The 71,401-nt window shown below is 34.9% G+C and overlaps 5 protein-coding genes and 1 long non-coding RNA gene across 11 annotated transcripts; 1 reads left to right on the plus strand and 5 right to left on the minus strand.

Annotated features, from left to right (window-relative positions):
* Window positions 1-5,952: 5,952 nt before the first annotated feature.
* LOC104096581 (SPX domain-containing membrane protein At4g22990-like) lies at window positions 5,953-16,751 on the minus strand. Of its 3 annotated transcripts, none has more exons than XM_070182784.1 (11): window positions 16,618-16,751; window positions 12,176-12,252; window positions 11,670-11,790; window positions 10,893-11,204; window positions 10,556-10,660; window positions 9,255-9,709; window positions 8,734-9,035; window positions 7,686-7,870; window positions 7,015-7,205; window positions 6,401-6,534; window positions 5,953-6,315 (listed from the first exon to the last, which is right to left on the minus strand). In XM_070182784.1, exons 2-11 carry the CDS (start codon window positions 12,226-12,228, stop codon window positions 6,077-6,079), a joined length of 2,097 nt encoding a protein of 698 aa, XP_070038885.1. In that variant the 5' UTR covers window positions 12,229-12,252; window positions 16,618-16,751; the 3' UTR covers window positions 5,953-6,076. The 3 variants fall into 3 exon arrangements, with proteins under 3 accessions (XP_070038885.1, XP_009601260.1, XP_070038886.1); XM_009602965.4 differs by lacking the exon at window positions 16,618-16,751 and adding an exon at window positions 12,931-13,093; XM_070182785.1 differs by lacking the exon at window positions 16,618-16,751 and adding an exon at window positions 12,931-13,096 and having other exon boundaries at window positions 6,176-6,315; window positions 6,401-6,547.
* Window positions 16,752-19,401: 2,650 nt separating this feature from the next.
* LOC104096582 (uncharacterized) lies at window positions 19,402-23,215 on the minus strand. Its single transcript, XR_686387.4, has 3 exons — window positions 23,101-23,215; window positions 22,119-22,309; window positions 19,402-19,802 (listed from the first exon to the last, which is right to left on the minus strand). It is a non-coding gene; the product is annotated as an uncharacterized lncRNA (long non-coding RNA).
* Window positions 23,216-28,746: 5,531 nt separating this feature from the next.
* LOC104096583 (uncharacterized) lies at window positions 28,747-46,830 on the plus strand. 2 transcript variants are annotated; one of them, XM_009602967.4, is made up of 16 exons: window positions 28,747-28,904; window positions 29,011-29,101; window positions 39,594-39,768; window positions 39,850-39,955; window positions 40,219-40,301; window positions 40,999-41,025; window positions 41,149-41,315; window positions 41,434-41,544; window positions 42,520-42,600; window positions 42,704-42,768; window positions 43,558-43,614; window positions 44,122-44,193; window positions 44,296-44,544; window positions 45,218-45,333; window positions 46,025-46,120; window positions 46,248-46,830. In XM_009602967.4, exons 1-16 carry the CDS (start codon window positions 28,842-28,844, stop codon window positions 46,396-46,398), a joined length of 1,710 nt encoding a protein of 569 aa, XP_009601262.1. In that variant the 5' UTR covers window positions 28,747-28,841; the 3' UTR covers window positions 46,399-46,830. The 2 variants fall into 2 exon arrangements, with proteins under 2 accessions (XP_009601262.1, XP_009601263.1); XM_009602968.4 differs by having other exon boundaries at window positions 39,676-39,768.
* Window positions 46,831-47,167: 337 nt separating this feature from the next.
* Window positions 47,168-48,491, minus strand: LOC104096586 (uncharacterized). Of its 2 annotated transcripts, XM_033656226.2 has the most exons (4): window positions 48,315-48,491; window positions 47,844-48,055; window positions 47,638-47,722; window positions 47,168-47,475 (listed from the first exon to the last, which is right to left on the minus strand). In XM_033656226.2, the coding sequence occupies exons 1-4, from the start codon at window positions 48,481-48,483 to the stop codon at window positions 47,339-47,341; spliced, it is 603 nt and encodes a 200-aa protein (XP_033512117.1). In that variant the 5' UTR covers window positions 48,484-48,491; the 3' UTR covers window positions 47,168-47,338. The 2 variants fall into 2 exon arrangements, with proteins under 2 accessions (XP_033512117.1, XP_070038907.1); XM_070182806.1 differs by having other exon boundaries at window positions 47,168-47,722.
* Window positions 48,492-49,102: 611 nt separating this feature from the next.
* On the minus strand, window positions 49,103-52,668 carry LOC104096585 (uncharacterized). Its single transcript, XM_009602969.4, has 3 exons — window positions 52,418-52,668; window positions 50,170-50,381; window positions 49,103-49,714 (listed from the first exon to the last, which is right to left on the minus strand). The coding sequence occupies exons 1-3, from the start codon at window positions 52,614-52,616 to the stop codon at window positions 49,331-49,333; spliced, it is 795 nt and encodes a 264-aa protein (XP_009601264.1). The 5' UTR covers window positions 52,617-52,668; the 3' UTR covers window positions 49,103-49,330.
* A 982-nt stretch (window positions 52,669-53,650) lies between these two features.
* LOC104096587 (UDP-galactose/UDP-glucose transporter 4-like) lies at window positions 53,651-57,070 on the minus strand. 2 transcript variants are annotated; one of them, XM_009602972.4, is made up of 7 exons: window positions 56,528-57,070; window positions 55,719-55,747; window positions 55,413-55,614; window positions 54,649-54,891; window positions 54,432-54,533; window positions 54,249-54,356; window positions 53,651-54,117 (listed from the first exon to the last, which is right to left on the minus strand). In XM_009602972.4, the coding sequence occupies exons 1-7, from the start codon at window positions 56,651-56,653 to the stop codon at window positions 53,863-53,865; spliced, it is 1,065 nt and encodes a 354-aa protein (XP_009601267.1). In that variant the 5' UTR covers window positions 56,654-57,070; the 3' UTR covers window positions 53,651-53,862. The 2 variants fall into 2 exon arrangements, with proteins under 2 accessions (XP_009601267.1, XP_033512115.1); XM_033656224.2 differs by having other exon boundaries at window positions 54,249-54,533; window positions 56,528-56,800.
* Window positions 57,071-71,401: the final 14,331 nt, after the last annotated feature.

Consider the following 71,401-nt stretch of genomic DNA (forward strand, 5'->3'; position numbering starts at 1 on the left):
ATCGCAATTGCGATGATTTGTTTGCAATTGCGAATAGTGGCCATTCCGCAAATGCGACCATTTGATCGCAAATGCGATCACTGTCCCCCCAGCCCCACTTCGCAATTGCGAAGGATTGGTTGTAAATGCGAACCATGTGGTGCCTAGCTACTCTTCGCAATTGCGAGGTTTGAGGCCTGCACCAAAACTGAAGCACACCAGCACTTTCCTAAGTCCAAAACTCACTCTGTAGCCTATCCAAAACTCACTCGAGCCCTCGGGGCTCCAAACCAAACATGCACACAAGTCTAAAAATATCATAAGAACTTGCTCGCGCGATCAAATCGCCAAAATAACACCTAGAACTACGAACTGAACACCAAATCAAATGGAATTTTTAAGAAAACTTTGAAACTTCTATTTTCACAACCGGACGTCCGAATCACGTCAAACCAACTCCGTTTCTCACCAAATTTGACAGACAAGTCATAAATATTATATTGGACCTATACCGGATTCCAGAACTAAAATACGGACCCGATATCCAAAAAGTTAAATATTTCAAAGTCATTTAGCCTTTAACTTTCAAATTTCAACAAAGTGGGATAACTCGAGCTAGGGACTTCCGGATTCGATTCCGGACATACACCCAAGTCTAAAATCACGATACGGACCCACCGAAACCGTCAAAATACGAATTCGGATTCGTTTGCTCAAAACGTTGACCAAAGTCAACTCAAATAGATTTTAAGGCAAAATTTTCATATTTCTCTCAATTTTTAACATAAAAGCTTTCCAAAAAAAAATCTGGATTGTGCACACAAATCGAGGAAGGCTAAAATGAGGTATTTAAGGCTTCAAAGCGCAGAATTAGGCTCTAAAATATAAGATGACCTATCGGGTCATCACACTACAGTACTAACACATAGCCTAAGCATAATTCCTAACATGACTAGCAGCTCAATTTCTTTAACACATGATAAAAATACGAATAACGACAAGATAAATCAACTATGTAGTTCCATGTAATCGACCAAGTCACAATTCTTACGGTGCACGCCCTACCTAGCATGTGTCTCACCTCAACACCAGTCACATAACACATAATTCGGGGTTTCATACCCTCAGAATCAAGTTTAAAAGTGTTACTTACCTCAAACCGTGCAAATTCCTACTCCAACACGCCCTTGCCTCGCGAAACATCCTCTGAATGCCTCAAATCTAGCCACAAATAGTTCGATACAATAAAGGAATCAATTCGATAAGAAAATACTATGTCTTTAATCAAAAGTCAAAAAGTCAACCCAAAAGTTGGACCCTGGCCCACATCTCGGAATCCAATAAAAGTCACAAAATCCGGAAGCCCATTCAACCATGAGTCCAACCATACCAAATTTACCAAAATCCAACATCAAATCGACACCCAAATCCTCAATTTAAACTTTCCAAATCCCTAGCCTCAAACTCCCAAAATTACACCTCAAAACCACACAATCTAGGTGGAAAATTCAATGGGGAAACATAATTATTGAATAAATTTAACCACAAGTGACTTACCTCAAGAAACCCCTCGAATATCCTCTCAAAAATCACCTAAGTCCAAGATTGAAATGTCCAAAATGATGAAAACCTCGGAAACCCTCGAATTTAAACACTGCCCCAGTGCTTTCGCACCTGCGGCCAAAAATTCCGCTTTTGCGGGACCGCACCTACGGAAAAACCTCCACATCTACGGAGCTCACTTAAGCTCCCAGACTCCGCACTTGCGCACCAAATTCCGCACCCGCAGAAGCGCTTCTGCGCTCACACGTCCTCTTCTACGAAAACACCTGACCCCTTCAGCCTATCTTATTCTCCGCTTCTGCGACCACTTTTCCGCAGGAGCGACTCCGCTTCTGCGGCCTGCTCTTTACATCTGCGACCACTGCCCAATCCTCTCCAGGTCGCACCTGTTCTTCCCAACTCGCATCTGCAACCAAAGCTCCGCAGGTGCGATTGCACCAGAAGACTCCAGCTATATCACCCCTTTTTACTTCAAACTTGATTCGATAATCATCCGAACTCCACCCGAGGCCCCCGGGACCTCAACCCAACATACCAACAAGTCGTAAAATATGATACGAACTTAGTCGAGCCTTCAAATCACATTAAACAACGTTAAAACCACGAATCATGCATCAATTCAAGCCTAATGGACTCTTGAACTTCTAATTTCCACATTCGATGTCGAAACCTATTAAATCACGTCCGATTGATCTCAAATTTTGCACACAAGTCACAAATGATAACACATACCTACTCCAACTTCTGAAACCCCAATTTGAGCCCGGTAACCACAAAGTCCCCTCTCGGTCGAACTTTCAAATTTCTAACTTTCGCAACTTCAAGCATAATTCAACTACGGACCTCCAAATCACAATCCAGACACACTCCTAAGTCCAAAATCACCGAACGGAGCTAACGGAACCATCAAAACTTCATTCCGGAGCCATTTACATACAAGTCAACATCCGGTCAACCATTTCAACTTAAACTTCCAACCTTGAGACTAAGTGTCTCAATTCATTCCGAAACTTCTCCGGACCCGAACCAACTACCCTCGGCAAGTCACATAACAACAATTAAGCAGGGAATGAGAAGTAAATAGGAAAATAGAGCTACGACTCTCAAAACGACCGGCCTGGTCGTTACAATCAATTTCATCAGAATCCTCTGTATTGGCAATACATTACCACTCCATAATGTCCAATACCAAAAAAACTAAAAGTAATATTAAATGGACTGGATAAAGAGTTAAAATTGAGAAAAAATACCCCCATGATAATATATTTTTATATTATATCTGAACTATTTTCCTACTCAAATAATATTTTAATCAATTTTTCGTGTAATATTAAAAAATATTCAATTATCAAACAACAACTAAAAAAATATTTAAGAATATAAATGTGTGAGAAAGAGAAAAAATGGTTGGTAAGAGTCAATACCAATAATGATTCTATCTTTTACTCTTTGAAAATAAAATTTATGGTGGATAAAATTATAATTAAGATTAAATATTCAAAACAAGAGATGAACTAATATTAAGATCTGAATCAACATAGAATAAATTATTTTTATATTAAAATCAAATAGTCAAATCTTTTAAAATAATTATTTAGCAAGAGAATCTAATTCAATTATTTTTTAAATTCATCATATGAGTAAAACTTTTATTCAAGATAAAAAAAATTAATCACATGTACATAAATTTATTTCATAAAAAGAGCGTTAGAATAAAAATAAAAAAGTTAATATATTATTGAAAATCAAAATGCTATACAAGTGTGTGAGGAAGCACAATCAAAGCTAAATTCAAAACAAGAACAAGCTTTCAAGACTATATTATAAAGAGTCGACTCTGCTATAACGGGATTATTCTTTGTAGATGCTTCCGACGGAATCGAAATAATATTTCTATGTCATGCATTACTTGCAAATATCATATCAAGAGGCATGACAATGTTAGCAATAATAGCAAGTAGTGTACCAACAATAATTTTATTGTGAGGCCACCCACTTTGGATTTGATATACCTCTTCAAACAACATAAATAACCATCACAAATATATCAAAGCAAAGCAATGATGCTAAATTTATAAGGAAAGCAAAATTGATAATATGTGTGAAAAATTAATGATTTGGGAGGAAATTTATGTCAAGTACTGCATGTAGTTCCAAAATCGACAAAAGCAACGACTATAAAAACTAGCTTGCCAAAGTTATACTTCTGGCCTCAAATGAAAAAGATTTAACTGACAAGAAATATAAAGTAAGAACATATCCAATATTCATTGTCTTCTTGCTTCTTGTCGGAAACGAATAAGAGTATCCAATAAAAGATGATTTGGTTCTTCCTGAACACTTGGTTATCAATCTCAATGGTAATAGTAGTGTAATTAATCAGAGAAATATTTCTATCATTAGATTAAAACGCAGTTTGTGCAAATCGCATGATAGAATTAAAAAGATATCTTAGCTAGCAGAAATGAATATGTTGATCAACTAAATAAAAGATTGATTGCAAAATTTTATAGTAAAAACAAAAGGTTTTTCTGTTTTTGACTCAGCAGAAAATGATACCAATAATTAATACTAAGAAGAATACTTAAATACTTTAATACCAAATGGCCTTCTACCATGCATGTTTGTTGTCAAATTTATTATTTCTTACGTATGTTAGTGTCACCGTATATATAATAGACGATGTTGATTTTCCATTGTATATAGGTTAATTTTGAAGAAAAATATACCCGTCATGCTACTGAAAAACTTAAATACGCCGAATAGCTTATGTAATAGCACACAGATGGTGCATAGAAGTTTTGACAATAATGTCATACATGTAAAAATTATGATATTGGTCAATGTGCTTTTAAGTATATTCTTATCCCTGAATTCAACTTTCATTTTTCGAAACTAAGGAATATCTTTTTAAATTTGTGTGAAAATAACTTTTAGTATGTTTAAGTTTTGTAAATATAATAAATAAAGCACAAGGACAAACATCTATAATATTGGACAATATTTACCGCAATATGTTTTCTTGCACGAACAACTGTATGTTGCACTTTCAAGAAGGATATCAAGATCGACAACAAGGGTTCTGGTTAAGGCAGAGCAACCAAAGCATTAGGAGGAAACATACACAAAAAAATATTGCCCACAACGAAGTGTTAGTTAATATATCATTACATTAAATATTTTTAAACTATAATACATAATTATCTAGTGTAAGTTTTGATGATGTTCTTTTATTTTAAATTTATGTATTATACATAATGTAATAATATTTTTCGGCATTTAGATGATTGTTGTATTATTATACATAAAAAAAATATTAATTAAATTTTATCGTTCCTTCGTATAAATAAATATTTAAATTATCACGTGCCATTTCTAACATGCCATAGATACTAGTTATTACTCCCTCCGTTTTAATTTATGTGAACTTATTTCCTTTTTGGTCCGTGCCAAAAAGAATGACCTCTTTCTTTTTTTGGAAACAATTTACCTTTATGCAATGATTTATAACCACACAAAATATATGTGCCTCATTTTACACCACAAATTTAAAAGTCTTCTCTCTTCTCTTAAACTGCAGAAGAGAGTATTAATAAGGGAATAGCAGTGGCTACTTCTTTTTACTGTGCTCAAAATCCGTGTCGCTCAAGTAATATACTAAGCATACTTAACCTTTAATATTAAAAATCTGAACTTCGGTCCATCCACTTTTGAATTCTCGCGAATTTAACTAACTATTACTCCCTATAAATCATGTACTCTCCTTGTCTTATTTAAAGTTTTCCTTCTTTAACGGACAATATTATCCTTAGGAATAGTATGGGTATACTTTCTCCTCTTCTTTTTTTTTTTTTGGCTGTAAGAGACCTTTTTAACTTCAAAGTCAACATATCTAAACACACACAAACCTTCTTCTTTTTTTAAGGCTGTAAGAGACCAAAATTTACATGCTTTGAGAACCAAAATAGAAATTTAACAATATCTGAGAGACCAAAAGTACGATTAACCTTCTCTTCTAGCCTTTAACTAAATAAGTTTAATTAGGTTTCTTTTAACTTCAAAGTCAACATATCTAAACACACACAAACATTAACAGTGGAAGTAAAATTTGTTTTTAATGTTATTAGAATAATATAACTCCTTTAAAAACTATTCATGGAAAAAAAAAAACTAATCAAATTGCAGTTCTATGGTTCTCCTGCCCCATGAGCCAACCAAGTATAATCAAAATTATACCAATTATTCCTTCTTTTTTGAGTCATTTTACTTGATTGCAGGTTATTGCTTAAAACATTGCAGTTCATGGTGTTTTAAGACCAAAAAGCGCAAAAAGATGACAAGTTTTATGGGACTTGAACTGATAAGATACTATTTATATCACCTGAAATTGATTGAATGGAAATTAAGAGCTACTAAAAACGATAGACTTCGAAATTCATACTATAACTTTATATTGGTAGTTTTCAAGTTAGATAGTTCTCTTACATGTAGTAACTATGTACAAGAGCTAGAGAAAGGTTTCATATGATGATGATCAATAGAGAGAATTGTAAGTGAAGCAGGTGGCTATGATGGAGAAGATGCAGATAAATAGTGAAGGTAGCAGTGTCACATTCAAAAGCCTACTCATTCCCCAGTATCCTGCCAAGGTTATTGTGCTATCTGCAAATACTCGAGCTAAGGTTCCGGCTTCTGTTGAAAGTAGTCCACCATTATACGTTCCTTTAGAAAGCCTCGAAGACATGACTCGAGATAGAAGGTTAAGGTTAACACCTGCATGTTTAAAGAAACAAAGGCCTTTTTGTTAGCCATGATTAGAGTTTATGTTGTTGAAGTCATTAGTGTTGTCACGGTTTACCTTCGAGTACTTCAGCAGCTACAAATGTGATAAGAGCTGAAAAGACATATTGTGGTACAGAATAAGGGATTATGACTTGGAAACTCAGTACTATTCCCAAGCATACCAAGATTTCTGATGCTAGCAAGACTTGCCTGTAGGAAATCACTTAAACTTAGTGTATCAGCAAGAGACAATAGACAAGCTTAACATGGTCCATAAAGTATCACTTAAAATACAGATGCTCTTCTTAGACAAAGCAAAATAGAGTTTAAATATTACTAGTTTGTTGGGATATTAAGGAAAACTAGCTGCTGATGATGGATAATATAAAATTTAACAGATGATAATCTGAATATAAAAGTGTACTTAATAACCTGCTATCCCAATTCCCATAGTACTATAGAATCATTGGACTTAGATAAAGGAAAAGTGCGAAGGCAACAATTTGTTTTCCTGGAGGAATAGTAGCTAATTTAACCAATAGTACGATGGAAAAGAATGCGATACTCATTAAGTTTTGTTCCCTGATTTACTTTCTTTTTTTACCTCTTCCCATTCTGTCCCTGCGAATGCATATATTATTGATGAAAATGTCAGGAAACTGCAGAAAGGAACCTTGTATATATGTTTACCTTTCCTCAAACATGTTGCTGAGATAGCTTCCAACAAGAATGTTAACTGGAAGGACAGTCAGCCCAAGACATGCAAGAAAAATGGCCACATTGCTTGTTGACCATATGAAGTAGTACGTGGTGACAACGCTTGATTCAGCAAGTAAAATCTCCATTGCATACTTCAGCATAAAGTATATGAGCAGTTGAACCTGTGCAGAAAATTATGACTGCATAAACAGTTCTCTGTTCCTGTTAAAAAGACCAAGAAAGAGACAAATATGCAATTTCAGTCTGCACAACCCTCAGAAAGATGACAGACACCATTGTGTTCCCAAGGTTACCACTTTGAGTATGTCCTATGAGAATGATTTTTACAAGGCTGTCTACAGAATGTGATGGGTACAACCAATTTAGATTTACAATTTATTCTAACTTCAACAGTTCCTTATACAATAGCATCGAACTTTCGGTTCATCTGAACCTAATGATTCCATGTACTAAGAAATTCATGGTTACAATCTGCACGATAAAATGTCTCTCCACCAAAAACTGACATAATTATGGCTTGTACAGAAGATTTTCATCAGATGTCAACAGACTATCTGTCTTCCATAAGATTTTCTTATGGAGATTTTGTTAAGCGCAAAAGATACCAAATCAAACTTGATGAAATCAAATGAAACCCAAACCTTCACTGAGGGGGTAAGCAGCTTATACGCAGAGACAATGGAAGTAACAGGTTTTTGGATCTCCTCTGCAGATTCTTCACTATTATCGCAATCTTGGTCTTCATCTTCATCTTGTTGTTTCTCCTCTGCACTTGAAAGAAGTGGCTGGGAAATACTATTCTGCACTAAACCATTTTCAATCTGCCCTGAGACTCAAAATAATAGCATGTTTCAGGTGGAATTCTAACTATAAAAGGTTAGCAAGGAGTTGCAAAATATACTATGCCTTCATTCTGCCACAAATATGGGGTAAGACAAACTATTCAACGTGATCACATGGTTACGCCAATAATTTGGCATTTATCTGTTTTATTTGACCAATGTAAGTACCAGATCTACATAGCATCCTAAATTTTCTCACAGTAAACAAAAGGTCCTAGTCATTACTGGAAGCTAAAGAACTGAATAAGAACGTTATCAGGTTCCAAGTGAACATAAAGTAGGAAATGCCGTCCATGAAATCATGACATATCTAGTGTTACTTTATTAACAGGTGGAAACAGGCATTCTGCTAAATGAGGTGCATGACAAAGAAGACCGTATAAAAAACTGTTTTGCTCTATGATTGAGGTCCCAAAGTATTGAGTGTAGCAAATGCACTTTTGTATACTACTATATATTATCACAGATAAGATCTCAACATGAAATGACACTCTTGTGACTTCTGAAGAAAGGTTTCTCTATAGGACTAGTGGAGTTAAAAGATGTTTTGTAGAGGAAACACATTAAGCAAAGAAAGAACGTGTATCATATAAATGAATAACTACCACATAATACTGTTGAAAAATAACTCAAACAGATTGTTCATTAAACTTGTCTATGCATACAAATAGGGACTAGATGAGACTAGATATCTTACAAGAAACTTGTAGTTTTCTATGACAAGGAAATTAGGAGGCCTGGTTCAGAAACTCCCACAAGGTTCTCAAAAGGTGAATAACCAATCAGGTTAACAAACCCAAAAAAAAGATGATTATTCAATACTGAAGTGTTAGTCTAGCTGACATACCGCTATTGGCTTTTTGTGGCAGAACATTCACCATTTCCTCTTTTGGAGGTTCTCTAAAGGAAATCCACAAGCATAATAGGTAAAGAAACCATGCAAGAGCCATTATCCATCCTGGTAAAGTGTCTTGGTTAAAAGTGATCTTCATGAACTTAAAGTTAGCTTGAAGCAAGCAGGCAACAGCCGGACCACATGCCATTCCAAGTGCACTTGCACTTACAAAACCAGCGGAAGCCTTCATTCGCAGGTGCAGAGGCACACAATCGCTGATATAGCGCCTATTAACTGCCCTTGCTGAACCAAGCCTGAAATAGTAAAAAAAACATCTAATGGTAAAGATGTCCTGGTCCTGAAAATGTAATCGAACTAATTAATGGTATTATTATGGATGAAATGGAAATGAAGCACGGAGCACATCAATAACTAGATGATTCCAACTGAAAGAGTACTAGAATAAAGTCACTAGTGAGTAATGAAGCAGAAAGGAAGCAGCACTCTAGTGAGTAATCACTATAACAACTTACCCACAAAATAGGCGACCGATTAGAAGTATGTATATCGAATTGAAATCATACGCCAGTGCATATAAGGTATTCCCAATCAGAAGGACAATGCTGCTGAAAACAAGAGGCTTCATGTAGGATTTATTTGACCATGCACTAAAATATACTGAAGAGAACACCTGAGCAACAGCCATAGATCCAATCACAGCTCCACAAACAGTTGCTGCAGCTCCAAGACTCAAAGAGTAGTCATCTGCTGTTGGGACTATTATATATGTGTTAACCATATACAAGAATGCATTAGCCAAGTTCAACAGAAGTGACATCAAGTGATATCTCTCAGCGGCAGCATGATCCTTGGAAGGAGTTGGCAGTTCTTGTGGTAAAATAAGTGCGTGTTTTCCCAAATAGTGAAGGAAATCAGTTGAATTTGTTAGTCTATCCACTGCATGATTAATAGCTTCGATGATAGGGTCCTGCACAGCATAGAAATATGTTCTGTTTACCAACCAAATCAGGAACAATGGAATCAAAGGTAGATGTTACTTATAGAAGCCACAAGCTCGGCTTTTCTTTCCAAAAATTGTACTTTTTGCAGTCAGTACTATTTCAAAATTGCAGTTTCAATAACTTCCTCAAGAAAATTTACTTTCTGATACCAGAAAGCTTCAGGTATTTTCTTTAGTTCACATTTCCATCATGAGAATGAAGCATTTCTAGCTTCACCACATAAGACAATACATAAGATCAGTTTAACTCAAGAAGTCCAACGTTTCCACTATAATCCCTAGACTTTTCTATAAATTGTCCTAAAAAATTCAATTAGCATAGAATACAAACTATTGGGAGGCATAAATATCACAACAACAAACCCAGTGTAATCCCGCAAGTGGGGTTTGGGGAGGGTAGTGTGTACGCAGACAAACACATACCTTGTGAAGGTAGAGAGGTTTTCCCATAGACCCTCGGCACCGGGGAAGCATAGTCACAGGCATAAATATCACTGGATAGATTTATTTCTGTATTCTGACATATAATTGGTCTCACTAGGAAATAAATAACAAGAAGTATCCCTGGTAACTTTTTTTCCGTGGGATTTACTTTATAGAACCAAATTTAGTTGTATCAACCATGATTTTGAGTGACATGAATATAAGTAAACCTCATCCTTTTGAATATAATAAATGCCTACAATAAATTATCTTTTTATCTTATTTAATTCTTCATAAGCTCCCGTGCACTATGGCCAACAAGCTATGTAACCAAAGTGGATAACCAATAACATTAAGAAATACTATACATAGAAGGACAGGAGAGAAAACCGGAAGTGGAAGAGCAGGCTGATCATATATTGAAATATAGCTCGCACGGTTGTCTTGGAGATCCACAAGATTGCGGGATATGGTTCCAACTACAGCGGAAATGCCCTGCACGTGACTTGTATGGTTGTGAGTTTTGTTCTTGACTTCATGCTAAAGACTAAAGACATATAACGTCAGTTTATACTGTTGGAAATAGATATTATCCTAAAAGTTGCATCCTTAACGAAAATTTGAGAAAACAGAATGTGCTAGTAAAGAACTTCTTTTTTTATTTTAAAAAAGCCGATGCTCCAGGAAAAAATAAAAGGAAAAGACAAGTTGTGTTCAGTTGTCATACCACATGCTTAAATATTTGTCTCAACTGGGAATAAGGATGATTTGCTCGAGTTTTGACATAGTAATTAGTGAATTTATGCTCACATCTCTTGTCAAACTTTTTCAGTATCTTGCGCACACCAATGGCATTCATTTCAACAAAAACGAGAAGTCGTAGCAGTTCTCTGCCTACTTCTACATATGACTGTTGTAGTTGGGATAATTTTGAACCATCTTGTTGCTGTATCAGGACATCATGTTCTTGCCCAAGCATGGATAACGTACTTGCCAGTTTCCCTTGTTGTTCCAACAGGAACAAAACAATCTTTTCAATCTGACATCATAAATACGGAACACTGATCTAAGTTAAAACAACTACTACTCCAAAATATTATATGATAATAATAGATAAATGGGGCACAAAAATAGGAGACAACTACATTGCGTGATTATCAGTGACTACTCTAGCAGTGCCATTGTAAACAAATTGATGAGTGCTGACATGTGATTTATGTCATTGAAAGGTTATATTTTCTTATGAGTTTCAACGGATGATGAAGTTCCTCGAGTGAAATACAGCCACAAAGAGCCACCAATAACAAACTCCCAAAGTATAGAAGGTTCTGTCATTAGATCGTCTTTTACTGGCTATGTATCATAGATAAAATATGAAAGGGTTCCAGATTGCACATCCAAGAACCTTACTAGTGTGCTTCACTGATAACAAACAACACACAAAAAGAGTAATCTGCTAGTAGCGATAAAATCCTTATACCTTACTAGTGTGCTTCATTTATACCTGCTTATCTAAAACCCTTGAAAAGTCCTTGAGAACATACTCGCGGCTCTGTTCAGAAACTTCAATCTGCTGCACATACTGCTTTACTTTCTTCTTCATCAACTTGTAGTTGATGTAATATCTGAAAGGAGTCAATGTAACCATAACAGTGGTAAGCTACCCAGGGGTATACTAATATTCCATATTATCAAAATTGATGCAAAAACTTTAGGTATCAATTACATTTCCCAAATATGATTCCAAATGAAATATTTTCAACTATTTTAAGGTATTTCTGTTACAAGTGTGCATGATCCTGTTTCGGCATAGAATTTATGTACAATAGCAAGCAAAACACTGGATAAAAATAATACAATAATAAATGAGTTGATAGTTACGATACTAAATTAATATTCTGTGTAGTTCCATGGAAAACTTAACCCCCAAAAAATAGAATTACACACAAAATTAACCCTTGAAACATCACATGAAAAATGAAAAAGGTTTGGGGCAAATGATAAACGTACCCTTGCCATTCTTGAATTTGTGTTTCTTTCAACTTTTTCCCGAAGGCAACCATCTTTCAGAAGCAAGGAATGTTAATCTGGGAATACAAAAAAAGATTAAAGACTCAAAAGCTGATACTTCAAACTACTAATTAAGTATACTAAGATGAATTCAAATCTGTAAATCAGGTAATCACACAAACTCATATAAATTCAAACAAAGTGTTCCAATTATATAAACATATCATTAACTGTTTCTAAGATTTATCCCATTCATAACAAATTAAAATCCTGATTCAGAGTCAAGAAGTCGAAAAATAGGAACTCTATAATTAAAATATTTCTCATAGACCAAAAATAGATGCTCCAAAACTCAATTGCATGTACATGCATGTGGCAAACATGCAAATATCACATATTTTGTAAAACGCCAGTCATCCGGAAAATTTCCATATTTTCTGCTAGTCAAAGTTTTTATTTCTCTCTCTCTCTCTCTTGACACCCAGAAATTTAGAAAAATCTAATTATGAAACCACACACTAAAAGGAAAACTAGAGTAAAACGCACAATCTAAATTTTTTTTACAGAAAACACGTTAGAGTAGGTTTTGTGAAACAACTATAATGGGAAAAAAGGGAAATTATTGGATCTAAGATCTCCATTGCTAGAAGACAGAACTAAAAGGGTATATCCCCCTTTTTTGTGTGTCTATATATATATATATATATATATATATATATATATGCATGCATGTACACATGTATATAGGAACATACATTCGCCGGAAAGCTGGGCAGTGGGAGCATTTGTGAGGGTGAGGGGTTTCTTGCAGTTCCGACGAGTAGTGAAGTGAGAGTGAAATTACTCAAGAAATTGGTCTCTTCAATCTCGCACGTAATTTGTTGACAATATGCCCACGTATAATCTTTCTAGTCCCGATCACCTATGCCCACGTATAATCTTTCTACTCCCTTTCTATATGAGAGAAATAAATGTTGGATTTAAATTTATACACGGGTAGTGTAAATTACCTTATGGCGTAAAAGGCGTGCACAAAATTTAAACTTATAAATTTTTATAATTTTGAGTTTAAATTTTATATGTAAAGAAATTTTACATTATCAAATCACCTAAAAGAATATTTATAAAGTTAAAATAAGACAAGTTAGCTATTATAATAGATAAAGGTGACCTAATAGTCTTAAGTGTGTATATTACCTAAATTTAAATTTAATTTTTTCTTTAGCTTGCAAGAAGTATATATGCATTACAATTGAAACATTCGGAAGTTACAGAATTAAACATATATTTGTCTTTGTCATGATCCATAAATGATTTCGTTCAAAGAACAAAATTTAAAAGTTTGTGGCTATAGTTTGAAGTGATAACTTTATATTTTGTCGTCTCCGTTTCTGCTCATTTTCTTTTTCGCATGAGAAGCCAGAGTAGAAGAGAGGAGAAGCCAAGGGAGGAATCATTTTCACGAGAATTGAATCTTTTACCCCTAGTATATGAAATCATATACAGTTTGACTAAGAAATTACTTCTCATTTACTTCTTTTTGCGAGTAATTCCCTTTTCTCTTTTTGCTACTGTTGGTTTTGCCAAAAAGGACATTTTGATGAGGAATTTATTTATATTTTGAAGTGATATTAGACCATCTCCAACGCTGCTGCATTTTGCCATAATGCAGTCAGTTTTTAGAAAAATTTGGCTCCAATGCTCCCCCATTTTTTGGGGGCAAAATGGGGATGAATAGTGTCACTCCAAATTTGGAGGAACACTATTCTATCTCTTCTCCTCCATTACTATTTTTTATTACTTTATTATTATTTTTATTATTTAACTCTTTTAATTTATCTTTTTATATATACCTAATTATGTTTATGTAATATTTTTATAATATTAATTTTACATTTTAACTTTAGCGTATAATTTTGATAAATTAATTTTCGTGAATTTATTATTTTTATGTAAAATTATAAGTTAATTTTATTATGGGTTATAATTGTACAAAAAATATATAATCATCTCAAAAAATGAATGGTGAAAATAAAAATTATTAGATGTTGCTAAAATTGAAAGATACGAATATAAAATATTAGATGTTGCTAAAATTGTGAAAATTAAAAATACATTAAAATTGAATATATAAAAAAGAAAAAAAGATATAGAATTTATTTAGTAGAAATAAGAAAATAAAATTTAAATAAAGATAATAATATAATATTGAAGAGAGAGAATAATATAAAATGGAATATTCTTTTTTGGGTAAAAAATAGAGTAATTGTTAGAGTAACTTTACTCCATTTTGAAAAGAGAAAATGAAGTCAATGGTTGGAGATGCCTAAGTATTGAATACTAGTATTTTAAAAGGTGTGGACGTAAGGCGAATTATTTTACATATGACTCAGCGAGGCGTAAGCCCCGAAGCATGGGGTGTAAGCCCCATAGGTATTTAATTTTTACTATTTTATAAAATAATATAATTACAGTAAAAATTTATAAACAGTAAATAAACATATATATATATATATATATATATATATGTTCTTCGTCCCCACAAAAAATTAATCAAAATAATCTATTATACGCTACTTAGAAGTTCAATATATATATATATATATATATATATATATATATGTTCTTCGTCCCCACAAAAAATTAATCAAAATAATCTATTATACGCTACTTAGAAGTTCAAGTAACTTGAGTAAAAAAGAATAAAGTTTTCTACATGGAGGAACAAAAAGGATGACTAACCTTCAATTTGAACTTTGAATGTGCTGGTATGAAGGAGAATGTAGTTCTCTTTGTATTTGTAAAAAAACAAATTGAATATTCGTTACTTTTGGGAGATATTAGCAGACTAGCGAACAAGATAAAGAATTGGGAAATACCATGAATTGGGGTTTCAATCAATAAAAAAGGTCTTGACTTTTAAATTTAATACATTTCAGTTCCTTTTTAAAACTTTTGAGTAATTACCAAGCTGAATTTTGAAAATTTGGGTATTATATGAATGACTTATTCAACAAGTTTTGTTTTAATTTAAAAAAATCTCTAGGGCTTACGCCTCACTAAAAAAAACTCGCCTCAAACGCCCGGGCGTACGCCCCGAATTGTTGGGCGTACGCCTATTGAGACTTTCGTCCCACTCCATCGCCCGAAACGTTTTTGGTGCTCCTCGCTCCAGGGCTCGCCCCGAAAACGTCTTTTAAAACTATGTTGAATACCTATCATTAATGTCTAGTTTTCGAACAAATATGGTAAAAAGGTCCCCATGCTTACTGCTTAGGGAGGGGAATATATAGTCTCCTTTTAATATATTATTCTGAAGAAAAATTTCTAGGTTACTTTTTTTTGTTTGAAAGAGACAGGCACATATTGCACCTTTTAGTTTTTGGATACACTGTAATACTGTATATTCAATTATGACTTACACATGGAACTCGTATATTGGGACATAATCCCCTTTTTGTCTCCTCCGGGATTTTTTAATGTTGATTTTATAGCTGTTTATAGCCTCAACTTCCTTTTCTTTCCTCTTTTAAAAAAATGTCTCGTTGTTATTGCGCTAAATGTTCTCCGAGCTAAAAATAGCAGGTGGGTCGGATATATAGCATATGTTAGTATTATATGTATATAATTGTGTATAATTTATTTTTAGAAAACATATTACATATCCTAGTCAGTAGTCATATGGTTATAATCATTGATGATTCTAAAATGGATAAGTCAACATTACATGCAATTGTATTTGGAATTATTACAGGTGATCTGATCAATTATTGAGCAGACAACCAGAAACTAACGAGATGGAAAATTTTGTAGTTAGAAATTTCCATGTATAACAAAGAATTGCTCTCATGCCAATTATGAAGGTTCAACATACATTAAAGTATAGGATTTCAACTCGACGAACTAAAAAAGTAAAAATCCTCTCCAGTTCTATATATATTTTCCTCTTCCACTCAAAAATAAAATTAAAAATTATAAAAAGCAGGCGAGACAAAAACATGCAGCAGGTCCACCCCATACAAAATGGAGTACGTAGCTGGATTTTGCTTGAATACAAGGTGGAAAAATGGACAGATTAAGACAAACTGTAATTAAGTGGTCACACATTGAAATGAATAATAATTTTTCCACATCTAGTACATTTAGCCACACCATAAATTAAACAAGAGATTATGCAAATGCAGCTAATCATGAACAAGATCGGTTAAAAATTAAAATAGAATAGTGGAGTATTACATATAGCTCCTAAACTCAAAAACTGGAGTACATATCAAATATGACATTGGATGAGCTTTTGTGAGTAGAAGCACATGTGTTCACCAGAAAGAAGAAATGCATGCACATATATATATATATATATATATATATATATATATATATATATATATATATATATATACACACACAGATCAGACGACAGAATAGAAAAGAGTTTTACTTACAATTTAAAGCTGAGAGAGTTTATTAAGAACTGATTCTTGATATTCTTCAGTAGTGTCTAATGACATGAGTCCATACTTATGGAGAAAATGCTGTGAGGGTGTGAAATCCAAGAATCTTCGTGGGGCTTTATAAGGAAAATCAAAGAGGAGGAGGGGAGGGGGAGGGGGAGGGGAGGGGGGAGCCTAAGTCCTTTTGGGATGTCAGGGGGCCAGGTAAAGTAGGACAGCTCACAACCAAGTAACTCATTAGTCTCTAAGAATTGGACACGTTTTCCACTATGGACAAATTAAATAACAGTACTCGTTAAAACAAATTCAATTTGTTTGATATAGATTGACTAATTAAATACAAAATTTAAACATAGCCTTATGCTCTTAAATATATTATAACATTTAATTTGTGTGGTTAACACTTTTTAAATATGTGATCTTAAATATATCATAATATTTTTATGGTCATTACTCTCTCCGTTCACTCTTACTTATTCATTATATTAAAAATATATTTTCACTTTTATTTGCCTACTATACTAAATAAAGAGAAAGATAATCTTTTTTTCTGTTTTGCCCTTATCATTAAATATTTCCCAAATTATTTCTCAAGACTTTTGAAAATGCTATTATTATTATAGAAAAAAATATAAAATATATATTTTTTATTTATTGCTTCTTAAGGGTGCGAAAAGTCCAAAGTGGACAACTAAAAATGAGCAAAAGGAGTATAAAGATTTCTCATAAAAGATTTAGAGTTAATTGCTATAGAAATATACCAAATTTATTGGAATAAGCTAATAAGGAAATACTCCATCTATATTTCCTTTTTACTTGTCAAGTCTATTTAAAATGATTTTCTTATTTACTTGTTATTTTAATTAGCAAATCAAGAAAGACTTAATTAGGAGATAGGAGATTAAAGGTCCTCTTAACGTGTACACCTAGCAAAGTCACGTGAAGGATACCACCTTATGCATATATATATATATATATATGTACCTCTTATTTCGTCATTATGTTGCGAAAATGAAAGCATATACAACACATTCAATTCATGGCACATTTTACGTGAGATTTAAGGCTTGTACGTACGTACTACATACTGCAGCTTAATTGCAGTCTTGTGTTTCATCTTGTCAATTACTCATCATGCAGATAGTCATAGCTCGATCAACACATCTTTAATTTATTTTTGGATTTATTCGTGTTCGTTCTAACTGCAACTACGACATTACGATTTACAGAGAAATAAAAGGAGAAAAAGAACCTCCAGTAAAATGGCTTTCTTTTCTTTTTGTTATAAATAAATGAAAAGGACAGTACCAACTCTACTACCACCATTTTGAGTGGTTCATCTTGATCGTAATATTGATTCTTTTACGTACATACAAGCCTCCGAGAGTACTGTAAATCTATCTAATTTGTGCATATATTAATTTCTAGTGGAAAACAGCATCATGAATTCATGACTGACTAACAACTGGACGACTCAATTAGTGCAATCCTATGAACTGGTCATGAACAACAAAATCTATTGGTGGAAGTTAACTTCATGGCTCAAATTTCAGATACTAGAATGATATAGTAATATGTTCTGGCTAAATCACCTTAGATATAAGAGTAGTTGTTTTATGCATATATATGTCTCATAGTATGACTATGATATGCATCCATTAAAGGCGAAGGAATATACCTCTTCTTATCCAACGGTACTGGCATCCTTGTCAATAATATAATGGGTGGAAATAATAAAAGATTAGGGTTTGAATTTCGGTTAAAATAAAAAATGCTAGATGATTTACTATAATTTTGGTGGACAAATACTCGTGAAAGGTGGTAATTACTTGATAAAATAATCTAGGTGTACGTGGTGGAACAACGCCTTTGTAGAAGGGAAAAAAAAAGGAGTATTCCCTTTTCTATATGTGCTGGTCCAAATCAGATCATTTTCCCAACCAAAATTAACGTGGACACTTTCATCATTTAATAAAACTCTATTTGTCTCCGTTTGTTAGGGACAAAGAGCCAACCTAAACTCAGAGGTTCTCAGATTCGATTTTAGGTTTAACTGTTGTCAAGAAAGTATTAGTCACAGGTAAAATAACAACATTACAACTAGCTAGGACCACTTTAATTTTCTCAGGTACGGGTAAAACTCATAGCTCGATTAGGATTTTTTTTTTTTAAGCTTCTTGTCCAGGTCATTGGTAAATTAAACTTAAACAATGACTAATTAAGTGTGTTAGGTTTAGTTCAAGGTATTTAAAAACTGGTGTTTGGTTTGCCTTTAGGTGCACGACAAGATCACAAAGAAAGTCCAACTTGCTAAGTCAGGTACAGTATATGATATATTAATTGTAATCACTTGATATTTATCTAAAATGAGCTTAATTTGTTGTACTTTTATTCTTTTGTTATTGTCGAATTTGCTTTGTTTGTTGCCCAAATTAAATGCAGCATGAGTCCAAAGACAGAGGCTTCTTTCACTAATTTGTAAGGACCTACATCAAAGATTCTCTCCCACTTGATCAATCTTATCCATTTGAAATATATATGGCTTACCATCTCCAATATTTATATTTCTTATATTTCACTAAAAGTCAAGCATCAAATTCATGTTTTTTACTGTTAATAAAGATGGGATATATGTAATTATGAGTCATTTTACTTGCAAGGTCAGCATCAAAATTCTTCTTCTTTTTATATATATACTAGATGAAGCACGCCCGTGCTGAGCACGGGCCCAACAAAGCGATGTTGCGATAACCTATCGAAAAAAATAAAAAGGTGTTGCGAAAATGTATGTAATTGTTTACACTACATACGTACAAAATTTCATATCCCAGTTGACAAGCATATAGTGTATTGCAAGAACTTTGCACTACCAAAAAATATTTCCTCCTTTGTATTTGCTCTCATGAATCAAAAGAAGTTACATCATAAAATAAAAACAAAGGATAAAGCTTCACTAAATAGGTATGTACAATCATTTTAGCAGACATTTTTTAGTTTTTTTCAAGCGCGGTAATTACCGCGAAAACTTTGCTTGCTTGGAGGTGTCTGGAGGCTCAAGCAGCACAACCAACAAGCAGACCCAAACCCAACCATTACAATCAGGAGGCACGTGGGCGTGACATCGAACATGTAAAGCATATTGCTTTTCGCATATTGGATTCTCTCCATCTCCAACTCTGCCTTAACAAGAAGAATTATGTTAGAATTTATCAAGATAGCTCATATAGAAATTATGTAAGTCCGAATTAAATTTGAGTAAGAATGCGATAAATACTACAGATCAGTAAGTCACATTTGAAGAGTCAACCATTAATATTCCTCTAATGCAAAAGAAGCTACAGAATTTTCTAATATGCTGTTCTTTTGCGTGTTAGAGTTTGAAGTATGAGCTTGTCCCTAATTGTCATAGCGCCTACTAAAAAAATGGAATTTTCATTTCCCTTTAGTACAATAAAAGTAAGAGAGTTACTTTCATTTATTTCCAGAAAGAAACTAACAGAAATATTAAGTTTCATACCACAAATTCATACCAAAATTTTCTTAAACATTGAGATGGTACAAGATTTATCTAAATACTGCAACGATAAAACTTCAACTGCAGTACATATACATTTGCTGGAAGAAGTCCATGTATTGATCAAATCCTTGCAATTATTAAAAACAAATGAAGTGGTCCTAAATGTATTACATAAAAGCAACAATCTAGACAGCGAATCATCAAATATGAGAAATGAGAAGCAATTATGTTTCTTTGCTACTTATTGTTGAGGTCTGGTCATTCACTGAATGACAAGAGCTATTATATTAGCGGAAACCCATGGTGCATCAACTTTGGGCAAGAGACGTAAGAGTTGCCATGTCCATATAAATGACAAAATAAAGATTGTGTTAGCTGCATTCTCTACACAAAGAGTCTATCCTACTTTGTTTTTAAGTGTCATATGATCAGAAATCCGATACTATTTGCAGAACATGATCGGTTAATGCATTCCCAACACTACTGCTATCTTAGAAACAGTAAGCAATAAATAAAAAAAACACAATGAGACCTAGATCAAGATGTATACATGTAAAATTTGCTTCTACACCAAAAAGATCGTACCATTTCTTCGAATTATGTCCTTCTCAACTAAGGCTAAATCATAATATAAGCAGTTAGAAATATCTAAAAAAATTGGGAGACTTCTATGTCCTCTTCAATTGGCACCAAGACAAACTCTAGGCATCTAAATTGGAAAATTAACATTGGGAGATTTCATAACTTTAGGAGAAAGAGGCTAAGATAAAGTTCTTGACATCTAAAGTGAAAGAAAATCTTAAATTAAAGATTGTAGTTCCAAAAATAAGATATAGTTTATTTAGTAGTCTAGAGAGCCTTATTTCATGTTTCACATAATTAATACCGACAGAAATATACCCTGTCCAAATGCTCCAATATTAAAACTTATCTTAGTAATTAAGGTAAATTTTTAGTTTAATCAAGTTAGAGTGCAAAGTTGGGAAGATAAAATTATAGTCTGCAATTTATAGCACATGAGAGTTCTTTGAGGGTGTCAACTACTTATCATACCTGAAATTATTTTACTTGAATCCTTTTTACTTTTATGAGAGAAATGGAGTAGAACAACATTGAAATATGATTAATGAGAAAGTGCAATACTTGCCTTTTTTTACTGTTATGAGGCAAATAGAGTAGAAAAATGAAATGCTTATATTAAAATGCAGCATGAAATTATCCATACAGCAGTCATGAAAATTAAGATAACTGATATAATATGTTAATAATGCATTCTTGCTATTCACAGTGGCAGCCACATAAGCAAGTAAAGGGTGAAAAAGATAACCAAATGGACAGCTCAATTCAAGATGCATATCCATATTTTGCCTCTAGGTGAGCCCACAATAGTGCTATTATCTCTACTCTAATTAAAAAGGTAAACATGAAGCAAAAAATAAACAAAAATACAAATGCAAATATAGAATAACGAAACTGTAATAATCAAAGTATGAATTTCAAATGAAGACCATGAAGCTAATAGATATTTCAGTGCTATCAGCAGTTGTCAAAGTCATACATCGGGATATTCCTTGTCCATTTTTTTAGCTTCTAACAATATTTATTTTAGTTATATATATATTTTTAATAAGTTAGCTTCTACCATTGTTATTCACGGCATATCACCAAAATTTCCACAAATCTCAAATGTCGAATGTTTAATCACTAAACAACTACTAAAAATTAAGGTCCCTTTGGATGTACAAATATTAATGAATTATTGATGAATTTTTTATGTGCTTGCACATCTATTTCTCTTTGACCCATGTATTCCTCATTTTCTTCGGGTTTTTTTTTTTTATTTAAAAGAATGAAAGATCCATGTCAGATGTCAAATTTATTTAACAAAGAAGATCTTCAATTAGTGCTGATCCACAAAACATAAAGCAAATTAAATGAAACAGTTTTGCGTAGAGTTTAAAACAAGAAATTTTACCCTTCTCCACGAAATCAAGCAAAAATAACATTTCAGCCCTGAAGCCCCTTGAATTGCAGCAATTTCTCAATCAAAGAGAAGACTTGTCTGGGAATTGAGGCATAATTATTGTTTCAGTGGAAAGGGTCATGGTCCATGAAAGGGTTGCAAAGGTTCAAGTGCTTGCTAGGACAAATGTATCACCGGTACTCCTGAAAGCAAGTTAAACTCCAGCTAATTTAATTGTTTAAACAATTTAGCATAATACTATACCGAGATGAGCATAATGATTGACAAACAATTTGAGAATATGCACTGAAGAAACATAAGTTTAACAAAATGTATACGACAATCATTTTTATTCCTTTGTTTAATGAAAGTTAAAAGAAAAATAATTTTTTTCTTACTGATACAGTTGTCTGGATTTACTGATATTAAATAAAAACAAATGCTCTTAATTTTATTTTTTTAAAATAAAGCAAATTATTAGCTAATAGAACTCCTAATCCTTCCGACTCATTAGGGAAAAACCCATAGGAAATTAGATTTAACAATCACAACCACAAATTGAAAAATGAACTCTATGGTAAAATCCAAAATATAAAATCCTAAGTCAAACTCACAAAACTCATATAAGCACATATTCCTAAAGAAGAAAAATAAAAAGGAACCTGCATTTGCAAATGAGGCAAAATAACTAATACACACGTGTGGAATTCAGCCAAAATAATCAAAGTAAATACGAAACAATACAACTCCAATGATCGTAAAAGAGATGCAAGGAAAATATAGAAGAGATCGAACATATATACTAAAAAGTTAAGAATAGCAACAATAGTGAAACTGTAAACCAGGTAATGAAGAAGGAAAAGAAGAAGAGAAAACTAAAATAAAAATGAAATATGCATAACAAATAAAGGGGGAAGAAGAAGCAAAGCTCCAGTGCAACAAACAACAAAAAGTGAAGAACAAAAAAGAGAGTAACTTGCAGAGAAATACCAACCTAAACATTGTGAGACCCAACAGAGAAGACAACGAAGACGCTGGAGATGGGGAACTGAGCTGAGGGAAAATTCTAGATGAAGAAGAACGATAAAGAACACCTCAGATGAGCTAGCCAATAAATATCACGTGTCTGTTATACATTAAGAAAAGTCAAAAATGCCCTCAGATGGTCGACCATCTTCGCTCTTCTATATAATAGAAATATATATATATTCACAAAATTACATCATTATAGGGGAGGGATGGGTTCTCTTGGAGATTGTTATCAATATCTAGCATTGTGTTAATATTACAAACATTAGTTTTTCTTTCAAATACAGTTCCTAAGATGTCTGCCGCCCCCACTGCATCGTTTGCAAACACCAGAGGAACTGCTAAAAATTGGATTCTATCAAAAATTTCCTTCCTAGCTCCTTCCTTTGCGAGGAGGTCTGCCACTTGGTTCTGCTCCCTGTAGCTATGGCTCTGCCTTCCCAATGGCATGTGCATGTCAAGACATCCAAAAATATGTTACAAGAATGAGTCGTTCATAAATGAATATAAGTTTCTTTTCATCTGCCTAAATCTTGACGGACATAGTTATTCGATATCCAATAAATTAATTGAGATGTATACAAGCACTACCAACATTTAAAAATGAAGGTAGCAAGTTATACCTAGTCAGTGTGATTGTTGCCCCATGGAACAACAAATTTGAGGGATCTACATATACCATTGTCTCTAATGGGCCAATAATGATGCTTGGGTTTTTTAGAAAATTTTATCTCTTATATCAAACTATTACATCCTATTTATTATAAACCAAAATAATTTCAAAATATTATTACTTATAGCTACCTTTTCTATTTTATAGCAAAATAGGTATTTATTTTATACCCTACCATTGAGGAGTGAATTACGCCAATTATGTACTTTATCTCTCTCTTCCCTCTCTCTCTAGATCTATCAGCAATATTCTCAATCCTCTCTCTTCTCCCTCAAATCTCTCTTCTCATATCAATTACTTATCATGGGTATGAGATTGACGCACCGGCTATGCAAATCCACATTAGTGAGAGAGTAGTAAGTCAATGAGGTAAAAGTGCTTCCCCATCAAAGGCATAACAGTGCAAGGGTGAGTAAACCAAATATTAATTTTTACTTTTCAAACCTGAGCACATAATTAGGATGATCACCGCTATCAAGATTATCATAATCTTTTGAATCTGGGAATGAGAAATTTACACATGATAGTCCATTGGAAGAAGTAACACCCTCAGCATATAAGACATCCACATCTGAAGGTTCATAGTCAGCATATAAGATACCTACGCCGGAGAAGATTTGAGGGCCGAGTTTTTGTTCGTCTCCATTTTTAGTTTTAATACAATGTATACAGTATTTTGCTTGGCCGGAAAACGCTATATCCGGCGAACTTTCTCTTCTTTGCTATAGTCACATACAAACATACAAACATACAAATACATTATATTATGTACAAATACACTCAAATATATTATATTTGTGAATAAATACATTATCTTTTCACATGTATTTATGTATTCTGAAGGGCTGTATTTTTTTAATACAACTGAATATCATTGTTTTTGTAATTTTTTATTGTTTGAATACAGTCAAATTGAATACGGTAAATTGAATACAATATATAATAGTGAATAATGAATATCTGTGGATTGAATACAATGTATACAGTTGAATTGAATAGAACAGTATACACCCTATTTCTTGATTTGTTTGTTATTTGAATACAACTGAATTCAATATAGTAAAATTGAATATAATTCAATATTGCGTTTTTCCTTATTGAACACCCGTAATCACTATTTTTTAGGTGGGTTACCTCACTGTATTTATAAATAAAGTCGTGTGAATACATGGAATACATAATTAAACAACTGTAATCCTTATTTTTAGGCGGATTACCTCACTGTATATATAAAGCAGTCGCGCGAATACATGGAATACAACACAATAGCAACATAATTTTATAAAATTGATTTTGTTGAACTAAATTAGGAGTGATACATGCTAGTTGTTCCTCTTTCCGTTATTAAACATCTGGATTCCCCTATTTTTTAGGCGAATTCCGCTACTATATTCATGAATACAGAAGCGCGAATACAGCGAATACAGTCGCGTAACAACTAAATAGTGGCTATATGAAGTAATTATGTACATTGTATATATAGGAAATTAATAGCCACTAAACGATAGTGGTTTCTGAAAATTCGTATATCAGAAATTGGGGCATTATCATTTTTAATATATAACATACATATATATATATATATATATATATATATATATATATATATATATATATATATATATATATATATATATATACAAAAAATATATGAATTTTATATATTTTTCGACTATTATTTTTATAACGGCTATACAATATCATTTTCCATCAGAAATTAGTACAATGTGACTCCCAAAGGGGGTAGTCTTGATGGAATGTTCCCATTTTTTATGGTCTTAGCAAAGTGTCATCCTTTTTTACTTGAACATCATAGTTCTTCAATTTTTAAAGCTTGAAATTTTTGTTTGGTGGTGAAAAATAAAAGTTAATAATCGATTTTGTTAAAATCGTTTAAATGTTGATAATTTATACTTAACTTTTAATTCAAATATAGATTTTGGTAATTTACTATAAAAATCTTTAAAACTCCATTGTTGGATCTTAGAAAGTGTTGAATAAGACAAAGTGGATTTTTTTGATTTGGTATTATTAGACTAAATTGGTGGTCAAGGATTGTTGGTACGTGTAAGCTTTGTTTCAAAGTTGAGATCATTTGCATCAGATTTGGGGTGGTTTGATCAAAATTGAAGTTGCAAATTCGAACAACACTTTGTTAAAACAACCCAAAAAAATATGCCAATCCAGTAAGCTTCGATGAATAACTTAACAGATAGGTAGAGAAAATATATCATCAACTCTACCAATGCGATAGAGAAATACCTGAGGAGCAGAAGTATGACAATCCGGTAGACTTCAATGGACAACTTAATAGATAGATAGAGTAATAATAATATCAAACCTACCAAATTCGGCAGAGAAATCCTAAAGAGCAAAAGTATGATAAACCGGTAGACTTCGATAAATAATTTAATCCGGTAAAAAAACTCCTGAAGAGTTGTGTATGATTTTGGGGTCATTTTTAAAGTAAAAGTTGCACGAGGCGCCCTATTTGGTCGCCCTCATTTAACTTGTATCCACTTTTTTTTTTTTTAATTAGTACCCAAAGTTTAAACAACTTTAGGCTTTTTTTCCCTCATCTTTCTTCTTCTTCTTCTTCTCCTTCTTCTTCGGGTGAAAGTGATGTTATATGGTATTTGTGAACATATTTTAAGGTTGTTTATAATGTTTTACGGTGGTGAGCTGTTGTGGTGCTTTTATTTTTACTATTGCTTAGGGTTTCTTTTTCTTCTTTTTCTTAATTGCAAAATGGGTTTGTTAAATTTATTGTTGTTTTGACAAATTGATGATGGGGGTTTGTTCTTAATGATTTTTGGAGGTTGTGTTTCAAATTTGAGCTCATTTGGAGTAGATTTAGGTGTTAAATCGTATATTAAATTGTTAAAATTCAAAGAACAAATTTCTGTTTCTGGGCAATTTGAACTTCAGGCTTGTTTGGCCTTAAGTGCATGAAGACGTTGGTTGCACTTCAGACCTATTTGGCCTTAAGTGTATGTGAAGTGCAATTTATTCACTTCAGCCTTTTTGGCCTTAAGTGCATGAAACCATTGGTTGCATTTTAGACCTATTTGGCTTGCACTGAAGTGTAATTTTTTCACTTCAGACTTTTTGGCCTTAAGTGCATGAAACCATTGGTTGCACTTCACACCTATTTGGCCTTAAGTGCAGTGTAATTTTTTCACTTCAGACTTTTTGACCTTAAGTGCATCCGAAGTGTAATTTTTTCACTTCAGACATCTCTGGCATTAAGTGCATGAAAATATTGATTGCACTTCATACCTATTTGGCTTTAAGTGCAAGTGCTAATTATTTTTTTTTTTTAACTTCACACCTGATAAGTTTAAAGTTGATAGTAAAGTGAGTAGTCTTGCAAATATTTTTATAAAGTGGGTATAATTTTAATTGTGACCCCCAAAACCGAGTATAGATGTAAAAGTCTTTTTTTTAAATACCGCTAATTTTATGAATATTCCGCTAAGACCGGCCCAAAAATCCTTTTTTGTGTCGGTCATTCCTCGACAGAAGAAATCATGGTAACGGGGTCTTATGTACAATGTTGGAAAATCGCAGGCCCAAAAGTATTTTGGGGTATTATTACTTTTAGCCCCCGTCACAAAATATTAATATTTGATAACCGAAAAAGTGTATAAAATTTGTATATAACATACAAAAAATATATATATATATATATATATATACATATATATAAAAATATATATATATTTTCAACTATTATTTTAAGAGCGGCGATACAATGTCATTTTCTCTAAGTATTTTTCACTCACTGACCATGCAACTCCTTCCCCCTATATATCTGCAATCGGCCTAACGAAATTTTCGAATTCCAAAATGTACCCAAAAGCAACTTTTTTTTCGGGGGGGTTGGGGGGAGCGGTGTTTGGGTGGTGGATGGGTGGGAGGGAGCAGTCACCATACCTTTGAGTGCATTGGTCTTCAAGATTCGATTCCTTGTACCCTCTTCTGGATTGTTCATCCCAGTGCTGAGGATTTGCTATTTAGCAATGAAGTGTGTTACCATATAATCAATGTTCAAATAATGAAATCTTTTTGTGATAAAGCCACTAACGACATTTGACACCAACATGATACTGACTTACAAATTTTAGTTAAATTATTAACTATGGTATGTTATATAAATAAAGAATTAATATACATTAACTTACTAATTTTGCTCATTGAGGACATGACCCTTGATAAGAAGGTGTGAAGGTCGAAGATTAGCGTAGAAGGTTAGTAGGTAGTCGAGTGTGTGTCTTTCCCATACCGGTAGTAGTAATAGTCAACCTTGTATTTGGTTATTGACAGTCTTGATTACTACATGTTTTCTTCTTATATTGCTGTTGATGTTGATACTGCTTGTTCTCTTATTTTCTTGTTATTGTTATGGCTTATTTTCTTATTATCTTGTTGTTACTGCTTTCTTTTTCTTTCCTTGAGCTGTGGGTCTATCGAAAATTGTCTCTCTACCCTCAAGGTAGGGGTAGGGTCTGCGTATACACTACCCTCCCCAGACCCCATTTATCAGATTATACTGAATTTGTTGTTGTTGTTGAATTTGGTTAAATTATTACTCACTTAGCTTGCTTATGACATAGGAAAATGATTAAACTTAAAAATCAAGATAAATTATTACTAAGTCATAAGTTATTCATTAATTATAAGAGTGGACTATAAAATAGTAGTCTTGACCCGAAAAGAAAAAGAATCATAAAATAGAAGTTTATTCGAAAGCATTTTATATTAGAACTTTCGCCTTGTAAGAGAGGGCTCTATTATCTACCTCGTATATCCCACCCTCATTTCCCCTTCCCCTGCCCCCTATATATATGTAATAACCTTTTTTAAAAAAACAATTAAAAAATCGAAGGCCTCTAAGTAACATTTGGAAACCACAAGGGGTTCATTATTAACATGGAAATATTTCAGGGCAGGTTACTGATATTAAACCTTTATCAGGGCCCTTCGCATGACATTTTAGGTTCCTTGGAAAAGTAACACAGAAGCTTGAACAAATGTCTTTGGCAATGGCGACTCCTGAAGAAGCTAAGCTTCAGCAGTTTCTTCAATGGCTAGAGGTCTCAAAATTGTATCTTGGACATTTTTCTTTATACCCTTTTGCATAATTTTTGCATAAATGATAATGGGTTACTCGTTATTCACTAACTTGGAGTTCAAATTCAGGTGAACAGAGCAGAGCTACGTGGTTGCAGAATCAAATACAGTCATTCCAGTAAAGGGTTTGGAGTTTTCTCATCTAATCATATATCTGATGGTAAAATTTTGTGCTATTTCATTTTGTTTGCCTTTTCTTGCACGAGCTGGAACAAGAGGGGTTGCTCTGATTGTAAGCAACCTCCACTTCCAATTAAGAGGTTGTGAGTTCGAGTTACCCCAAGAGCAAGGTGGGGTTCTTTCCAATCAAGAGGTTGTGAGTTCGAGTCACAGCAAGGTGAGGGTTCTTGGAGGGAAGTATGCCAAGTGTCTATTGGAAACAGTCTCTCTACCTTATGGTAGGGGTAAGGTCTGCGTAAACACTACCCCAGACCCCACTAGTGATATTATACTGGGTTATTGTTGTTGTTCTTGTTATTCCCGGTCAATATTGCTGTATTTGTAAATATTAATTCTGCAAAATATAAGTTAACGTAATGAAACAATAATAATAAATTCGAGCCCATTGAATTCACAGTGTTTCCTTAAGGAATTTAATCCCCTCCTAGTACCCAAGGTAATGGATTATTTCCTCCCAGGATAGAACGAATAACACACTGGTGTAGCGGTACTTCAAACCCCAGTGTTTCGGCGAACACAAAGTTCGGTAGCAAATCACACTTACAGTTGCTTTGTTTGAAGTTAAAAAACAATGCAGAACGAAGGAGTATATACTCAGAAAAACGTATGGAAGTTCTGAGAGGAAGGAGTGCAATGTATAGCCAATTTGTTGAGCGAATTGTATGTTGAGTTTAGTATTTCTTCAACATTTGCTGCTCATATATATAGCAGCCAAGAAGGAGTGCAAGACCAAACGTCCACCCTTCATGGTGGATCAAGCATTACATATTTGTGGAGCAAGCACTTCATATTTGTGGAGCAAGCACTTCATGGTGGGAAGACCATTATCCGGCTGCCAAATTATCAATACACGGATTGGAAAATATCCGTTTACAAATACGGATAATCTTACGTTAATATTTACTATTAACAAATAAATTTGGTCCAAAAAATTAATCAATCAATCGATCATTTGACCAAATCCAAATCCAAATCCGAATCCGAAAGCCGAAGCCGAAGCCGAAGCCGTAGCCGTAGCCGAAGCCGAGCCGAGCGAGCGACGACGACGACGGCGCGAGGCTTGCTTTCTTCTTAACTCTTTAAGAGCTACAAGAAGAGCAATTATATATATACCCACCAAAAATGTCTTCCACTTCCAATATGGGACAATGTCTCATTGTTAAGAGGGGGAAACTTAAAATTTTACTCAAAATTTCATTTTCCCTCCATTTCCCATTCACCCTCATTTTAAGAATATTACATCTTAAAAATAAAACCTCAACAATCCCCCACATGAATGGGGAATGGCTATATCACGGAAGTATGCATGAAAAACTGTGTGATTTACAAGCAAGGATTAATTGCATCTGGATAAGTAGGTTTCCCTTTGAACTTTCCGTAGTAAACTTATGTCGGATATACTCGGTCAATCGGTAGATTTGATATCTTTGAACCGTCGATCTTTGGTGTATACCTAGACAACCATAAGTCACACAATCAACCCTTAACCGTCTTTGGTTCTCATTGTTGTGTTCGTTTCAGCCATGAACACCGCCTGGTTTCATAAGTGCGTAGAGAACTGGCCTTACAAAGTTCTCCTTGAAGCGGCTCACACTTCACACTTAAATAGGTGATTCCTAAACGTGTCATCCTGTAGATACACTATTTGATATACCCCGTATCAAATTTAGAAATCATTAAAAAGCCTTAATGCTTTATCCTTGGTACTGAACATTGTCTCATCACGAGAATGGACTAAAATTTTATTTGACAATGTTGAACCGTCATTAATGACTTTGTTTGATCTCTTTGAACCTAGATCTTGGGATCTCCAGTCTTCTAGGTAGAGTTACCGCCACAATGACTTGTTCTCGGCCATAGCCCCATTCCCCTTGATGATTTCTCAACTACCTCTCTAGTTAGGCCTTTTGTAAGTGGATCCGACACATTATCACTTGACTTTACATAGTCAATTGTGATAATTCCTCTAGAGAGTAATTGCCTAACGGTTTTATGTCTTCGTCGTATATGACGAGATTTACCGTTATACATGACGCTCCCAGCCCTTCCAATTGCCGCTTGACTATCACAATGTATGCATATTGGTGCCAACGGTTTGGGCCAAAATGGAATGTCTTCCAAGAAATTCCGGAGCCATTCAGCTTCTTCACCGGCTTTATCTAAGGCTATGAATTCAGCCTCCATTGTAGAGCGGGCAATACATGTTTGTTTGGACGACTTCCAAGATACCGCTCCTCCACCAATAGTGAATACATATCCACTCGTGGACTTAGAATCAGTTGAACCGGTGATCCAATTTGCATCACAGTATCCCTCAATCACCGCAGGGAAATTACTGTAGTGCAATTCAAAGTTTTGGGTATGTTCTAAATATCCCAAAACTCGTTTCATTGCCATCCAATGAGATTGGCCTGGATTGCTCGTATATCGACTCAGTTTACTTATAGCACAAGCTATGTCTGGTCGTGTACAATTCATGATATACATTAAGCATCCCAATACACGAGCATAATCCAATTGTGATATGCTTTGGCCTTTGTTCTTTGCTAATGCAAGATTCACGTCAATTGGAGTCTTTGCAACTTTAAAGCCCAAGTGCTTGAATTTTTCAAGTACTGTCTTAATATAATGAGATTGTGACAATGCCAGACCTTGAGGAGTCTTATTGATCTTAATTCCCAGAATTAAATCAGCAACTCCCAAGTCTTTCATATCAAACTTGCTATTGAGCATACGCTTAGTAGCATTTATGTTGGCAATGTCATTACTCATTATCAACATATCATCCACATATAGGCAAACAATGACTATGTGATTTGGAACATTTTTAATGTACACGCATTTATCACATTCATTTATCTTAAAACCATTTGACAACATTGTTTGGTCAAATTTCGCATGCCATTGTTTGGGTGCTTGTTTTAGTCCGTAAAGAGACTTAACAAGTCTACATACCTTCTTTTCTTTACCTGGAACCACAAACCCTTCAGGTTGTTCCATGTAAATTTCTTCCTCCAACTCTCCATTTAAGAATGCCGTCTTAACATCCATTTGATGAATTTCAAGACCATACACTGCAGCTAATGCTACTAACATCCGTATGGACGTAATTCTTGTAACTGGAGAGTATGTATCAAAGTAGTCTAGACCTTCTCGTTGTCTATACCCTTTGACTACGAGCCTTGCCTTGAATTTATCAATAGTGCCATCATCTTTGATTTTTCTCTTAAAAATCCATTTAGAACCCAAAGGTTTATTTCCAGGAGGAAGATCAACCAATTCCCATGTATGGTTGTTCAATATGGATTCTATTTCACTATTGACTGCCTCTTTCCAAAACAATGATTCCGAAGAAGTCATAGCTTCTTTAAATGTTTGAGGCTCATTCTCCAATAAGAAAGTCACAAAATCTGGTCCAAATGAAGTAGACGTTCTTTGACGTTTACTACGTCTTGGATTCTCCTGATTACATGTACTTTCTTTTGTTTCTTCCCGAGGTCGTTTAGATCCTTCACCAAACGACTCACATTCCTTTTTATACGGATATATATTTTCAAAAAACTCAGCATTATCTGATTCTATAACCGTATTATTATGAATGTCGGGATTTTCTGATTTATGAACCAGAAATCGATATGCTTTACTATTTGTCGCATATCCTATGAAAACACAATCAACGGTTTTCGGTCCTATCTTTACCCTTTTGGGTTTAGGAACTTGCACTTTTGCCAAACACCCCCACACTTTAAAATAATTCAAGTTGGGCTTCCTTCCTTTCCATTGTTCATAAGGAATGGATTGTGTTTTGCTATGGGGCACTCGATTTAATATTCGATTAGCCGTAAGAATGGCTTCCCCCCACAAGTTCTGTGGCAAACCAGAACTTATCAACAACGCATTCATCATCTCCTTTAATGTGCGATTCTTTCTTTCCGCAATCCCATTAGATTGGGGCGTGTAAGGGCTGTTGTTTGATGAATAATTCCATATTCTAAACATATTTCTTCAAAAGGAGATTCATATTCACCACCCCTATCACTTCTTATCATTTTTACTTTCTTGTTAAGTTGCGTTTCAACTTCATTTTTGTATTGCCTGAATGCGTCTATTGCTTCATCTTTACTATTCAGTAAGTAAACATAGCAATATCGAGTACCATCGTCAATAAAAGTTATGAAATACTTCTTTCCACCGCGAGATGGTATTGACTTCATGTCACAAATATCTGTGTGAATTAAGTCTAAAGGATTTGAATTCCTTTCAACTGACTTATAAGGATGTTTAACATACTTAGATTCCACACATGTTTGACATTTTGATTTTTCGCATTCAAACTTGGGCAGTACTTCCAAGTTAATCATTTTCCGCAAGGTTTTATAATTGACATGACCCAAACGTACATGCCATAAATCATTTGACTCAAGTAAGTAAGAAGAAGCTGAAATATTATTATTATTTTCAACAACCATTACATTTAGGTTGAAAAGGCCCTCGGTGAGGTAACCTTTTCCCACAAATATTTCATTCTTACTAATTACAACCTTGTTGGATACAAAAACGCACTTAAAACCGTGCTTAACAAGAAGTCCAGTAGAGACTAAATTCTTTCTCATTTCGGGAACATGAAGGACATTGTTCAAAGTCATGACCTTGCCAGAAGTCATTTTTAGAAATACCTTCCCATATCCTTCAACTTTTGCTGTTGAAGCATTTCCCATATAAACTGTCTCTCCGGGTTCAGCAAGAGCATAGGTAGCAAAAGCCTCTCTAACTGCACAAACATGGCGAGTGGCTCCTGAATCAAACCACCACAGTTTAGGATTTCCCACCAAGTTACATTCAGAGAGCATGGCACACAAGTTATCAACATCATCATGGTTTACTACCATGTTTGCTTGACCCCTTTTCTTGTCTTTCTTCGGAGCACGACACTCCGTAGATTTGTGTCCGGTTTTTCCACAGTTGTAGCAGTTTCCACTGAACCGCTTCTTGCTTGGGTTGTATTTCGGACCAGAAGCCTTCTTCCTCTTTTTGTTAGCTTCAACAATATTTGCTCCCATTATTGTTGAATTTCCACGGCCTCTCCTTTCAGCAGCTTTATTGTCCTCTTCGATTCTCAACCGAACAATGAGATCTTCAAGGGACATTTCCTTTCGTTTGTGTTTCAAATAATTTTTGAAGTCCTTCCACAACGGAGGCAACTTCTCAATCATTGCTGCTACTTGGAATGCTTCGTTGATTACAAGACCTTCAGCAAGTAGATCATGAATAATCACTTGCAATTCCTGGACTTGAGTAATAACAGACTTGCTATCTATCATTTTGTAGTCCAGAAATTTTGCGGCAACGAATTTCTTCATCCCGGCATCTTCAGTCTTATATTTCTTTTCAAGCGCATTCCACAATTCTTTGGATGTCTCCATGCTACTGTATACATTATACAGATTATCATCCAGTCCGCTAAGAATATAATTCTTGCATAAAAAATCAGAATGCTTCCACGCTTCAATCACGAGAAAGCGTTCATTATCTGGAGTTTTATCCGGCAGATCAGGAACATCTTCCTTGATGAACTTCTGTAGACATAACGTAGTTAAGTAGAAGAACATCTTCTGCTGCCAGCGTTTGAAATCAATCCCGGAAAATTTTCCGGGTTTTTCTGCCGGTGCCAACGCCGGTGTTCGGCTTGTCGTTGCGTTGGCAGTCGCCATCGGAACAGCTTGGTTTTCGTTTTCAGTCATCATCTTTTCTGTAAAAGAATGACACAAACAAACGTTTAATACACGTTTTCAAACTGGAGTAAAAATCACGTAGATTTTAATATCCAACAAAACGCCACGAAGGCTTAACTCTCCAAAACGGGAGTACACAAACCACAAAGGTTTTAGTTTGCAGAATAATAAGAATAACACAAGTACAGAAATAAATATTAAATTCCTTAAGATTGTTATTCCCGGTCAATATTGCTGTATTTGTAAATATTAATTCTGCAAAATATAAGTTAACGTAATGAAACAATAATAATAAATTCGAGCCCACTGAATTCACAGTGTTTCCTTAAGGAATTTAATCCCCTCCTAGTACCCAAGGTAATGGATTATTTCCTCCCATGATAGAACGAATAACACACTGGTGTAGCGGTACTTCAAACCCCAGTGTTTCGGCGAACACAAAGTTCGGTAGCAAATCACACTTACAGTTGCTTTGTTTGAAGTTAAAAAACAATGCAGAACGAAGGAGTATATACTCAGAAAAACGTATGGAAGTTCTGAGAGGAAGGAGTGCAATGTATAGCCAATTTGTTGAGCGAATTGTATGTTGAGTTTAGTATTTCTTCAACATTTGCTGCTCATATATATAGCAGCCAAGAAGGAGTGCAAGACCAAACGTCCACCCTTCATGGTGGATCAAGCATTACATATTTGTGGAGCAAGCACTTCATATTTGTGGAGCAAGCACTTCATGGTGGGAAGACCATTATCCGGCTGCCAAATTATCAATACACGGATTGGAAAATATCCGTTTACAAATACGGATAATCTTACGTTAATATTTACTATTAACAAATAAATTTGGTCCAAAAAATTAATCAATCAATCGATCATTTGACCAAATCCAAATCCAAATCCGAAGCCGAAGCCGAAGCCGAAGCCGTAGCCGTAGCCGAAGCCGAGCCGAGCGAGCGACGACGACGACGGCGCGAGGCTTGCTTTCTTCTTAACTCTTTAAGAGCTACAAGAAGAGCAATTATATATATACCTACCAAAAATGTCTTCCACTTCCAATATGGGACAATGTCTCATTGTTAAGAGGGGGAAACTTAAAATTTTACTCAAAATTTCATTTTCCCTCCATTTTCCATTCACCCTCATTTTAAGAATATTACATCTTAAAAATAAAACCTCAACAGTTCTTGCACGAGCTGTTTGTATTTTTGTAGCATCGCTTGGCTTACAGGTTATTTGGTTGGTAAGTAAATGCGAAATTGTCGATAAGAAAGCGAATTCAGGTTAATACAGAGCTCCTTTGTGTATCTTGCTTTCTATTGTCCATTTGCTTCTTTGTGAAAATTATGTTTTTTTTTTTCTGTTGGGTCCTATAGGGTGGGGGGTGGGGCGGGGCAGGGGCTTTATTGCAACTCTAGAGAGTGAGACTCAAGATTCTTATATAAAATTGCTATTATCTTACTTGAACACGTAAATATTTATTGCTTGAATGATTCTTGTAGCAACATTTATAGTTTAACACGATCCTCTGCTAACTGGCTAAAAAGAGTGATCTTTTGTTTGGTTTGCTGTTGTTTGGATATCAATAGTCCCCATTTTTGTGTATCTTTTTCTTATACAACAACAACAACATACCCATTATTATCCCACATTGTGGGGTCTGGGGAGGGTAGTGTGTACGCAGGCCTTACCCCTAACTTGTGAGTATCAGTGGCCGGCGCACATGATAGCAAGCGGGTTCAACTGAACCCGCTTCGTCAAAAAATATTACTGTATATATGTATAAATTACGATTAAAGCTGCATAAATTTTGTATAAATATTTTATTTGAACCCACTTTAAAGTTATGTACTTCTAAGATTGAACCCGCTTGTACAAAATTCTGGTTTCGCCACTGGTGAGGATAGAGAGGTTGTTTCCTATAGATCCTCGGCTCAGGAAAGTATAAGCACCACATTAATGAAAATAAAGACAACAAGGGACAGTACCAAAAAGCCATATAAAAGCAAAATAAAAATAACAAGACAGTAAGGTGATCAACAATGAAAGAAAACAACGGTTAGTCATAAAAACCTACTACCAACAAAAAGCGAGACTGCGTGCCAATACTACTGTTATGAACACTCTAGACTACCTACTTTACTATCCTTATCCTTGACCTCCATACCTTCCTATCAAGGGTCATGTCCTCGGTAAGCTGAAGCTGCGCCATGTCTTACCTAATCACCTCTCCCCACCTCTTCTTTGGCCTACCTCTACCTCTCCGTAGGCCCTCCAATGTCAACCTCTCACACTTCCTCACCGGGACGTCTGTGCTCATCCTCCTCACATGACCAAACTACCTAAGCCGCGCTTCCCGCATCTTGTCCTCAATAGGGGCCACACCCACCTTGTCGCGAATAACTTCATTTCTGATCTTATCTAACCTGGTGTGCCTGCACATCCATCTCAACATCCTCATCTCTGCTACCTTCATCTTCTGGACATGAGCGATCTTGACTGGCCAACACTCAGCCCCATACAACATCGTTGGTCTGACCACCACTCTGTAGAACTTACCCTTAAGTTTCGATGGCACCTTCTTGTCACACAAAACACCGGAAGCGAGTCTCCATTTCATCCATCCCACCCCAATATGATGTGCGACATCTCCATCAATCTCCCCATCCCCCTGAATAATAGACCCAAGGTACTTAAAACTCCCTCTCCTAGGGATGACTTGCGAGTCCAGCCTCACCTCACCTTCCCCTCCTTGAGTCTTGCCACTGAACTTACACTCCAAGTATTCTGTCTTGATCCTGCTCAACTTGAAACCTTTAGATTCCAGGGTCTGCCTCCAAACCTCTAATTGCGCGTTCACACTGTCTCGCGTCTCGTCAATCAATACAATATCATCTGCAAATAGCATGCACCACGGCACCTCCCATTGGATGTGGCGCGTTAGTACGTCCATCACTAGAGCAAACAAAAACGGGCTGAGTGCCGACCCCTGATGTAACCCCATCATAACCGGAAAATGGTCCGTGTCCCCCCAGGCACCCACTGTCCTCACTCGGGTTTTTACTCCATCATACATGTACTTAATCAACCTAACGTAGGCAACATGTACACCTATAACCTCCAAACATCTCCACAAAACCTCCCTCGGAACTTTATCGTACGCCTTTTCTAAGTCGATGAACACCATATGCAAGTCCTTCTTTCTCTCCTTATACTGCTCCATTAATCTCCTAACAAGGTGGATGGCTTCTGTAATCGAACGCCCCGGCATAAACCCAAACCGGTTCTCGAAAATAGTCACACTCCTCCTCACTCTTAGCTCGACCACTCTCTCCCAGACTTCCATAGTATGGCTAAGCAGCTTGATACCCCGATAGTTATTGCAATTTTTGATATCACCCTTGTTCTTGTATACAGGAACCATCGTGCTCCACCTCCACTCTTCAGGCATCTTCTTCGTTCTAAAAATGACATTAAATAACCTACTGAGCCACTCCAGGCCTGCCTTGCCCGCAATCTTCCAAAACTCCACCGGTTTTATCCGGCCCGATCGCTTTGCCCCTGCTCATCTTACGCATAGTCCCCTAACTTCATCAACTCTATTCCGCCTACAATACCCAAAGTTACAACGACTCCTGGAGAGTTCCAAATTACCCGGTACAATGCTCCTGTCCCCCTCCCCGTTCAAGAGACTATGAAAGTAGGTCTGCCATCTCCGACAAATAAGCCCCTCATCCAACAAAACTCTACCTTTTTCATCCTTGATGCACTTCACTTGGTCCGAGTCACGCCCCTTCCTTTCTCGCGTCTTGGCTAACCTGAACAACCTCTTATCTCCCTCGTCCCTCGAGTTCCTCATACAAACGACTAAAAGCTGCAGTCTTGGCCGCCGTAACTGCTAGCTTTGCCTCTTTCTTAGCCAACTTATAATGGTCCCTATTCGCCCTCTTCTCCTCCTCGTCAACACTTTTCACTAGCTTCAGATACGCTGTTTTCTTGGTTTTCACTTTTTCTTGCACCTCTCCATTCCACCATCAGTCTCCCTTGTGACCACCAGAGTAACCCTTTGAGACCCCTAATACCTCTCTTGCGGCTTCCCTAATGCATTGCACAGTCGTGGTCCACATAGCGCTTGCGTCCCCACTACTCCTCCAAGCCCCCATTGTCACCAACTTGACCCCCAACTCCTGCGCTTTAGCTTCCGTCAAGGCTCCCCACTTTATCCTATATTGGCTATACATTGCCCTCTTCCTCCTCTTCCTCGTGATCTCAAGGTCCATGACCAGAAGCTTATGAAGGGTCGAGGGGTTCTCACTCTGGATGACCTTGCAATCCGTGCAAAGGCCTCTATCGGACTTCCTGCATAGTAAATAATCAATCTGAATCTCGGCCTATGAACTCCGGAAGGTGACCAAGTGCTCCCTTTTCTTCGGGAAACTCGAGTTTGCTATCACCAAATCAAATGCTCTAGCAAAGTCCAGCAGAGACGTTCCTCCTCCGTTTATATCTTTTTCTTATATATATATATATATATATGATTATGTTGTTTTAAAGATGCATTCATGTTTAATTGTAACTTGTCAGAAATAACGAAAGGAAAATCCGAGTTGAATGTTGTATCTTAGTGTCTTTTTCGTTTGTTCTTGTAGAGCTGTTGTTTTGTGCTGAGTGAAAACTTTAATTTTAGAGGAATAAGATGGAAATTTGTCTTGATCGTGCATGCTTTGTTTTGACGAACTGCATCAGGGATACCTCTGGTGGTTCCATTAGATTTGGCTATAACTCCAATGAGGGTACTTCAAGATCCTCTTCTCGGACCTGAATGCAGGGCTATGTTTGAGGAAGGGGAAGTAGATGACAGACTCTTGATTACCTTATTTCTAACCGTGGAACACCTACGAGAAAACTCTTCGTGGAAGCCGTAAGTATTATATTAATCAGTGTTCATTCTTGGAGTAAAATTAATGTATTTACGGTGGCAATAATTGCTAAATGACAACAGATACTTTGATATGCTTCCAACCACATTCGGAAATCCACTTTGGTTTTCCGATGATGAGGTTTTAGAGCTTAAAGGAACCACATTGTATCGGGCTACTCAGTTGCAGGTATAGTTTCTTGATATATGGCATACTATTATTTAGGTCTTTCTCTTTGGCCATATATAAATCTCTGGTACCTGCCACGGTGAGCTTAATAACATAAGTTGGAGACATTTTTTCCCCTCCTGGAATCGGATAGCTAATCCTCCTACCCAGTTGTCAGCCTTTGTCCTTGATAGCTAATTATTTTACTACTTTAGCATGAATTTTAACCCGTTCTTCACATTCACTATCAAGCACATGTAACATAAGGCAGGTTTCTGTTGCAGAGGAAAACACTGCAGTCTTTATTTGATGAAAAGGTGAAGAGGTTGGCTGAAAAGCTTTTAACTCTCGATGGACGTCCAGAAAGGTGTGTGCCATTTCAATCTTTATCACTAAAGGTGAATTTAGAATCCCCCCCGCCTGAATATCGTACTGCTAAATACGAATTTATGTACTGCACTCACCTTTTTACGTGGAGAATACATAGTGTATTACTGTGCTTATATTCTGTGCAAAGGATGTTGCATAATATGCTGACCACTTCTTTGCCTATGCATACAAGAGAAACTTGGTAGCCTCAGTTGTATTGTTGTCATTATTAAAACCTTTGGCTTGTTGCATGTGCTTTTAATCATAATTTTGTTATTAGTCAATGTTCCTTCAGGTGGAAAATGAAATAATACGTAGTTCCATGCCTGCACGATTGCTCTCTATGCTGAACTCACATTTACTGATGGAGTGATGGTTACTTGAACAATTCATGCTAGATAAAAAGCTATAACTTGTTATCATTCTCAAAAAAAAAAAAAAAAAAAAAAACGGAGAGGCTATATGTTGCACTTACCAGTGTACAGTGGAAAATACATATTATATTAGTCTACTTGAATTAAGTGCAAATGGTGTTACATAATTTTTAAGTTGAATGGCTCACGAGCCAATGTGTTGGTCTTGTGGTTCTTGTGATGTGTTGGACTCTGCAAGTCCATCAGTATTAGAAATCTTTTTCTAATTTAAAAATTTTAAACTTGTGATTGACAAGTTCATAACTTGTTGCTTTTTGGCAGAGATGTGAGATTTGAAGACTTCCTTTGGTATGCATCTTTCTGGACACTAGAGTCTTTGTCTTTCTAAACAATGGCCCTCATCTTCACAATTCAATAGTATATTAATCTTACGTAAGCTGCTGATAAGTAATAGTCTTGTGGACATCATAGGGCAAACTCCATTTTTTGGAGTCGAGCACTAAATATCCCTTTTCCACGCTGCTATGTATTTCCGACAAATCCAGAAGGACAAGATAGCGACATTTCTAGCAAAATCGTCAATTCTGGAACACTTACTAATGACTGCGGCAGTTTATCTAACGGAGAGTCTGCAAAAGGTGAGGTCAACGTTCATTGTCATTAGAATATATTTCTTCCAACAACTTCCCCTCTCCAATGAAGGAATCTTATTCTCTCTTGGAGTTCTGTCTAAAATTTAGATACCTATGATTTCAGTAGCCGAGCATGATGCACTCCAAGATAAAGTTGCTTCTGCTGCTTCCGTCTCACAAGGAGAGATAGTTTGGGTGGAAGGTCTGGTCCCAGGCATTGATTTTTGCAACCATGGTAATTTAGCAGTCATTTGACACCACCTCTTTCTGGATTAGTTCACTGATAATTCTACTGTGCAATTCTTTGTTTGAACTATTTAATAACACTGACTGATTAATGTGATTATATGGATGTGTGATGGAACCCGAGTACGAATATGCAGAACGAGCTAAAAGATGTCTTCCAACTTGCTACATCCCTGATATCTGTAATTTTTTAGGCTGCTTTTTCGCTTGTTTCCTTTCTCCGTAGGCTTCAACTATTTCAAATGTCTAGATACATGTATAATGCTATCTTGTATCTCCAGGACCATAAAACAAAGTTTATTCTAGGCATTTTCTTCAATTAGTAGAAAGTATCAGAAGATTGACTTCAATTGAGCTGTTGTTTACTGTGTAGATTCTGTTAGACTAGCACCTTCTGCTGCAAACTGCTTTCCAAGAAATTGTGATTTTGGCTTTATTTTGATGCTAATTGGCTTCTCTTTTCGATACGCCTCTATTATCTCCAGTAAGCTGTTGTTTCCAGTAGATCGTGTCAATTTATGTTTACTACAATCAGACGCACTCAGTCAACTTTTTGCTTGGATCTTTGTAGTTATGCATAGATTGATATGTTAGTCTTTGTATTTTTTTCTTCACTACGTGTTGTAAAGAGTGGATGAGTATATATGAAGGGTGTGGAATGTGGATATATTGGTACAACCATTTCAGCTTCATCTTGATGGGGAATTTTCTAGTGCATCAATTTAGTTCTAGCTTTCTTGATGGTGTTCTCTGTCATCTAAAAGCTTCATCATTTTATTTCAATTACTGGACCAAATTGGAGCGAAGTGGATAGTGTGAATTTGTATGCCGACACCATTTAGCTTGGGATTGGGCGTAGTTGGATCACAAAAAACTCTTGTGTTTATCCTTCTTTTTTTTTTTTTTTTTTTTTTGAGATGGCTTGTATTTATCTTTTTTCCTTTCTGCTAAAATTGCTTTATAGATTTCAAAGCTGTAGCAACTTGGGAAGTTGATGGAACAGGAGCAACAACTGGAGTTCCTTTCTCCATGTACCTTCTTTCTGGTAAAATCCTTAAAGAATTTTTTTATAGTTTTCTTTTTTCAATCCATGCTATACAATATTTGCTAGTTAGCCAACTAACATGTGTGTTTCCTGATTAAAAAAGCTGGAGAAAATCCTTGCCAGATCGAGAAAGAAATCTCAATTAGCTATGGTGACAAGGGAAATGAGGTACATTCACCTGTTATGTGAGATCTCATACAACAAATTTTGCAAATGAAAAGTTGCTTGCTGATAATGCTGGTCTTTCACCATTGATGAATTATAGCTGTAGTATGGTCACCAAAGTTCATCGTCACCCAGTAAAGAGGATCTTGCTGAGAGAGAAATTTACATTCATGACTACTGACTAGTGACGGAGCTGCTACATTAATGAGCCCATCCGGTGATGTCTATATGGCTTTGGTGTAATATGTAGAAAAGAATGCAACTTTTAGTCTTTTCCTTTTCTGGATCATTAAGCAGAAAAGCGTTTTTGGATTTTTGATTTTGGCTAGGCTGTTTGACAGACTTCAGTCTTACTTGAAGACGGAAAATAATGACTCTTTCTTAGGATGCATTATCTTCATCAGAAAAGAAAAGGTGGGGGAGGGGTTACGACAGCGGCGGCTTCTTAATCTCCCAATGTTCTGAAAATGATTGTCATATTGGAGCAGAATAAAGGATCTGTGATATCTTTCTCTTTTTTGTTTTACATGCAAGGCTCTCAGAGTATGAGACACAATGGTTTTTTCTTATGGAGTTTACTTTATCTAATTTAGTTGGTATCCTGCTTGATTGCTATTAGTTGCATTAAATCTTACTTTATGAAGCATAAGCTTTATGATTTTGCATTATGCTTTTGAATCTTCTTAGCAAAATCAATCTGTCCTTTTTACTATTTTGAGAATAGGTTTATCTTTTTCTCCTGCCTTATTCTTCTAATGTTTCATGTTAAAATAGGTGGTTATCTTGTGACAGGAACTGCTGTACCTGTATGGATTCGTCATGAATAATAATCCTGAGGACTATCTCATGGTAACCTATCTGAACGAATATCTGGTATTTCTGAATAATCACTTGTTGCAATGATCTAGTCTTCATCCATGTCATAACGTGGCCCATGTTAAGATGTAAAGGTCAGCGTGGACTAATTGCAGTATTCAAGGTCGTAACTAAAATTTTTGGCTACACCTAATATAATGGATGTATTGCTGGCACTTTTTAACAACATATCAAGCTAGGGTCTTTGTTTGGTATGGTGCGCAGTCCATGTCTAATGTCAAGCCTCACAGCTATAATTGAATGTGCTTCATCAAGTCACTTTAAATGTTAAGAGGCCTTCTTTGAGTGGAACCTCATGTTAACACTGAGCATTAAGAGGTCCATATGGATCAGAATCAAGTGCTGAAGGTTCTTAGTAAAGACCTTGAACTACTTCATCTACATCAGTTTCTTTTGGTTTGGATGCTTATCTTCTTTAAGTGGTCAAATAACAGATATCAGAAAGGATTAAACACACGCAACTGGAAAACAAAATTTCAGGTTCATTATCCTGTGGAAGCTATTCAAAACATTGAATTCTCAGAGTCCAAAGCTCAACTTCTTGAAGCACAGGTCAGCAGACTTTGTCTGACAAATAATTTCATGGAACGCTCAAACAAGAGTCAGGCTTGGTGTCTCTCTCATGTGCAGTGATAAGCTCATCTCTGTCTGCAGAAAGCTGAATTGAGATGCCTCTTACCACGAAGTTTACTAAATCGTGGATTTTTCCCTCCATCAGACGCTTCTGGGGAAGACAAAGATAAATGCATCAGTAGTCAAGTTTGCAATTATAGTTGGAGTGGTCAACGAAAGATGCCCTCTTACTTGCATAAGCTAGTTTTTCCTGCAGATTTTTTGAATGCATTGAGAACAGTAGCAATGAAAGAAAATGAACTTTATAGTGTTTCTTCCCTACTTGAGGAGGTAAGATCCATCCTCAGTAACATTTCCTGGTTCTTTTCAGTTTTTGAAATGTGAAAGAGGGGATAAAAAATCTGAATCTCCAAATTTGCTTCTGGTAATATTCCTACTACCCAAGTTTCAGTTCTGTGAATACTTGATCACACGAAATATCACGAATCTCTTATTTTAATTAGAGTTTTCTTTTTGCTTCTACAAGAATGTAGATTCATTCGCTTTACTGTTGGGAGCTAGACTTTTAAATGCTTCCATAATCGTGTGTAATGGATATGAACTCGGTGGATTAGCATGCTCTCCGCTGAAATGCTCTTTCTGAATGTAATTGTAAATATTAATGGATCAGTGGAGAGACATGTTAAATGTGTGCAAGTTTTGCTATAAATGAATTAAAAGGTTCCATGGAATTTAAACTGATGAATTTACAAAGAAGTATTAAACTCCCACTTCTGCTCTCCCTTTCGAGCCATCTGGAAACCTAGAAGCTAACACTGCCATGTCTTCTGATTAGAGTAAAAGAGTACAGGTGCTTCATTATTTGTATGTTTTAGTTTTTTCCATTGATTTATTTTTTTGTCTTGTTAATCTTTCTAACCTCTTAAGCAAGAAAAAGCCACTTTATTGGTACAGATCGCCAAATTTATAATTATATTATTAATTATGTTTTAATGTTTTCAAGCTTGTTGGATCTGGAGGAGAGAGGCAGCCAACTGAGACAGAAGTCCAAGCAGCAATATGGGAGGCTTGTGGAGATTCTGGAGCTTTGCAACTTCTTGTTGATCTGATTAACATGAAGTAATCTTCTTCCTAGTACTATCATCCTGCCAGTGGTAGCATAGCACCTAAGTTATTATGGAGTAGATGTTTATATTTAGATCCTGCATATGCTTTTTTAGCCCCTCTCCTACCTCTCCGGCTCTGCTATCCCAAAGAAAACATAGATCATCAGAAAAGAGTCAGCCAAAAGCTGATTATGGTTTATTGTCCTCTTATTAATTACCCTTCTTGAAAATTTTCATGAACTTCAGGAAAAGCATTGTAATGCTCCCTGTAGCCGAAGGTGGAAATAGCTTGTATCTGTTTTCACTTCCTACATTCTGGCCGGTTCACATTTTTCATTTGGATAATAGAAAGGGATATGGATTATGGGCGGGTTGTAAGGTTGGTTGGTTAAGAACCCAGTTTCAGACAGAGAAATTAACAGTCATCTGTACAACAACGGCTTCCAACTTGCATTGAGAAATTTTTGCTGTAAAATCACAAACTTAGCATAGAAACTGTTGCTATTTTCTAGGAACTCGGTCTACTCTATCATCGTCGAATTTTGTAAATTCGTCAAATTTGTGGGGAAAGCGAGACTTTGTCAAGTTTGTGGGGAAAATCAGTCTCAGATACTAAAAGGGTTTCTTATTTTTTGTGTTACTCCTATCTTGATAGTTGACAATCTTGCATTTGTTTACTCTCTAAACTTTGTATGCTCTTAAAGGATGTTGGATCTGGAAGAGGGTTCAGGGACAGAGGAGAATGACACTGAATTACTTGAGAAAGCCTGCACCAGAGAAATTTCAGAAGATTGCAGAAAGTAATGAGTGAAAGCTACTCTCAAACTTATACCTTTAATTGAAGTTTTTATTACTAACCAACCAACATGAAAATTGCATGCATGTTGACGTTACTAAGACCACACTTTCTTGGGTTGTTTACTGCAGATCTGAGACCAATGGCGGCGTCCAGAATCATTTTCTGAGCAGAAATAGGTGGTCCAGCATAATATATCGGCGGGGGCAGAAACAACTCGCTCGTCTGTTCCTGAAGGAAGCAGAGCATGCATTGCACTTGGCATTGACTGAGGAAATCTAGAATATATCTAACCCAAGTTCGTACATTCTGCAAGAGAACTATTTGAGCAAATATTTGGGTAATGATCTTTCTTGTTGATTAGGAAAAGACAAGAGGAGCTTTCAGGTAGCAATTTCTGAATAAATCTAGATGTGTCTACTCAAGTTTGGACATTTCAAGATGGCTATTTTAGCAAAGATTTTGGTAATGATCATTCCTTGTTTTTAAAGAGTATTGGATATGTTAAACCTTGGTAGATAGAGTTACGTGACACCTGTGCTGGTAAGAGCAAGCAGGTGCGCGATAGATTAGTCGAGATGCGCGCGGGTTAGGCTAGACACTATTGTTATATATAGAAAAAAGGATGTACATGGTACCTGCTGGTGAGAGCGAGCAGGTACTCGGTACTCATCACAATTTCTTCTTCATTATTCTAATTTGTAGTTTTTCCTATTACTTGTACGGTTATTTTTAAAACGTGTTTGTGTTTAAATGCTTCTACAATTGTTCGTTTTTGGGTACTGCTAAACTAATACAAAATGCTTTCTGAACTTAAAATATACACTAGTACATCCAGATTTGAAACTGTTCAATACACTATCTTGGTTTAATTGTTCGTTATCCTGATAATGAGTGCTTCATGATACATTTTTCGCAAGTATGATTGCGAACTGCTGTAGAATATAATTACATTAAGAACGTGATTTTGATACCACAAGAATGGTTAAAAACTAGGAAAGCTCTATAACAGAACCAGTTGAGATAGTAGGGATCATAGGCGAATGGAGCCTATATTCAATGGGTTCAATTGATATAGATTATGTATGTAAAAAATTACTAGTAAAATTTTACAATTGAATTATGTTTAGTGATTTTAAAAGTAGAATAAATTTAATGGGAAGAACCTTGAAGATAGAGCTCATCAAGTTTATATCCTAAATTTATCTATCTCTGGTGGGGATCAGTCTTCCAGCCCAGCAACATTCCTAAGTGTCCAACCAATACCATAGGCAGCAGCCCCAGCAATAGCTCCGTTGAAAAGGGTGGTGGCCGTGGAAAGAGGACAACTCCGACCAGCAATCTTGGCCTTGGCAATACCTAGTAGTGCAAGTACAACAGCAGATAACACAGAGGCGCCTATGAATTTGTTTGTGTCATTGTTTGTGAATGGGATGAGCACAATGAATGCCAGAAGAGGGACACAAGCAGAGACAATGAAAGCAGCAAATGTGATTAGCCCATTCTTCCATGGTTTCTCACCTTGCTCTTGTGGCAATGATCCTTTCTCAGTTGCCATCTTCTTGTCCACCAGTATGTCCCTATACTTTGCAAATATGTTCACCACCTTGCACCAAGCAAATAGAGGTTGTTAATCGACCGATACAGCAACTAGTATATCATAACAGCACTCAAATGCTTATATTAGAAGCTAAGATAACGCACACTAAATAGTTACAGGAGCATACAGTATTAGCATCAGTAAGATCCATTCCAAGTGCCTGATAGTGTTGGAGTAATCCCTGCTTCTGAGGCTTGTGTTGGTTAATGACATCCCACTCAATGACTGACCTCTTCTTGGGAGCTACATCCCTTTGAGTTCTGCTTGATACATAATCCCCAAACCCCTTTGATATTCCATCAGCCACTAGATTAGCAAAACCCAACACCAAAATATCAACTGCAATAACAAGAAACATGTAGCACCAATCATAATAAGTACACTCGTTTTGCACAAGCCCTGGCTTTCAAACACGGTCACAAATCAATGCACCCTTAGGAGTTAGATGGTTCTAGAGTTTAGGCTAAATAATCCAAATTGAATTCCACAGATACAATAGACCAGGTTGTAAGAAAAGAGTAGTAGAATTGTTAAAGTAAATGGACGTAATAATAACTAAGAATCAAGAAATGGAGAAATTGGGAAGAGAAGTAGGTACCAGAAGAATGATGGGTGGCAGAGATGGAAGAGATGAGGGAGAAAGAAGTGACAATGGCGTCAGGACCTGCATTCATAATGCTCTTCACTACCTCTCCTCCTTTCCATGGCTTTTTCGGTCTCTCTCCCACCACTGGCGTAAATCCACCATCCTTGTTGCTTTCCGCCATTTTCTCAACTGTTTTAACCATCTAGGTCCTATTATTAACCCATATTCTTGTTCAACTGTTTTAATTAGGCTTATTTGTAGTTGATATTTTCATTAAATCAAGTAATTAAAAATTAAATAGAGAAGCTAGACATCCTTTAACTATGTTTACAGGTATGAGTACAAAGAACACATTTATTGATTTTGTCTAAATTTCATCCGATAGTTCTCCCTATACAAATTTTCTAAAGTCTGTGTGTCCTAGGCCTGAAGTACTTTAAAGGGTTTCCACAAAATAACCAATAATATTAAGAAGCTCTGCTACTCCCTAACCCATAACATTAAGAAGCTTTTCTACTCCCTTGTCTCAAATGTTGGTCATTTTGACATATTAAATAACTTCAAAATACTTGAGATTTAAAAGAAAACAACAAATAATTTGTTTACTTCTTATTTTGAATGCACCATTATTGTTTCAATTAGAACATTAAGGTGGAATAAAACTTAACGTAGGCAATTGCTCTAACAATTAAAACTACTAGTCTACTAACTTTTGTTGAGGAAGCGAACAATCAAGACGAATGAAGGATCTATATTACAGATATCGCAATAAGCGGGAATTCTAACTGCTGCAGAGGCCATTTGATTCTTTAGTGCTTTTCCTTTTCAAACTTAAAAGTGCATTAGTTAGACAAGAAAAGTCATTCACTACATCAAGTTAGGACAGTAATATTTCAAGAACATTAAGAGCAGGATTTTGTTGTCACAAGAATGGTTAAAAACTAGGAAATCACCAAGTGCTCTCACTTTTTGTAACCCTTAGCTTGCTTTTAACAGCAAAACCAGTTTTGCAACATAGTAGTGAGCGATCACTCTTCCAAGCCAGCAACATTCCTAAGAGTCCAACCAATTCCATATGCAGCAGCACCAGCAATGAGTCCATTGAAAAGGGTAATGGCTGCAGAAAGAGCATAATTCTGACTAGCAATCTTGGCCTTAGCTATCCCCAGCAGTGCAAGGGCAACTGCGGAAAACACAATGGCACCTATGAACTTGTGCGTATCATTGTTTGTGAACGGGATGAGCACGATGAATGCCAGAAGTGGAGCACAACCGAACACAATGAAGGCAGCAAATGTGATTAGTCCATTCTTCCATGGTTTTTCAGCTTCATCTGGTGGCAATAATCCTTTCTCAGTTGCCATCTTCTCATCCACCATTATGTCCTGATACTTGGAAAATATGTTCACCACCTTGTACCAACAGCAGAGATTGTTAATTGCGGGCAACTAATATCCTAGCAGCATTAGAAGACTTATCCTATTTTCAGCTTAAAGCTCATTTTACATTCACAAAACAGAATAGCAACTGAAGCAAAATTTGAGTATTGAAGATTTCAACTAACAAGGGCTTGTCTATCTTAGAGTTGCAAACTGAACACCACTACAAGCTCAGTAGTTTCCACCACAAGTTAATTTAAAGCAGTATAATCATTTTCATGGCTAACACCAAGGGTTGGACCAAGCTTTGTTATTTCCACCACAAATAAATGTTAAAGTTAATTACTCTACCTCAAGAAAAGGGGATACGATAAGGAAACTAGAAAGAGACACTGCTAAAGGTGATACGCCACTGTCTACTGATTAAGGATGCATCTATAACTTGATAGTGAATGAGATGAGCATCAGAGTATAGGATAAAATCATACTGTATTAGCATCAGTATCGTTCATTCCAAGTTCCTGATAATGTCGTAGTAATTCCTGCTTCTGAGGCCTGTGTTGGTTAATGACATCCCACTCGGTGACTGTCCTCTCTTTGGCAGCGACATCCTTCTCCGTGCTGCTTGATACATAGTCCCCAAACCCCATAGATATTCCATCAGCCACTAGATTAGCAAAACCCAACACCAAAACATCAACTGCAAGAAAAAACAAACATTTACACAGTAAGCTAGCTGCAATATTCCCCATGAACTGAGACATGCATATGCGCATTTGGGTAACCCCTAAACACCAAAAATGATAAAACATAATATATACAGCTATGCTATCCGAGTCCACAGAAGAAAATACATCCTGTGATTTTCTCCTTCATGGGAGTTGAGGAACTAGGAAAGAGCCAGCTGGAGGAGGGTAAAATTGGTTAGTATATACATTCTATTAGTCAGGTGAATTGATATTTTGAACGCTTGATCATGTTGGATTCGAAGCTTTAACCAATAACCTTGTATACGGGCAAAATCGGGCTCATGGTACACCCCGGTCTCCGATAAAATAAGCCAAGCTCGAGACATGATGATAGGGGAACGAGATCGAGGCAAATGTCTCATCAAGTCAGAATCCGGGGGGACGACGCCCGCCTCGAGAATATCGGGGTCACGGTTCGGATTCGACCTTATCCTTGAACGACTTTGAAGAATATTGTCAGACAATCGGGCACGGCCAACGGAAGGCCGTAATATCCGTGACCATCCGAATATCACGACGGGAATCTCGGCACGTATCGATGAAGAACCGGCACTCAGTTAATCGGAGGATTTTTACCTTTTATAGAGTTGTACCTAAAATAGAATTCTCCTACTATATAAAGGGGGTCTGATAATTCATTAAAGTTATTGTAACACGCATACCAGAGCAATATATCGTTATTTTCTCTATCACTAGCCTTTTTCTCTTTTTCATTGGTGCCGGCCGTGGCGAGCCCGGCTCGGGGGCAAATATTTCTATAAGGCTGGAACTATCCTCCTCGTACGGTTTAAATTTATTCTATCTTTGTTTGTTCAATAGTAACTTAATTTATCACTTTGTATCGAATTAATCCTCGTATCTTTAAAATCACTTACAAATTTAATTGTTATCCGATTTTGAGGGTAAACAAACCTAAATACTCAACTAATATCGTCATGGCCGAGTCAATCACACAGGTTGCAAATAAACAGAAGTTTTTGAAAAGCAATTCACAGTTTAAAATGCTAGTGTCTGCACCCCTTGATATCCAAACCTAACCTTTCTCTACATAAATATCCTTGATCAAATATTACAATACAGAGAAGTCTCTATTTTAGCTAAGCAAAGCAAGGTTGCTATGTCAAATACTCAAAATTAATCGCTACTAGTATAGTCCAATACTATCAAAATTGATACTGCTTCGCAAAATCATTATTAATGGAAATAACTTCAATTTCCACCACTAGAAAAAGCTTAAAACAAAGAGTAATTAGTACATGTAATTGAGTTTAAAATCAGGACGTAGGAACATATAGAAACGTTATTAGACAACACGAATGAGAATTGTTTGACCAAAAAGTATAACTTCCGGTTAAACTATTGAATTTATGTAACAAAGGATTAAATCTAGTTAAGGATAATAACTCTAGACACTAATCTTTAAAACGTACAGCAGACGGGACAGATCCAGTAAATGGTTGATGACAATGAGTGCAAAATATTCTTGAAGCATGAACATTAATGGAGATATAACTAACAATAAATGGCAATAAATGATCTTTAAGTAAATAAGGAGAAAGATTGACCCATTAATGAATGGGTTGAACGAATATTTTGCCTACGATGATGAATGACAGATAGGTCCAAGATTCGTATGAACAATCCACTGGAATATGGGGCATGCATATATATGGGGCATGTTTCCTAGGAAACCTAGTAGTACAAATTAGCCGACAAATTAGCTGATACAAGTCTTATCATCAATAGTCAATTTCGACCTCGACATCTCGACTGCGATCCCTATCAACATCTCGATTATGGCTCATGTCGGCACCTCAGCCAATGACTTCACTGCATGTATGGGCGAGCTCGAACGACTTTTTCTTTAGTGTCATATTACGCTAAATATGACAAGGACGGATTTTGGCCTATACAAGAATCAAATCTACGACCTTGAAATCAAATGTAATATTTACCAAAATGGAGAAATGGAGTAGAGAGTAAGTACCAGAGGAAAGACGGCCAGCGGAGATGGAAGAAATGAGGGAGAAAGAAGTGACAATGGCATCAAGCCCTGCATATACAATGCTCTTCACTACTTCCCCTTTCCATGGCTCTTTGGGCCTCCCATTCTTCCTTCCTTTCTCCAATTCTCCGTCCTCTGATCTCAACAATGGTGTTTCACCGTTCCTGTTGGTTTCCGCCATTTTCTCTGAACTATTCAATTCTTCTTCCCGTACTGTAGCTGTCAAGTTTTGCATTGTGTATGGACACGTGTTTAGCTGTTATTTAGCGCTGAAAATTTGTCACCCACGGCTGTTTCTACATCCTTCACGTGTCCCTTGCACTTTTTCTAGTCTTTTTGGTATCTCATAAACGGCGTGTGGCGGGCACATGCACTACTGTTTATGTTGGGTTCCGTTAGTCAACTTTAGCCCATTTAACATTACTGGGCTAACGCTTGTTGGCCTGTCTTCTCGATGGTCAATAAGTCAATTAAAATTGTGAAAATAGCATGGAATAGCCCATTTGATAATCGAAAAATAGCTTGCGTTCCCAAAACTATTGAAAAATAGCTACTATTTTACTGAAATATGAATAGTTCCAGTATAATATGTCGGATTATGGAGCTCCTGCGTTGGAACTCCAGCACACGGAAAGTTCCAACGTAATATAATGGATTATGGAGCTCCTGCGTATAAACTTCAGCATATTATGTTGAAACTCCAGCACATTATGAAATTCCAGCATATATGTAAAAAAATCGAACTCCAGCATATGCTAAATTTCAATTATTTTTGAAATGTGGCTATTTTTAAATTACCAGTTATAAATCTGGCTATTACTGATTTTTTTTCCATGAAATTAGTGAGTTCTTCTTCTAAATTCTGTTAAACGAACTAACTTTCTGAAATGGGAAACACTACCTATTTTTTTTTTTTGCTAATGATATCTTGAAGCCTCGACAAATCTTAAACTAGTGTTTGGTCTTGTGTATAAATCCAGGGATTTTAGTCCAGCCAAAAAATGTGTTCTGCTAGTGTGAGAGAGAGGCTACCTTCGCCACTTGATCCTGTAAATAAACATTCCTAAGTTTTGACCAAAATGAAATTGAAAAAAAGAAAAAGAAAAAAAGAAACACAGTTACCTTGAACTTTTTACTTTTAACAGTATAATTTTCATATAGAAGGATCATTAGTAAAGATTTATTGGTTACTTGTCAACCAGGAGATTCCAAGCCTAAAGAACTTGGCATTACTGCACCCATATATTCATCATCTAAAGTTGGACTAAATGCCCTCAGAGGAAACAAATTACTTCACAAATGTTACCACCTTAGATGAATTGCAACAAAGTAAAAAAGAGCCTAACATTTTGTTGCCATATTACAACTATAACCTAATCAAATAAAATAATAAGACTAAAGCTAGAGCAAACAAGTGCTATTTTGTTTTAGACCAAAGGTCTCTTCTCTTCTTCCTCTTCAGCGCCTATTTGAAATCTGTAATCTTCAGTCTGAGATGGTTTTTCAGTTTGATGAAGAGGAATAGTTTTCTGAGGCCTAGGTAGGGGCTTGTTTTCGGGCAACATCTTCATTATGATACACATAGCCATCAACAGCAATCCGGTACCATGTTGTTCGGTCAAAGGCTTCGTGAATATCATGTAAGAAAGCAATAATGTTACGGCCTTCCTTGCAGTTGTAATCTGATAATTTCAACACAGTTAATAGTCGTACATATTCAAGCAAATTGCGTGTTATAGTTGGAGATGTATACGCGGTCATAATGAGATAATCAAACAATTTCACAAAAGGACAAGTCTAAATAGAAACAAACCATTGTAGTAGTGGCGGCACCAAATATCGCTATGAGGGAAAGGACAGACACTTGACCTACGAAAGTAGCGCAGGCTTCAAACACCAAGACTCCGTAAACATAGGGATGCTGCAGGAAAAAAGAAAACAAGGTAAGCAGGAAACAAGGTTGAAACAAGATGCATGTGTTACTAGTGATGATTACCTGAGCACATGAAGGCCATGCTTTCCTTAGTTCTCCTGTTACAATCATAGCCACTATCAAGATAGGAAAGCCGACAATTGTTGAGCAGTAGAGCATCTCCATCTGTTATAGTTAAAGGTTAAACAATCCAAAAGGTGTGAGTTAGTCACAAGTTTGCCATGAACGATTATTCTCATGATTAAGCATCATATTGAATGCCAAAGCACATGAAATAAACCTGTGTTGTGTTAGGATTCATCTTGAAGATGGCCTCTTGATAATTCCCCACAAAGGAATCCATAATCAAAGCACCAGATATCATTAGCACACCGATAATGCTGAAATTTGGCGAGGTTTGCGCATCAGCCAAGGTGAAAAGAATCAGGCCTACTACCAAGAGTATTGCCGATATATATTCATGGGGTGGATATTTTCGTCGCAGACCCGGTATAAAGGCCCCCATCACCATGACAGGCAAAACCTGGAATATTCGTAAATTGGAACATGAAGCTTGTTAGGCAGCAGACGAATAAACTTCTATCCTGCTAATCAATGAGAAACACAAGCTTGTAATCCACATTAACATTGGTTACCAAGATTATCTTTAATCCACCTTAAAATTGGTTACCAAGATTATCTTTAACCATATTCTGTCATGAACTATCAAGAATGCAAAGTAATTACACTAATTGCAAGAAAATCTTACGTTAGAGAAAAGACTGTTGTCAAGGTGCGCCTCAAGGCATTTAGTAAACCGAAGTTATCATATTAGTTTTTTGTCCTTATTGTTCTTATTGATAAGTTAAACTAAAGAAACATCTTGAAAGTCCTTCGTGATCTGTCATAAAACTGGTCTACCACATTTACCAAATACGGGGATTGCTGGTTGGTATGATTAATTCTACTAATTTCATCTAGGCTCACTTTCGTCTATTTTAATATATTAGAAACAAGCATCATCATCTCTCCGCGAGGAAGAGAGGAATTGACTTAGATATTCACCTTGGCGGATTTGAACATGATTTGCGCTGGATAATTGATGAAAGCCAAAGCCCCTTTGGTTAATCCCTGTGAGCCCATAAGAACAGCAGAGAGCTTAAAATAAGTCCTCCATGAGTTCACCATTTGCTTGGGAGTAAAACCATTGAAGTAAATCAGAGCTACATAAACCCATCCTTGAACAAAGGTAAAGTACCATCCATAGCTGCAATAAGCCAAATACTCACCACATGAGCAAATTAATCTCTTAATACAGACCAAGACAAAAATATTTAATAATGATCCTTAAAAGGGGCATGTCAAACTTACCTGAATTGAAGCCTATTATAGACATATTCCTGTAATGGAACATACAAATTAAGCTAGAATCAGCTTCACCTTTACAAAGGAAAACACTCAAGTGCACTAGTAAAGTCCAAGATGATGTCAATTGATTCCAGGAATAATATGAAGTCAGAAAAGATGTAATAAACTGATAGCTACACTTGCGTAATAAAGAAAAAAGCAAGGGCCCTTGTAGTAGAAATTCAGGCAAAAGTTGGCAAACATCAATTTCTTTTACTAACAGTTTAGATATTACTTCTGCAAAATGGACCACAAAGGGGTCCCAGAAAAAAATTAACATAGTAGAAACATAAGAAAACAACAATTAAGAACTAATGGAGTTCTTATTAATGTTAATGATGATTTGGGCAATCTGCATATTAAATTACAAACTTGGTCCACTCAAGCCTACCTAGTTAGAGACAAATTCCTTATTTAACATATAATACTACTGACAAAACTCAGAATTGTCCTCATTAATTTTAAATTGAAAACACATAAACACTTATAACATGAGATCAAACCCATTTTGAGAAGGAAAAAAGTTAAGCCCAAGTCATAGCATTAAACATGCAAAAAGGAAAAGAAATCAAAACCAAAACTTCAACTACTTTTTTTTTTGGGTGAAATTTCTTGTTGACCAAACACCACATAATAATAGTTGCCAAACAAGAAGAAATATTTATGAAACTTAAGAAATCCATACCCCCAAAACTTCAAATTCCTTGCTTTATTAAATTACTTAGTGACCAAATAACAATGGGCTAAAAAGAAGAAAGATTCATAAGAGTTACCTCACAGACACCATTGACGAGATACCCAAAAAAGAATCCAGAAGAGCACAAGAGGAACTGTTGCCATCTGGGTCGGGTTGAAAGAGAAATACCAAATAGAAACAGAGCTTGTTCTTCATTCTTCATCTTTTTTAATTTCACTTTTTCTGCACACAATTTGTTTCCTTTATTTGAAGGAGGCTCGAAAAAAGGTGTTATTGGACTTGGTTATAAATCAAGTTGGCTGATTCGAAGCTTGCATGTTGACTTTGGATACAGAAAAAAAGACAAGAATTTAAGAATTTAAGGAAAGCGTATCTGTTCCACTACGTTAACAAAAATAAATATAAAAACAACAGTAATCATAGATACGCAGGTGGACTTAAAGAATCAAGAAAATAAAATGAGAAGCAGCTTTGGAGAAAGGAGAGAAGTTAAGAACTCTAAATAGAGAGAGAGAGAGAGAGAGAGACTTAAGAGTCTACACGGTTTTGAGGTGACACACAGTAAAAGAAGAGAGAAGGAGGAGGAGAAGATTCTGATAATCTTCAATTGCGATTATTTAGACCCTCTTTCTTAAATTGTGTAACTAAATAGTCCTTCCAATTATAGAAATTATAAGGAAAATTCGTCAGAAAAAAGAGAAATTAAATGAGGTTGGAGTCATTATTTTTAGGACCGAAGTTTATTTTTAGCACATAGTAATTACTCTCTCGGTTCACTTTTACTTGGCATTATACTAAAAATAGATTTTCATTTTTACTTATCACTTTACGCATATCAAAAGAAGACAAAAAAAATTCTTGTTATACCCACATTATTTATTACTCATTTTAAATTTTTTTCTCAAATCCAATAAAATATGCATCAATTAATATAAGTATCATGATAAATTATACACTTCATTTATTATTTCTTAAGGGGCGTGAAAAGTCAAAACGTGTCAAGTAAAAGTGAACGAAGGGAGTATTTAAGGAAATAACAGCAGCTAGAAATTAAAAGTTTTTTCATCAGAAAATTAAAGGTGATATTAAGTGAGGTAGTAGTTGTATTTTGTTGGAGCGAAATTTATTTTTAGCACATAGTAATTAATAAGGAATAACAGCAGCTAGATCTTTTACGGCGTTCAAAATTCGTGTAGCTCAATTTTAATTTATAACCTGTTGATCATTAACAGATTCATAGTAATATAAAATAATGGTTTAAATATCAAATCTATATCTATATTATCTATACTATATTATCTATATTATATTAAAAGCACGAATGCCATTAGCGAAATATCGTTCGCCTTTTTTACCCTTAAAAGTAAAATTTATAGGGGATAAAATAGTCATTTTATTATTTTGCTAATATTTAAACTTTCAAAATCAACTAAACTTTTATATATTTATTTTTTCCGTATTTGAATTATGTAATATACCATATTTATAAAGGAAAAGTAATAAATGCATAACATAGGAAAATCAGGATTTCTAGGTTTACGAGTCTTTTTGTTTGTTCGTAGGAGTCTTAAAACCTCTACGGTTAACTTGTGAAAAGATGTTTTGATTATTTGTATGCTTAACGATGAGGTCTGAGCTTTTCGTTATATTTTTTTCACGTCGTCTTCTTCGTGCGGTTGTTGACGTTAATTTCTTCTTCATGCGATTGTTGTTTTGTTTTTTACTTATGTATTTCAGTGTGAATCTGAATCTTTTTACCTATAGTAAACATGTATTGTGTCGTATTTACTTGAATCGGTCTTTCTATTTTTGTTGCAAATATTCATCTATGATTCGTTTAAATAATTGTGTAGTGTATGAGTCTATATACTGTGGATATGTGGATGATAAAAGAATCATCTTTTTTTGTGCATTAGGGAACTAAAATTCAAAAAAAAATTGTTGAATGGAATTGGCTTGAAGGTATATTACTATGACCCTAATTTCCTCTTTCTTTTTTAAGTAGTATAGTTTCTTAACCAAAAATAAAGTTCTAAATAAATACAACTTATGTGATGACAATTTAGTGCCAAAACAAGTACTCGGATGCTTCAGTTTCATTCATCGCAACTTTCAGGTTATATCTCTTGCCTACCATTCTCATCAATGATATTTTTTACTTTGCAAGTAGATGTCCTGTATGAACCTATATACCCTCGTTCTCATAATTTATAATCCATCATGCGGTTCCTTCTTTTTTTCGTTTTCTTTTTTCTTTATAGGATTAGTGTGTTTTCATGTATTAATACCAACAATAACTTTCACGTTCGATTTCAATGAGATAATTATATTCGCTGCCTTTTAATTTTGTTATCTGTTTTGTCAATGTAGACTGAACTCTTGGTGTTTTTTTGGACACATGTGATAAAATTTAAAATATTGTTGACCTTTTCTTTATGTAGTTTTTATTTTTATTTTCAGGCTGATGATTTCGATTCTAAGAGCTTAATAAAAATACTTCGGTATATTACATTGGGCAACTATATTTTCATATATTTAAGTTTAAGGCTTGATTCGGTATGATTGACTTTCATATACCCCATCTTATTCAAATTCTCGAGTTAATTAGATAACAAGCTTATTACATGAAATCGATTAAACTAATTTCTTTTATCACACGGTGTAGGGAAGATTTAGGCCTCCAGCTTATTAGAAATGGAATAAATGCACATAACCATAATTCAACATGTCCACCAAGTTGTGGTAGCTCTTGATTCAACTGAAAGTGTAGTATCGCACGTGTTCGGTTGAAATGTTCTTAAGAATTTTTTTTCTCATTTGTTCCTCGAGGAAGGTTCAATGATTTTACTTACTATTGATTTTCTCCTTTTATTCATTTTATAAGGTTCAATGCCTGAAGTCAGCTATGCAAACCATAATTTCTATGTAATTCTTGTATCGTTTGGCATAACTTTTGGTTCTTTTTCCTTTTCTTTTGATTGTGTTTTTATTTTAAGGGTGAGAGAGAAGAAGCGATGGAATAAAGAAAATAAGGAAGAAGCACATATATGAAAGCAATGATAATATAGGGACTTCTGAATAGTTTACATTAATTATTGATTTAACCATTTTTTAAAATCAGTAAATAGTACTTCATATCATGGATTGTAAAGCGTGAGCTGATTAAATTGAAAATAATAACCGTTATTTAATGGTGAAACAAGCGACTAATGTTTGCTTTTATTTTTACATCGTACAAGTTCTCTATTATATTTTTATGAGATCTTTCTCTTATCTATATTTGAATTATGCATTGATTTATTTTCATGTTTTGAACTCGAGAGGCTTTTATCTGTGACTTAATTTATAATTTTTATACAGGTTGGTTGGACCATTGCAATTCATAATAGAAATTCACTATTATTTTTCTTTCTACGAATATCTTTCTTGCAATTTTAGTATTTTTAATTCATTTCACAGACATATGATTTATCTGTATTCAAGAAAATGGTCCATTTTTTGTATGTATATTCTTAAGATCGTTATAAATATGATATTGCGATATATCTTTTTGTTTGATTTTTTTGTGAATCTTTATGGTTTAAATGTGGAGTTCTTTTGTTCAATAGGTCATGTAAATTTTTCTCCTTTTAATTTGTTTTCCTTTAATAAGTGTATTTGAATTCCCCCTCCCCCCTTTTTGTGATCATTGAGTTATGTAAATTATTTTTTTTAAATTATAATAGTTATGTATATAGGGTAGCAGATAGAAGAGAGTTGGAGATTGGGGAAAAAGAAAGGGTGGTGGGTGAAGCAGTTGAGAGGTAAAGTTTTTACTTTTTTAGTTGAACTATTCTTTAAAGCCAATATTTAACTTTCCATTTTATGCTATCTTTAGAAAAATGAGTTTTTATGAGTTAACTTCTTTATTTAATTTTATCATGGTTAATTTTATAAATACTTCAGTTTGTGCCCAGATCAATTTTTTTTGCTCTCAACCCCAATCCATATATTTATTCTGCTTGTTTTTCTTTCCCTTAATTTTTTTTTTGACATGATTTAGTGATCGGGGACGATATAAAGTCATTACATAGGATTTGTTTTCTAATCTCATAATCAGTAGTTATATTTTCTAACCCAAATTGTTGCGTATGTCAATGTATTAATATTTATTTCTCCATTTAAATGAATGTTATATTTATCTCGGCATCAATTTATATTACACATAATTTATTTTTACTCTATACATTTTTATTGATAGACGTACAATACACGTGCAACACACGTACACTAAGACTAGTAACCATAAAAGCGTGAACGATAGACATTATCTAGTTTCCTCTCTTTATTGATTAGTGGTCATTAATAGAAAAACTGCATTTTGGTACCTCTATTATGGCAAATTTTGATTTAATCTTTATAGTTATAGATTAAGCATACTTAACCTTTAATATTTAAAATGTACACTTTTGATCTATCCGTTTCTGATTCTGGCAAATTTAATAGATTATTAATTAGAAGATAAATCATGTGACTATTCATGTGTTGTAAAGTTTTCCTTCATACTTTAATTTAATGGTAAAAAGATCATAAAATAGTTTGAATGTACCATTTTTTTTCTTACTTCAAGATACAAAAATTACATATTCTTGTTACTTGAAAGTTTAATGTGCTTAGTTAAAAATGTGACGATAAAATAGATATTAATCATTTATTGAAGGACCATAAGTACAATTATCTCTTAACTAAATAAGGATTAATTAGTTTTCTTTTTTACTTCAATGTCAAACTATCTAAACACACAGAAACTTTAACAGTGGAAGTAAATTGGCTTTAATCTTATAAACATAAATTAACTCCTTAATAAACTATTCCTGGAAATATAAATCAAATTATAGTTTATCTCATGCCTCATCTACCAAGCAAAGTATAAAAATGATCCTTAGTGAATTATTCGGGTTAATTTCACTAAAGGTCATCCAACTTATCATTTATTTCACAAAAGTCACTTATCTATTTTTCATCACTTAAAAGTCACTCAACTTTACCTTTGTAACTTAAAAGTCATTCTAGTTCAAAACCTATAAAATATCCAATAAAAAATATGACATGTTATTATATTTAATTAAAAAATCTAACAATAATGCCACATAAGCTTAAATAGACCATATCTAAGTTAGACTCATTTCTTCTTCAACCCGATTTGACCTATAACCAAAATGGGTTATTAATATTTGAACAATTAACTTGACTAGCACTTTGATTTTGTGGTTAATTTGTAGAAAAAGAAGTCTAAGAAATTTAAGAAAAATTAGGTCTTTTGAATTTATCTTTAAGTTTTGGTTGTACATTTACGGTCAATGACACAATACGTTGTCTCTTTCTTTTGTCCAAACTATCGCTATAGGTTGTCTATTATTGTGGTGTGTATTGACAACTTCTACTATGCAATTTTATTGTGGGTGTTTCTTACTGAGCAATATTTTTGTCTGTTAGTATTGCTTAATAAGTAATATTTTGCCTTTAATGAAATAGTAATTTATGAAAATAGGTTCTTATTAGCTTGTTGTTCTTGTCTGTTAGTGGTACATTTATATGTTATGTGAGATTGATATGGTAGTATTTTAACTTCATGAAAAATTATAAAATGATATGAAGGATGCAAAAACTGGTTCTGTGCTAGTTCTGTTCATATTTTTAATAAAATTATAGGTGGTGACATTAAGGTTATTACTTACCAAATAAAGTAAGATATTTTTAGCACAAAATAATTGTTCTCTTCTTTTCCTTCTAATATTCAAAATATTAAACCCCATTTGGATTATGTGTCAAATCAAGTTGTGGATGAAATAGGTCTAAATTGGGTATGGTCCATCTAAGCTTATGTGGCACTATAATTAGATTTTTTAATTAAATTTAATATCATGTCATATTTTTATAGGATATTTATAAGTTTTGAACTAGAATGATTTTTAAGTTACAAAAGTAAAGTTGAATGACTTTTAAGTGATAAAAATTAGATAAGTAACATTTGTAAAATAAATGATAAGTTGTATGACCATTAGTGAAATTAAAGCTGAATTACTCTTTGAAAGATAAACAAACTTATAGCTCTATTCCGTACTCCTTGAACAAAACAAAGCACGATACTTTTACCTTATTGTACTTATAAGTTATGACCCCTAAATATTAATTTTGTGAATCATATCATACAATCTTATCCATAATATCTAGTACTATAATAGCTCCTAATTTGTAGTAATTAAGTTTATCTTTTATACATTTTCTTGTCCATGAATAGATTAACTGAAATGAGACATCTCCATAATATATTAGTACTTAAAAGGTTTATGATTTCACATTTTTCGTTTAAGTAAAATCCGTCAGTTTCACTTCCATATTTTGGGTTTAACTTTATTCAAGAAATTTGTTAAATTAATGAGAAGAGAGTGTTAAAGAAGTTATTTTGTATCAACGTACTCAATGGTTTCTATTGGTCCACCTTTTGCTTGAACCACAAGATCAAGATAAAGTTGTACGTTTTGTGCATTTGCTTTGGACGGACCCAATGAAACTTTACTCTAATGTCACGTAGTCATTATTTCTAAGTTTCTATTTTATTTTCTTAAATCATTTAATTAGATATTTTTTTTGTTGCAAATTCCTCTAAACTTGACTCCTGCTTTATTAGTTTGAAAATCTAGTTCCTAGCTCTTAGTGTGACGAACTTTGTTTTTTCTTCTTAAGAAGAATTGCAAAACGCGTTTAGGTATGAGACAAAATACCAGCACTATGATTTTCAATTTGTAAATGGAGAGGAAGTTGTTGGCATTTAGACTATCAACTTTAATAATTCAAAATATTTCAGAATGCAAAGATGATTATATTCTACTACTACTTATTTAGTTATTTATGTTAATTCTAACCATCTGAATTTAGAAGTTTGAGACTTAATTTGCGACAGTAAAAAAATGACAAATAAGTTTGCGGACTTGAACTTTAATTCCAATTTGATGCCTAGAGGCTAGATTGCCACAAGGCCCACAACTTGAATCTCCTTGCCAAGCCAAATATTAGCCGCCTCAATTATTGTGGTTCAGTTGAATTTTCCTTACAATAACAATAATTATGTTTTATCCCAAGAAAAAATTGGGGTCGATTATGTTATCTTTGCTGATCATGTTACTCTCTTTAAATTATCTCATATCAATATTAAACAAATATAAATAAAAAGTATTAAATTTTTTATATATTATCTAAAGGTATAAATCTCTAAAAGGTTAAACCATTCTTAAAAAATATAAGCCGTACAATAAAGGTGACAACGTCAACATATTCAATTAATATATATTATTTGTATATGTCTTTTTCTTCCCTCGTGTTTCCTTCTATGTAATTTTAGTCCATCTCATCCTCATTAACACTTTTACTAACCTTTACTTCACTCACATCAGCGCATTCAGTTGAATTTTCCTTAGCCCATGTTGATCATGTGGTATTATAAGATGTATGATATTTGGAGTATCATATATGTATATGTATAGTTAACAATTATGTTATATAAGTGTTATGCACTAATTATGGTAGACAATAATCACGTACATATTATGATTAACTATAATACCCGATTATGTAATAATGGATCTATATCCTATAGATAGTTAATGTTATATGATATTATAACATTAACAATATAGTATATATTAAATAATTATATATAGGCAATTATAGCATTGTTATCATCAATATAATCTATATATCTTTATGCTATAGTATTATCGTAATTAGCCTATAGTATTATAGGTTAATAATATACGTATATCAGGTACTTAGTAATTGACATATGATAATATATACCTTATACTATAGTATATTAAACTATGATAATCGTATCAGTGTAAACTCTACATGTAACTACCCTAAAGTCGAAAAAGAAAAAGACAACAAAAAAAGATTCCCAACTTATTAGTCGTCCTTGTAAAGATATAGTGTGGTCACCACCAGTACCAAAGGTCGTGCTGATGGTGGAATTTTCATTACTATTTACAAATTTGGATTCGAATCATCAAATTTATAAGTGGTACAGTTTCAAAAGTAATCGAAATTTAGTCACTTTTCATTTAAAGATAATTTGAACGAAAATACTGTTTAAAATTTAAAAAATATTCCCAGCATAATATACTGGAGTTCGAATTTTTTAAATGTGAACTTCCAGCATAATATACTGGAGTTCCAGCATAATATACTGGTCCAACATAATATGCTGGAAGTTCATACACAAGTGCTCCAATCTCCAGTGTATTATGCTGGAACTTTCCGTGTTGCAGCAAAATGCTGACTATTTTTTAATGACTTTACAAACGCTGACTATTTTTTAATTATCAGTTCGAAAACTGGCTAGCCCGAGCGGTCAAAACAATTCCAATAGTTTTTTTTTTTTTAATGTGAGAATAATAAGTCGAAACTAGAGTCCAGGCATTCCCACTATTTTGAGTACATGTAACATTGTCCGAGACAGGTGGCATTCCTGATAGCTGGAAATGTGATGGTTCCCAATGTACCTCTTATTTGGGTTCGGACTTCATCCCCCTATAAATATTGTTTTAAAATTTGAACCATTAATATACGTCCATTTAATCTAAAATGTATATATTTTAAATTAGTTTACTAGTAATATTACTATATATACAATTATGAATTTTCTTTTATAAATGTTTTCGTATTAGTTCTACTTTATTTTGCTGTGACAACTAAAGAGTTGAATAAAGGACGAAAATAAACGAAAAGGGAACGGGTCAAATGGTTAACATGTGATGTTCTTGTGAAAAAAGGAATGAACAAAATTGAAGTTCCTCAATTGTACTAAAAGATTCATGCTTGCCATACCTTTGCCACTTTTGCAATTTGGGTATTAGTAGACTCATTAAATGGCACATGGAGCATAGGATTATGGGTTAATTCTACCATCCTTTTCAAGCTTTCACTTTATCTCCGAATCCTTGAATTTTAAGCGTTTAATTTTCATTGAACTCAGACATTAATTTCTTCTTCTTTTAAAATAAATCTACTTGTTAAGAAACTAACTACATAAAAATTAATATCTTTTTCCTTATTAAAAGATAGTTGAAAATGTTTTAAAATATTTTATTAAAATGTCTGATTGACGAAACTAATAATTTTACAAAAAATTCTTATTTGATCAGGGAAGGGGAGGGGAAATGAAAAGGGATATTACACTCATCGTATCATCATACTATACTATAAGCATGTAGATCAAAAATTAAATGTGAAAGATTAAAATAATCCCATAACATTATTGGACTTTTATGCCCTTAAGAGTTATATTAATATTTAATAATCCTTCAATATTAATAAAAAAGTATGTAAGCTATAAAAGTTAGTTTTGTAACATTAAATTTGCCTTGGGATTGTAATATTTAATATAATACTTCATCCGTTCACTTTTACTTATCCACTATACTAAAAATATATTTTTTTACTTTTACTTGTCCACTATACTATATCAAGAGAAAGATAATTTTTTTCTTCATATTTTACTATTATCATTAACTACTCATTCTCCAAATCAGTTTCCAAGACTTTTGAAATTCTATTATTATTATGGGTAAAATTGTAAAATATATTTCATTTATTTTTCTTAAAGGGAATTCAAAATCAAAAGTGGATAACTAAAAGTAAACGAAGGAAGTAATTTTTAGAGCTAACATTAATAGATCTTATATTTTATCTTCTTCTTCTTTTTTTCTTAGCTTAAATATTTAGATTGTTATAATTTTTTAAGTGTAATTTTTTCTTATAAATGCAATCATGATTCAAATCGTTTACCATCCACGCATAAAATAATATAACTTTGTACTAATTATATGGGATATACGTGCAATGCACATGCCCATGAACTAGTATTTTAAATTTGAGCAAAGAGGATTTAATACATTTAATTTTTTTTCACTATGGGGTGTGTGAGGCCAAGGTAAAGTTATTGGATTCTCCCCCTAAAAAAAAATGAGTTAATATCATGTTAGCCGATGATTGACGTATATATAAACTTATTTCCTGATTTTATAGGACAGTTCTGGTACTTAATGACAAAATGATCTTAGAAAAAGTTCAATATCGAACTTTAACTCCTCCAAGTTGGCTACGAGGTACCCATTTCGGATACCCCACACAATTGCATTTAGATTAATTGCATCTAGACAAATACGTTGTTTTAGTGGTGAGCACCCTCCACTTCCAACAAAGAGGTTGTGAGTTCGAGTCACCTCAAGAGCAAAGTGGGGAGTTCTTGGAGGGAGGGAGCCGAGGGTCTATCGAAAACAGCCTTTCTACCCTAGGGTAGGGGTAAGGTCTGCGTACAAATTACCCTTCTCAAACCCCATTAGTGTGATTATGCTAGACTGTTGTTATTGTTGCATTTAGACAAAGTATTAGTGCGACTTATTTAATACTAGTATGATAATTCGTTAGATTAATTATGAGTTGACATAGGAAAGAGTAGAATCATAGGGACACGAGTTACTCTTCTATAAGACTCATTAACAGGATTGCTTTAGACATAAGAAAGTGTTACGCTGTCTGGAATAAAGTTAAATTGACAAGTCATAAAGAAAGTTACAACCCTGTGTTTATTATTATTCCGGAGTAATGTGTTAATTTGTTATTGTTAGAATTTAAGGGTCCATCAAACTATATAGAGAATCAGATTCTCTATTAGTTCCCACAGAACACACGCACACTGCAGTATGTAAATGATACAAAAAAGTTTTACGTGGAAAACTCCCAACTCACGGGATTAAAAATCATGACCTACCCTTGTAGGATTTCAACTTCACTACTGAGCAAACTTTAGATTACAACCTATTGTAATCTAGGAATTAACCTCTTAATCCCTCACTAACTTGTAACAACTCTATTATAAGCCACTTTATAATAACTCAATTACAAAGACTTCTAACTCGACTAAACTAGCCAAGACACAAACACAAGGGTTTATGATTTATAAAGGTTTCCTACACAATGCTTCTAACCAAGCTAAGTAGGAATTACAAGTGAAGAACTTTAACAAAGGTGCAACACAACTAAGGACATATAATTACTCAATACAGGGAACTGGTCCGTTGTTATGTTGTTCTTTGTTCTTGATACTCTTGAGAATCGCTAGCCACTATTGTAAACTTTAGATTACAACCTATTGTAATCTAGAAATTAACCTCTTAATCCCTCACTAACTTGTAACAACTCTATTATAAGCCACTTTGTAATAACTCTATTACAAAGACTTCTAACTCGACTAAACTAGCCAAGACACAAACACAAGGGTTTATGATTTATAAAGGTTTCCTACACAATGCTTCTAACCAAGCTAAGTAGGAATTACAAGTGAAGAACTTTAACAAAGGTGCAACACAACTAAGGACATGTAATTACTCAATACAGGGAACTGGTCTGTTGTTATGTTGTTCTTTGTTCTTGATGCTCTTGAGAATCGCTAGCCAGATTGATTGGTCACTTGAGAGAGTGCTTGATGGATTCTTCAAAAGTTCAAGTGGTGTTTTGTCTTTGGTTTAATGTTAATATAACATTGGTGTCATCACTTAAATGATGCAAGCATGGATGGTATAGGATCATTCCCAATGAAGTTGACTACTGCACTGTTTCGCACAGTTGCTGTCACGACCCAAAATTCACTAGTCGTAATGACACCTAACCCAACCCGCTAGGTAAGCCAACTAATAACTATCCAATTTCAATAATATTTAACAGGACAATTAATCAAAAGAAATTATCTGAATCTTATACATTTTCCAAGGACTGGTAATACAAATCATGAGCTTTTAAGAATAGAGTTTACAAAGCCAAAATGAAATAAATACATAGTCTGTTTGAAAAGTACATAAATCGAGTTTTATAGATCTAAGGCTACCACGAACAAGAGGCAGCTACAACCGGGACACAGGTACATCTTCAATCCAACTCCCATCGAAAACAACAACATCAGCAACCAACATCTGCACGCAAGATGCAGAAGTGTAGTATGAGTACAACCGACCCCATGTACTCAATAAGTAACAAACCTAACCTTAGGTTGAAAATAGTGACGAGCTAACAAAAAGGGATCGGGTCCAACACCAATATTCCACAACAGTTCATAACAGCATAATACAAGTAACAAACGAGTATCTCAGTTCCAGGGAAATATGCATTTCTTTTCAAGTATTTCAGTGAAAACCCAAATCTTTTACCGAAAAATTCAAAATACGAGTAAGTTTGAAAACTGTAATTTTTTCAAATATCTTTTCCACAATAAATAAGATGTTTCATTTTTTTCTTTCCAGTCAGCAAGTGTGAAATACCTCTCTATGCCCACATATCAAAATGCGTAAAAAGTCATGAATGACGTGATACCGTATAACATGAGGAAAAATGTATCTCTATGCCTGTATGTCATGTATGCATGCCAATGCCATGTATCTCAGAGATGAATCATGTACTCACACTCTCAGAGTGCTTAATCTCACTATCTCACACTTTTCACTCATCATGCTCAACCACTCGGTACTATTTATGTCCCATACGACCCAGAAAAGATCCATCCCGGAATATATACATCACTGACCATCAAACACTCAGTACCGCGGAAGGCCAATCCGGCCCCATGGAGAAGATCCATCTCCAGGTATATAAATGCTTCGGACAAGATCCATGTCTAGGGAAGATCCATCCCTCAATATAATCAACCACGCTCACTGGGGTGTACAGACTCCGGAGGGGCTCTTACAACCCAAGCGCTATAATCCGCACGGACAACTCACGTGCTATAATATCAATATCTGGATCCGCATGGATAACTCACGTGCTGCACAGACAACTCACGTGCTATAGTATCAATATTCTCACAAACAGGCCCCCGGCCTCACTCAGTCATCAATCTCTCCAGTCTCACTCACGGGCTCACAATGTCATGAAACTAGTCCGACAACACTGATATGATGTATCAATCAATAGCAACACAGACTGAGATATGATATGAATGCATGGATACGACTGAGTATGAAATATCAATGAAATCAGTGAAATGACAGCAAGAAACGACCACTATGGGTCCCAACAGTATCGGCATAAAGCCTAAATATGATATCTAGCATGATTGAAAACTCATTTACTTTATCGCACGGTGAAAACACGGATATTAACAAAATAGGACTACTATACAGTGCCATGAAAACAACAGAGTCCCAAATCACTTGGTGCACGCCCACACGCTCGTCACCTAGCATGTGCATCATGTCAATACCAATCACACAACATGTATTTCGGGGTTTTATACCCTCAGCACTAAGTTTAGAAGAGTTACTTACCTCGAACAAGCCAATACTAATGCCGAGCAAGCCAAACGATGCTCCAAAGATGCCATCCCGCGCGTTCCGACCTCTGAACTACCTGAAACTAACCAAAAACAACTCAAGTACATCAAACAATGCTAAAGGAGCCAATCCCGATCGAAAAAGATTAAATCTTGAATCAAAAAGCCCAAAACCGGCCAAAAGCCCAACCCGGGCCCGCACCTCGGAACCTGACAAATTTACAAAATCCAATAACCCATTCAATTACGAGTCCAACCATACTAGTTTCACTCAAATCCGACTCCAATTCGATGTTCAAAACTCAAAAATTCACATTATGAAACTTTAGGCCAAAAACCCCCAATTTCCTCTTTAAAATTCATCAACCAAACGCTAAAATCGAAGATAGATTCATGAAATATAATCAAAACTGAGTAGAGAACACTTACCCCAATCCATAAGGTGAAAATTGCTTTAAGAATCGCCTCAATCCAAGCTCCATAGCTCCCAAAATTCAAAAATGGACGAAACCCTCAAAATAGAGTACTTTATAATCACTGAGCGAATCAATGAATCGTGATCGCGGAAATACCCTCGCGATCGCGAAGAAGAAAATGCACTGCCCCTGAAAATACACTACGCGATTGCGTAATAAGCTATGCGATCGCGAAGCACCAACTGCTCAGTCTCGAAAAGAACCTATGCGAACGCGGCCCCAGGCTCGCGAACGCGATGAAGAAGCCATGAAGACCTGCCTAGCTCACCTCTACAATGCGAACGCGTACACACCTACGCGAACGCGATGCTCGATCTGCAGTAACCTATGCGAACGCGGACCCATATTCGCGAACGCGATGAAGAAACACTCAGCCTCAATTTTTCCCTTACGCGATCGTATCCCTCAGTCCGCCATCGCGAAGAACACTAGGTGCACCAGACATTAGCAGAACCAACAATGAAGAATGAAGGAAAAAATAGCCCGAAACCCATCGGAAACTCACTCGGGCCTCTCGGGACCACGTCCAAACATACCAACAAGTACCATAACATAACACGGACCTACTCGAGGCCTCAAAACACACATAAGAACATCGAAACGACAAATCATACCTCAATTCAAATTCAATGAACTTTGAAACTTCAAACTTTCACAACCGATGCCGAAACCTATCAAATCACGTTCGATTGACCTCAAATTTTGCACACAAGTCACATTCAACATTACGGACCTGATCCAACTTCTGGAATTGGAATCTGACCCCGATATCAAAAAGTTCACTCTCGGTCAAACTTTCCAAAATTTCAAATTTTGCCATTTTGAGCCAAATTCAACCACGGACCTCCAAATCACAATATGAACGCACTCCTAAGTCCAAAGTCACCCAACGGAGCTAACGAAACCATCAAAATTCCAATCCGAGGTCAAATGCTAAAAAGTCAAACTTGGTCAACTCTTTCAAATTTAAAGCTCCCTAGTTGAGAATCATTCTTCCAAATTAGTCCCGAATAATCTGAAAATCAAAACCGACGATTCACTCAAATTACAATACATCATACGGAGCTACTCACACCCGTAAACTACCGAGCGAAGTGCAAATGCTCAAAAT

Source organism: Nicotiana tomentosiformis, chromosome 1 (genome assembly GCF_000390325.3).
Source record: "Nicotiana tomentosiformis chromosome 1, ASM39032v3, whole genome shotgun sequence".
Classification (NCBI taxonomy): Eukaryota; Viridiplantae; Streptophyta; class Magnoliopsida; order Solanales; family Solanaceae; genus Nicotiana; species Nicotiana tomentosiformis.

What these genes read in the sequence shown, in the direction of transcription:
- LOC104096583 (XM_009602967.4), top strand. Translation starts at nt 28,842, where the DNA reads ATGTCTTTGGCAATGGCGACTCCTGAAGAAGCTAAGCTTCAGCAGTTT. An exon ending in GAAAACTCTTCGTGGAAGCC is followed by an intron (nt 39,769 to 39,849) that starts GTAAGTATTATA and finishes AAATGACAACAG; the next exon opens with ATACTTTGATATGCTTCCAA. An exon ending in ATCCTGAGGACTATCTCATG is followed by an intron (nt 43,615 to 44,121) that starts GTAACCTATCTG and finishes ACAAAATTTCAG; the next exon opens with GTTCATTATCCTGTGGAAGC.
- LOC104096581 (XM_070182784.1), bottom strand. Translation starts at nt 12,228, where the DNA reads ATGGTTGCCTTCGGGAAAAAGTTGAAAGAAACACAAATTCAAGAATGG. An exon ending in AGCCTGCTCTTCCACTTCCG is followed by an intron (nt 9,710 to 10,555) that starts GTTTTCTCTCCT and finishes TATGCTGTGCAG; the next exon opens with GACCCTATCATCGAAGCTAT. An exon ending in AGCAACATGTTTGAGGAAAG is followed by an intron (nt 6,535 to 7,014) that starts GTAAACATATAT and finishes GATTTCCTACAG; the next exon opens with GCAAGTCTTGCTAGCATCAG.
- LOC104096587 (XM_033656224.2), bottom strand. Translation starts at nt 56,653, where the DNA reads ATGAAGAATGAAGAACAAGCTCTGTTTCTATTTGGTATTTCTCTTTCA. An exon ending in TATAATAGGCTTCAATTCAG is followed by an intron (nt 55,615 to 55,718) that starts GTAAGTTTGACA and finishes GGCTTATTGCAG; the next exon opens with CTATGGATGGTACTTTACCT. An exon ending in GTGCCGCCACTACTACAATG is followed by an intron (nt 54,118 to 54,248) that starts GTTTGTTTCTAT and finishes TGAAATTATCAG; the next exon opens with ATTACAACTGCAAGGAAGGC.
- LOC104096585 (XM_009602969.4), bottom strand. Translation starts at nt 52,616, where the DNA reads ATGGCGGAAACCAACAGGAACGGTGAAACACCATTGTTGAGATCAGAG. An exon ending in CGCTGGCCGTCTTTCCTCTG is followed by an intron (nt 50,382 to 52,417) that starts GTACTTACTCTC and finishes TTTTTCTTGCAG; the next exon opens with TTGATGTTTTGGTGTTGGGT. An exon ending in ACGATACTGATGCTAATACA is followed by an intron (nt 49,715 to 50,169) that starts GTATGATTTTAT and finishes TGTTGGTACAAG; the next exon opens with GTGGTGAACATATTTTCCAA.
- LOC104096586 (XM_070182806.1), bottom strand. Translation starts at nt 48,483, where the DNA reads ATGGCGGAAAGCAACAAGGATGGTGGATTTACGCCAGTGGTGGGAGAG. An exon ending in TGCCACCCATCATTCTTCTG is followed by an intron (nt 48,056 to 48,314) that starts GTACCTACTTCT and finishes TTGTTATTGCAG; the next exon opens with TTGATATTTTGGTGTTGGGT. An exon ending in ATCTTACTGATGCTAATACT is followed by an intron (nt 47,723 to 47,843) that starts GTATGCTCCTGT and finishes GCTTGGTGCAAG; the next exon opens with GTGGTGAACATATTTGCAAA.